At 38.0% G+C, this 60,948-nt stretch overlaps 1 protein-coding gene across 1 annotated transcript; it reads right to left on the reverse strand.

The window, feature by feature from the left end:
* Positions 1–13,659: 13,659 nt before the first annotated feature.
* LOC128657165 (gastrula zinc finger protein XlCGF26.1-like) lies at positions 13,660–60,580 on the reverse strand. The gene is made up of 4 exons (XM_053711406.1): positions 60,470–60,580; positions 59,657–59,783; positions 46,003–46,086; positions 13,660–15,308 (listed from the first exon to the last, which is right to left on the reverse strand). The coding sequence occupies exons 2-4, from the start codon at positions 59,775–59,777 to the stop codon at positions 13,822–13,824; spliced, it is 1,692 nt and encodes a 563-aa protein (XP_053567381.1). The 5' UTR covers positions 59,778–59,783; positions 60,470–60,580; the 3' UTR covers positions 13,660–13,821.
* Positions 60,581–60,948: the final 368 nt, after the last annotated feature.

The raw sequence follows: 60,948 nt of genomic DNA on the forward strand, positions 1-60,948 counted from the left end.
ATTCAAATGCATTATCCCAAATAATGAGACTGACTGTCTGAAATAAGGAATATTGAACATCCTGAATCAAGGCAAATAAATGTTTAAACACAAATATTTAGAACTTTATATAAAAGTGCCCAACCATAGCTTAGAGTGTCACAAAAATAAGACTTACTTACCCCAGGACACTCATCTACATGTAGTAGAAAGCCAAACCAGTACTGAAACGAGAATCAGTAGAGGTAATGGTATATATAAGAGTATATCGTCGATCTGAAAAGGGAGGTAAGAGATGAATCTCTACGACCGATAACAGAGAACCTATGAAATAGACCCCGTAGAAGGAGATCATTGAATTCAAATAGGCAATACTCTCTTCACATCCCTCTGACATTCACTGCACGCTGAGAGGAAAACCGGGCTCCAACCTGCTGCGGAGCGCATATCAACGTAGAATCTAGCACAAACTTACTTCACCACCTTCACAGGAGGCAAAGTTTGTAAAACAGAAGTATGTGTGTGGTGGGAGGTGTATTTATAGGCATTTTAAGGTTTGGGAAACCTTGCCCCCTCCTGGAAGGAATGTATATCCCATACGTCACTAGCTCATGGACTTTTGCCATTTACATGAAAGAAATGTGACATCAGTGTTTTGTGATCAGATTTCATGAGATTCTGCTGAGTACAATGATGAACAGATAAAGTATGGTGCAAACTAAAGCTGTGTGTGGTGTTAAAGTAACTATATAACAGGGTTTAAAGCATCTCTATTCCACGCAGAGATTGTTTGTACACTTCATCTGTCCCTAATTATCCTAAACAGATGAGATAAGAGAGACATAAGATACAACATGGCTGCTCCCATTATTTTATAGAAACTCATGGGAATTGGAAAGCCAACAATTTTCAGAATTACATTACAGGAAAAGGGGACAAAATAAATAATGAGAGTATATGGTAAAGTAATTTTAATACAGATAATTACACATTTTATATTACAATCTCAAAGTGTTTAGTCCACATTTCACCCCTTAGCTGCTGAACCATTTCACACCCCTTATCTGAGCTACTTTGAACATTTAGATGCTGCTCACAATTAAACACTACTGGAAGTTATTTGTCAGTGGCAAACCCACACAAACTAAATATTATTGCTTTTTTTTTAGCTTTGTTGTTATGTTTTTTAGCAGACCCAGCAGATTCAAACCATACCATTATTTTATCTATATCATATGTGAGAAATCTACAACAAAAGGTGAAAAAATGCACATTTTATTACAATTTAAATAAACAAGGTTGTAAACAATACAGTGAGATGTGTTTTCTCAGCTCTATAGTCAAAACTGTTGTGGGTCTATAGTTATATTAAGTAACATTTCTAAAATAAGCAGAAATTAAAAATAACATGGAGCTTTTCTATAGAAATTATCAATTGAACTTCAAAAGGAAATGAGCTTTTGGTTATATTTATAACTTTGATCTGAACATGAGGCTCCAGGTGATCACTTGACTATTCAAACCTATATAGGGACACTAGATCCCCCCCCCACACCCACACCCAAGTATGGCAAATACACTGGGTTACACAGGGTGGATAAAAATCAGTTTGTTTTAATTAAAAAATAAGATTTTCTTTTTAAAAAAAAATAAAAAATTGTTTTTATTTAAATAGGATTTTTTTAAACATAAAATGCTTTTTGATGAAAAATCTCTCTAAAGATAGTTGCTATTTAACATAGATATTATATTCCAAAGGTTATTCATCCTGAAACAGATTCATTTTTAATTATATAGCAAGATGCTGTATATTCATGGCTGTAATGTTTTGTTTTTTTTGGTAATTAATTCCATTAATCAATTCACAAAATCATTATATTCATGAGGTTTATGTCAGATCATTTTGGACAATTTTTCAATCGAAGATATGATTGGTTTTGTAGTTCTCTAAACTGTGAATTTGAATCAGCAGAAATAACATGCCCCTTCTTCACATACCATACAGAGTTGATAAATAGACCTTAAAGGGACATAATCATGAAAGATAACTTTTGGGTTTCAGATAGAGACTACCACTTTTAGATTTACTTCCATTTTCAGATTTGCTTCATTCTCTTGGAATCCTTTGTTGAAGGAGAGCAATACTCTACTGGGGCGTATCTGAATACATTGGCTGAGACAGTGACAAGCAGCTAGCTGACAGTAGTGCATTGCATCTGAGTGAGCCTACATATGCAGGCTTTTCATCAATGGATACTTAAAGAACAAAGCAAATTAGATAAGAGATGTAAAATGGAAAATTGTTAAAAATTGCATGTTTTTCTGAATCATGAAACTTTAATTTTGACATTACTTTCCTTTAATGCCATTGCTCCCCTGCAAATCAAGTTTCAAGAAGTTTACTGAATAGAAGATTGTTTGGAGTGGAATAGATCTGCACAAGGACCTAAGTGTGAGGAGGGAGGACAAGCATTAAAAATGAAAAATAACGTTATTGTTTTAGTAAAATGAAACTATTTCTATTATTATTATTATTAATGTAATCATTTTAATCCATCCAATAAAGTACAGGTGAAAAGTTGATCAAATATGAATGATTAACCAATTAAACTGGAGATCGTTCACCTCTAAATAATTTCAATTATTTAAATGATCAATCTATGCATATCTAATAACCAATTTAGTAATGGTCTGATATAACTGGAAAAAATATATTCTGAAAAGATATTATTCTTAAAATAAAAACCATGATTTAAATCAGTCTTACAGACAAGTGATTTAAACCATTTTGATTTAAATCAAATCCACCCTGGGGTCACCTCAAACACTTGAGGTGTAGAAGGGCCCTCAAACAGCTCTAAAACTGTGCGCCTCAGGGGGTCACATGCAGTCATCATCACCACTTGGTATTGTGTGGGTGACAACTACATGCCACCCCCTGCACTTAGGAGGTTAAACTCGGATTTATTTTAATATGAGTTTTCTGATGCTTAATAAGAGTTGGTTTCAGAGTAAAACATTTTCCACAGTCAGAACATGAAAATCCTTTCCCTCCTGTATGAATTTTCTGATGCCTTATAAGATATGATTTCTGAGTAAAGCATTTTCCACAGTCAGAACATGAAAATGCTTTTTCCCCTGTATGAATTTTCTGATGCCTTATAAGATATGATTTCTGAGTAAAGCATTTCCCACAGTCAGAACATGAAAATCCTTTCCCCCCTGTATGAATTTTCTGATGCGTAATGAGATTTGATTTCTGATTAAAACATTTCTCAGTCAGAACATGAAAATCCTTTCTCCCCTGTATGAATTTTCTGATGCCTTATAAGATATGATTTCTGAGTAAAGCATTTCCCACAGTCAGAACATGAAAATGCTTTCTCCCCTGTATGCATTTTCTGATGCGTAATGAGATTTGATTTCCGATTAAAATATTTCTCACAGTCAGAACATGAAAATCCTTTCTCACCTGTATGAATTTTCTGATGCCTAATAAGAGTTAGTTTCAGAGTAAAACATTTCCCACAGACAGAACATGAAAATCCTTTCTCCCCTGTATGAATTTTCAGATGACGAATAAGATCTGATTTTTGAGTAAAACATTTCCCACAGTCAGAACATGAAAATCCTTTTTCTCCTGTATGAATTCTCTGATGAGCAACAAAAATGTTTTTACGGTTAAAACATTTCCTACATATAGGACAAGAAAATGGCTTTTCTCCTGAATGAATTTTTAGATGTTTAAGAAGATGTGATTTCTTAAGAAAACATTCCCCACATTCAGAACATAAACTTCCCATGTGGCTTCTTTGATTTTGAAGAAAATGTAAAGAAGCATCTGCACTCTGATCATGACTAGGATTATTGCAGTTTGTGAATTCATCTGTCAATAAGAAACACAATGGGAGTAATGTTATTAATTACACAATTATTTTATCATGAGAACAAATAAACTGTTCTGATTTAGTCAGTCCCCTACACTTGTAGTAGACACTGTGACAACTAGACCCTTTCCCAGCTTCCATGCTAAGGCTTAAAAGATTACTTTCTGTTATAATTTTTAAGCTAAACAACTAACATATTAAAGTTAATAAACATTAATTAAAACCTACTGACCTATATTTTCTCCAAAACGAAGTTTCATAACGTTCTAAAAGTTATATCTTTTATTCGCCGATGAAGTCACGTTATCCTGCCCACTATTTTCAGCACTGCATGTTCAAAATACTTAAACCAATAACTTTGTGTTTAAAGCGCCATTTTGAAACCTAGGTATTGTAAGCGGATTGGTACAGAGCAAAGGATACCCACGGAGTGGGTTTGGAAAACAATTAAATTTGCAGACAAGATTTCTGATATATGGTAGAGATATGTTAATGAAATGCTATTGATAAAAAGCGTATTTGGGGTAGTTAGTTAGTAACAGGCATAGAAAATATTTACTTACAGTGGCCCTTTAAGGACAGTTTACTGGACATTAGGGACTATTTCTAAGAATTCACACTTAGGTAGAAAAACAACATTAATTTCAATATAGTTTGATATATGACTAACGTAAATAGTCCTTTTAAAATTGTGTTCACAGAGACTTTTAGTAATACAATTATTTCAGCCCATAAACTAATCTTTATAACTACTGCTCATGTGCTTGTAGTTAAAACAAGGATGACTTTAGAAGAACAAAACAAATAAAATGGCCCCAGGTGATGAAGTATATCTAAACAATATATAAAATCTTCATCAGAGAGAAGAATCTCACTCACGTGTCAACTACACCTTCTTGGATAATCGGCAGCAAACCAGCCAACTGTGTTACTCAGGCAATTCTGTTATACCATATAGATGAGGAGGATTATTCAGCTGAAAACGTCTGTGGGCCGAAGCAATGGTCAACAGGAAGAGAACTTTCCAAGAAATAATCTTTATGTCAAGAGAATGCATAGGCTCAAACGGAGCCTTCTGTAAAACCTTGAGAACTAAATTTAAGCTCCACGGGGGAGCAGACTGCCTAAAGAAAGGCCTGATTCTAGACAGTGGACTCTAGTTATTAAGGTCTAGCTTTCGGTGTCAAGCCATTGAGAAAGTAACCACACCATTTAGGGGTGGAGATAGAGACAAGTTGCTGGGCAAGAGGGAGATGTTCTGGATTTTTAAACTTGGTACTAGAATACCATATGGTATGAATTCAGAATATGACTTCAACAATTACTGGAAGTGATAATATTGACACTTAGGACATTGAGTTTTATATTTATATACCTTTAATATACATTGAGTATATGTGTTTCTTTGTACATATATGCTTATTATGTCTCAATATAACTTCGTGTTAATAACACCTTATTTCATGGTTCTCTCTCCTCCATAATGTAAACATTATACACACTACATAAAGTATATACTATAATAATAGAATATTTTCTTTTGTCTATTTTTAATGTGTGTATATTCTTACAGTATTCAGAGATTTTTCGGTATATGTATTTCATCTACTATCATGTAGTTTACTATTTTGTATGCAATTTCAAAATGTCCTAATTAATATATTAGAAGCAAAGTGCATATTATATGTATGTTCAGAATAGAGATCTTTAATACATAAAGGCAGAAGTGTAGTTTGAGAGTTTCATTTTTCAAAGGGTTTATATACCTTTAAACAAGGGTTTACCAAATGTTAACGGCATGTGTTGTTTTTAACCAATGAGAGGTTAATGCAGAGTATTTAAATCATGTGAATCAGAATCCGTTGGTAAACGATTCAGTGTGCTTGCGGTTTCACTCACCCTATGTGCTGCGCTGTCGATCCGACAGGTGCAAATAGGAAATACAGGGAACTTCACCTCCTTCCCTCAAACGAAAACATGAAATCAAAAACATTCAAATCCTTGCACACTTATGGGTAGGTCAGGGTAAAGTGCCAAAGAAACGAACCGCCACTCCTTAGCTTTAAATAAAAAGCTCCTTTATTTGAAAACACTAAAAAGGTATACACGCCAGCTGAGTAAGACAGGTCAAACACGTTTCGTAGGTGTAACTTTTTCAATGACCTCTAACATCACCTGTTAACTTTCCCTTAATAAAGGTAATAGCCACTCCCCCATTACAAATGTCATAGGTAAGTCAGGTGAATCAGAGAAAAGGAGAGCAATCAAATTAAACATATTTGAAAATCGTAACAAATGAGCATATATAAGTACAGAATATAATATAGAATTACAGAAAACTTATTCTTAGAAAATTACTGAGTGTTCCGATATTCACACTCTACTAAAATTACAATTCATGGGTTATCTTATAGAGAACTAAATCTAACATAAAGGGTTAAATTCATAATACTTTTAGATTGCTAAAAGCTATCTCATGCCTAAACTTTATTAAGAAAATGTAAATGTCCCCTTAATCTAAGGTAGCTTATTTCAAATAAAGAAACATGGAAGGATAAGCCATCTTGGTCACATATTTTATATTAATACAGTGATCAATCATGAATGAAATGAAACTTAGGTTTCAATTTTAACACCTCCTACTGTATATTACTATAAGATAACAAAAATATTATGTTCCTGGATTCACTACCTCCAATTTTTACAAAAGTTTAATCTACGTAAAGTTTTATGTCCCAATCTGAATTCAACCCTTTAGGGACCCTTGTGTTCATTTGAAAAATCCAAAATACTTCCTTCTGACTCAAAGGTTTTAGTCTGTTCCCTCCTCTTTTCGGTCTTTTCAAATGTTATATGCCCTGAAAACATAATAATTTAGCGTTACCATTGTGTTCATTTTTGAAATGTAGGGCAACTGGGGTGTTTGAGTCCTCATCACCGATAGATCTAAGATATTCTAAAAATCTTGTTTTGATGGGTCTGGTCATCTAACCAACGTACTTAATATTGCATAGTTTACACGTGAGTAAATATATCACGTAAGAAGTATTGCAATTTATGTATTCTTTGATTTTAAAGGACTTATCATCTGTGGACTTGAAAGTATCTCCCAATATGGCATGGGTGCATGATGTACATCTCCTACTGCCACAGTGAAAAAAAACATTTCTAGGGGTAAGCCAGTTACCTGAAGTAACTGTGGGTAACATGGATGGGGAAAGGATATTAGCCAACGTTCTAGATTTGCGTGTTACAAATTTACACCCCCCCTCTACTATTTTGTCCATGGTATCATCTACCCTGAGAATGGGGAGAAACTTTCTAATAATTTGACAAATATCACTATATTCTTTACTATAGGCCGTAATGAATACTGGTTTCTGTTGGTAATTGACCTTTTTTCTGGTTTTACTCTTAATCATATCTTGTCTAGCCATTACATCCACTTGTGCCTTAGCCTCTTTTAAGTCCTGTATTTTGTACCCCCTCTCCAAGAACCGTTTTGTAGTTCTCTCTGAATGTGCTTAATATGCCTTTTCTGTACTGCAATTTCTTTTTGTCCTCATGTACTGGCCTTTCGGAATGGCCTTTTTTGACATGTCTCGGATGGCTAGACTTTGCCATCAGGAGAGTGTTACCTGCACTTTCCTTCCTATATAGTTCTACTTCTATACTGTGTTTGCTTATATCAGGTTTTATAAGAACATCAAGGAAGGGCATCTCTTTTCTGCTTGTGTTCATAGTGAAACATAGATTCTGCTGATTATCAGAGAGATATTCGAAGAAATCCTTCACCATTGAATCGTCTCCTTTGAATATGAACACAAGGTCGTCAATGTAGCGACCATAATGTATAATGTGTTCTATAAAGGGATTACCATCGCCAAAGACACGGGACAGCTCCCACCAACCTAAAAATAGGTTGGCATATGTGGGGGCAAACTTAGCCCCCATGGCTGTCCCCTGTCTTTGGCGATAGTAATCCCCCTCAAATAGAAAAAAATTATGAGTCAAAAGGAATTCAATGGATTTCAGTATAAACTCCCTGAGATCAGCATTATAGTCAGTGTACATTTCCAGACATGATTGTATTGCCATGATGCCCTTGTCGTGGGGAATTGAAGTGTAAAGGGATATAACATCAATGGTGACAATACAGTAATCATCCAACCATTCCACTTGTTCTATCTGTTTGATAAAATCTGTAGTATCCCTTATGTAACTCTTAAGGCCTAATACAATAGGTTGTAACAGAGTGTCAATCATGGCACTCAATGGTTCATTTAATGAACCAATGCCTGCCACTATGGGGCGTCCTGGAGGTGCGGTCATGCTCTTATGAATTTTTGGAAGGTAATGAAAAATTGGTACAATAGAATGCTTAACTAGCAGATAATCAAAATTCATTTTCGTTATTGCCCCAATCATCACTGCCCAATCCAAAAGGTCATGAAGAATTCTCCTATACTTAAAAGTTGGATTGGTAAGAAGTTTTTCATAAACCTCCTCATCCTGTAGCTGTCTGTAAGCCTCCTTAATGTAGTCTGTCCTGTCAAGGACGACAACATTGCCTCCCTTGTCTGAATTGCGTATTACAATGGATGAATTGTTCTTTAACTGTTTTATGGCAACCCTTTCTTGTTTACTCATGTTATCATATTTAAATAAGTCACCCTTGTCAGTACTTCTTTTGTGTAATTCAATCAATTCCTTCTCAATTGTTTTATGGAATACCTCTATACTATTGTTCCTTATATGTGAAGGATAAAAAACCGACTTACTCTTAAACTTCTTCAAAGGAATCTCAATGCTCTTTAAATTTTGGACATCTCCACCTGCTTCTCTCTGCAGTTGGTTTAAGTCCATTTCAGCACATATATCAGCAAAAGATAGTGCTTCAGTATCTTGTGTTTCCTCGATAATCTGATCTCTACATTCAGATTCATCCAAAGCATTGTCCTTACCCAATGTTTCAAAAAAATATTTCTTGAGGGTAAGTGATGGCACAAATTTATTAATATCAACAATGGTTTGGAACAAATCAAAGTGTGAACTAGGGGCAAAATTCAATCCTAATGATAACACTTTTATCTGATTGTGGGTTAGTTTTACAGATGATAAATTAATAAAAATTTTGGAGGTTAAATGTACTTCCTGTTCTGAGACCTTCGTTGTCTCCTGGGATAACGATGTGTTTTCCCCTGTTGTTCCACCTGATAACCTCTGCCTACCCCTGCACCTCCTTCCCCGTTGTGTCCTACATTTTTTTCTTTTGCTTTTGCCTGTAGGATACCCTTCATGTTTTTTGAAACCTGGGAAGTAGTTATAGCTGTGTCCTCCCTATCTGTGGTGGATTGTAGTACAAAAGTGGCAGTGGAATTAGTTTCCTCTGTAACCCCTTCAAAATCTGATGAATCATATTCAGTATCAGTTTCATTAAACTTAACTCTCTTTTTTTTTTTTGAGACAAAATTTTTATTGAGGGAAAAAGAAAAAAACAAATCGGGAACAATGCATCTGAAATACATCAAACAAACATTACATGTTCACTATGCAAGAAAAACCTGTTATACATCTCATATGTTAGTTGTCATTACATGAAAGCATCTTCTGGAACAGGAATAGTATAAATAATATCAGGAACAGTGTTCCTCATTGACCCAATTTTGAAAACAATCATACCCTAATTTTTTTTAAATTTTCTGCCCCCATCATGGGGGAACTGGGAATACAATTATTTGTATGAACTTGAAAAATAAGATCATGCTGACTTAACGAACTGCAACCATGTCTCCCTGGCCTGCGGCATTGAAAAGAGAAATATAAGTTATTAAAGTACGTAGGTGTAGAAGAGGAAGGGGGTAAGAGAGAAAAAAAAAAAAATTATATACATAAATAACTTTATTTCCAAGTACATCTCTCCACCTGTCACTGAATCTGAATCCAATCAGACCATATCTCCCAGTAATCATCCATGCGGTCGAGCGAACTATACACAAATTTTTCCATTGTCGCCAAAAATTGCACTACTTCACAAACATCCACCAACGAAGGCGGTTCAATTTGCTTCCATGCTCTAGCGATACATAGTTTGGTCGAAGAAATAATATATATTATTAATTGTTTAGTACATTTAGGTAGCCCAGCATCAAACACATGAAAGACAACGCATTGAGGGGTTAGAGATACGGTCAAATTCATGGAATTGAGCAAAATCTCAACATCTCGCCAGAGAGATCCCAGCTTCGGGCACGTCCACCATGTGTGATGGAGACCATGCCACAGACAGATATTTTGTTGGACTATGGGATTTTCAATTTGTTTAGATATAGACTTATAACTTGGAACCCAAATGGCGTCCGCCAGACTTAAACCTTGAGGCATGGACATCTCTTCCAAACCATACCAGCCTGGTTGTTCTACACGTGGGCACCAGGCCGATATATGTGACAGTCTCGTTGCTTCATAGTATAGAAAAATATTTGGAAAGGATACTCCCCCTCTAACATATTCTCTGCATGATTTTATGACCAATCCTAGGTGTTTTACCCTCTTAATAGTGGCCACGCGCCCTAACCCAGATATCTCTCTAAAATCCATCTGTGAGTTAAAGATTGTAATTCTGCGAGTAATGTATCAAAGTTGAGCTTAATCTCAGAGCTTATATCGGCACTAAGTTTTATACCGAGGTGTGTAAGGGAAGAAGTAGACCACTGAAAGTCATACCTACGCTGTAAAACATTAAACTGTTCTTCAGGGAAATTGATGCAATATGCCTCCGTTTTGGATACGTTTATTTTATAAAAACTAAACCTGCCAAATTGTTTTAACAATAGGAGAACCGAGTTAATCGAGGAAATGGGGTCAGTAAGAAGAATTGTGATGTCATCTGCATATAGCACAATTTTTTCTTCTCGAGCACTGAAGGTTAACTCTCTTTTTATCCTGCTTGTAATTGCTATTAGCTCTCTGTCTTTTCCTCCCCCCTGTATGTATCCATCTATATACATTCCCCTTATCATAGTCATCCTTGTCCCTGGATATCTTAGTCTTCTTAAAAAAACATAAGTTTTCTCTGGACTCCTCCATTGCCCTCTTGATCTTGTCATCATATCCTTTAAACTCAGGTTTAACAGATAATGGGCGTATGAAATCTTGCACTTTCTTGATTTCTAAAATTAAGGTGGACCTCTGCTGTTTTTTATATTCAATAAGTAGATTCATAAGGGCTAGAGAGCATTGGGTTAATAGCTCATTCCATTTCCTAATAAATTCTATATCTGTTACCTCAAATGAGGGAAACTTTTTTATTCGTAAACCCCTTGAAATGCGGAGAAACTTTTTATATATGTTAAAGGTTTTTACATCAATCTCCCACCTAGTATCCTGTTTTAACAGTCTCTCCATTTTAAAGAAAAGTGAGACCAAACTTTCTTGTTCCTCCTGTTCTAGTTTATCATCATCATAACCCTCACAGTCCTCATATGTTTCTTCAAACGACTGGAACACATAACTCTCAGTAGCCATGCCTTAAATCAGTTAGTACTTGAATCAAATACAGAAAGTCAAACAGCACACTTCATACACAAGTTCCAAAGTGACTAATTGCTGCACAGGATAGTCCCACTGTTCTCTGTATTCCCAATAAGAGGTGTTTATTCACTTTGAGAGGATGTGGGGATTTTAACTATATGTTTGTAATGACTCAATAACCAATCACTTTCCTTTATGGGATGGCGTTTATAGCAAAAAGTGTTAATCATCCAGGCATAATAATCCCAATACAAACATGATTCATTTGCAATTAAAGAAAAATGATATGCCACTCCAATTTCAATAACTGGGCTTAACGTGTTGCCTTTATATATAGTGTGTATATACGGTCGGTAGCTTTTGAGTCAGAAGGAAGTATTTTGGATTTTTCAATTGAACACAATTGTCCCTAAAGGATTGAATTCAGATTGGGACATAAAACTTTACGTAGATTAAACTTTTGTAAAAATTGGAGGTAGTGAATCCAGGAACATAATATTTTTGTTATCCTATAGTAATATACAGTAGGAGGTGTTATAATTGAAACCTAAGTTTAATTTCATTCATGATTGATCACTGTATTAATATAAAATATTTTACCAAGATGGCTTATCCTTCCATGGTTCTTTATTTGATATAAGATACCTTAGATTAAGGGGACATTTAAATTTTCTTAATAAAGTTTAGGCATGAGATAGCTTATAGCAATCTAAAAGTATTATGAATGTAACCCTTTATGTTAGGTTTAGTTCTCTATAAGATAACCCATGAATTGTAATTTCAGTAGAGTGTGAATATGGGAACACTCAGTAATTTTCTAAGAATAAGTTTGCTGTAATTCTATATTATATTCTGTACTTATATATGCTCATTTTTTACGATTTTCAAATATGTTTAATTTGATTGCTCTCCTTTTCTCTGATTCACCTGACCTACCTATGACACCTGTAATGGGGGAGTGGCTATTACCTTTATTAAGGGAAAGTTAACAGGTGATGTTAGAGGTCATTGAAAAAGTTACACCTACGAAACACGTTTGACCTGTCTTACTCTGCTGGCGTGTATGCCTTTTTAGTGTTTTCAAATAAAGGAGCTTTTTATTTAAAGCGAAGGAGTGGCGGTTCGTTTCTTTGGCACTTTACTCTGACCTACCCATAAGATTCTATTAACATTCTATATTACAATCTTTAACTGTTTAATGTCCTTTTCACCGCTATGCTGCTGAACCATTTCACACCGTGCTGAGCGGTTTCTGAGCTTTTAGATGCTGCTCACATTTAATCACTACTGAAAGTTATTTTCAAGTGAGAAACCCACAAACTATATATTATTTTTTTCCCCAGCAGATTTAAACTATACTATTATTTTATGTATTATGCATGTATATTCCATGATGTGTGAGAAATCAAGAACAGAAATGTGTGAACAAATGCATATCTTTATTAAAATTTTAATAAACATAGTTGTAAACAATACAATGTGAGTTATTTCTGACTTGTATAGTCAAAACGTTTGTGGATCTATAATTTTATTAGGTAATCTTTCTAAAATAAGCAAAAATACATATTAATTCAGTGTTTTTCTATAGAAATTAATAACTGGAAATTGTAATTCAGGGTAGGAGCTAATTAGCAGCAGACTAAGAGCCCTAGTGCAAAATTGTTTTGGGACCCCCCCAAAGGTAACTTAGTAGTAAGCCACAGTTATAATATACATGCTGCTCTGTATAAAGATTTTGAGGATATTTAGATACAATTTGCACTTATAAAAGGCTCCCCTGCATTAGTATTGCACACATTCTGCAATCACCTATTTATAGACCGGCTACTATGCCCCCCCCCAGCAATTGGGCCCTGGTGCTACTGCACCAATGATAGCTCCACTCCTGGGGCTTATCCTAATCCAGATAAGGGCTTTTGGAGGCATTATTGATATTAACACAGAGGCTCATCTTGAACAGCTACACACCTGGTCAATTTAACTTCCAACTAGGAAAATAAAACTGATATCCCAGTGATCATCTGACAATAATCATTTCAACAATATCTACATTTCAAAGAAGGACAAAGGGCCTTTGAGTATATTTCTACTTCTTTGATCTGCACATAAAACTCACATAAATGCACACTTAATTTGTGCCATATCACTATTCAGACCTATATAGGGACCCCAGATACCCCTGGGGATGAAAAACACTCAGGGCCACCACATAACCACTTGAGATGCAGAAGGACCCTTAAACAGCGTCAAGAGCTTGTACACCAGAGGACCAGAATCATCACCAGCATTTTAGACATTGTACGGATGATGACTTTGTCTCTGCACTTAAGAGTTTAAGCTCTGATTTCTTTTAATATTAAGTTTTTGATGTCTAATAAGATGCGATTTCTGAATAAAAGTGAAAACATGAAAATGCTTTCTTTCATGTATGAATTTTCTGATGATTAATAAGATCCATTTTCCGAGTAAAACCTTTCCCACAGACAGCACATGAAAATGCTTTCTCTCCTGTATGAATTTTCTGATGCCTAATAAAATTTGGTTTCCAAGTAAAAGATTTCCCACACTCAGAACATGAAAATGCTTTTTCTCCTGTGTGAGTTTTTTGATGCGTAATAAAAGTTGATTTCTGAGTAAAACATTTCCCACACACAGAACATGAAAATTCTTTTTCTTTGTGAATTTTTTGATGTGTATTAAGAGATGATCTCTGAGTATAACATTTACCACATTCAGAGCATACAAATGCTTTCTCTCCTGTATGTTTTTTTTGATGAACAATAAGATTTGATTTAGAAGTAAAACATTTCCCACACTCAGAACAAAAAAATGCTTTTTCTCCTGTGTGAATTTTGTGATGCTTAATAAGAGATGATTTTTTAGCAAACCATTTGCCACATTCAGAACATGAAAATGCATTCTCTCCTGTATGAGTTTTTTGATGATCGATAAGATTTGATTTCCGATTAAAACATTTCCCACAGTCAGAACATGAAAATGATTTTTCTCCTGTGTGAATTCTGTGATGCCTAATAAGATCAAATTTCTGCACAAACCATTTCCCACACTCAGAACATGAAAAAGCTTTTTCTCCTGTGTGACGTCTGTGATGCTTAATAAGAGATGATTTCCGATTAAAACACTTCCCACATTCAGAACATGAAAATGCTTTCTCTCCTGTATGTATTTTTTGATGATCAACCAGATTTGATTTCCAAGTAAAACATTTCCCACAGTCAGAACATGAAAATGCTTTCTCTCCTGTGTGAATTTTCTGATGATCAATAAGACTTCTTTTATGAGTGAAACTTTTCCCACATTCAGAACATGAAAGTGCTTCATCTCCTGTATGAATTTTCTGATGATCAATAAGACTTGTTTTCCGAACAAAACATTTCCCACATTCAGAACATGAATTTTTTTTCTCTAATGTATGCATTTTCTGATGATCAATAAGACTTGATTTCCGAGCAAAAGATTTCCCACAGTTAGAACATGAAAATGCTTTTTCTCCAGTGTGAATTTTGAGATGCGCAATAAGAGTTGATTTCTGAGCAAAACATTTCCCACAGTTGGAACATGAAAATGCTTTTTCTCCAGTGTGAATTTTGAGATGCGTAATAAGAGTTGATTTCTGAGTAAAACATTTCCCACAATCAGAACATGAAAATGCTTTTTCTCCTGTGTGAATTTTGTGATGCTTAATAAGAGAGGATTTCTGAGTAAAACACTTCCCACATTCAGAACATGAAAATGCTTTCTCTCCAGTATGCATTTTTTGATGATCAACAAGATTTGTTTTCCAAGTAAAACATACATTTTCCATGTGGCTTTTTTGATTTTTAAAAAGACTAAAAGAAGCATTTGCAGTCTGACCAGCACTAGAATTACTGCAGTTTGTGAATTCACCTGTTGATAGGAAATATGAGAGTAATTATTATTGTCATAATTTTTTTCTTTTGAGAATAATTTAACTGTTTTGAATAAGCGTTTGCCACAAGGGTAATACAGGTTATGACCCTAGGCCTTATATTTCAATCTTCCATGCTAAGGCATAAAGGAAGTTTACTGGACATTAGGGTCTATTTTTAAGGATGCTTCTGCATTCTATATTTGTCAATCCCTAAAATAAATAGAAATGTATGTCATTTTTTATCTATTATTTTCCTTAAATGCATGTAGAGCTTTTAAAATTGTGTTCATAGCTAATGTTAGCAATGCAATTATTTCAGATCCAAACCTATTCTTTATAGCTATTGCTTATGTGTGCTTTTTAGAATGTTTGCTTTATACCACGTCCTTTACCTGTAATAAAAATCAGATTTTCATTTAAAAAGTAATGTATAATATTTAAAATACCTATGTAGTGAACATGAACAAATAAATATTTCTGGAATTAATTTTACTATTATTTTTTTAGATTGCATTTAAAAAATCATGCAGTTAAAATGATGTTCACATAACATGTAATTAATAAAATCAGTCACAAAACTATATTATAAATTTAACTAGTTATGGAAAACAGATAACCAATATGTATTGTTCTGCTTGAATGATCCAAAAGCAAGAACCAACAATACCCATAGGGGACGTTGGTGCAGATCCTTAAAGAGCAAATTAAAAATGTGGTAAAAGAAAGAACATTCAAAGAGGGTACACTACCCCTCTTCACAAATTAAGGGGGATTCAGCACTCTTTTCAAAGATTATATAGTCTAAAAAACAGAATTTATGTTTACCTGATAAATTACTTTCTCCAACGGTGTGTCCGGTCCACGGCGTCATCCTTACTTGTGGGATATTCTCTTCCCCAACAGGAAATGGCAAAGAGCCCAGCAAAGCTGGTCACATGATCCCTCCTTGGCTCCGCCTTCCCCAGTCATTCGACCGACGTAAAGGAGGAATATTTGCATAGGAGAAATCATATGATACCGTGGTGACTGTAGTTAAAGAAAATAAATCATCAGACCTGATTAAAAAACCAGGGCGGGCCGTGGACCGGACACACCGTTGGAGAAAGTAATTTATCAGGTAAACATAAATTCTGTTTTCTCCAACATAGGTGTGTCCGGTCCACGGCGTCATCCTTACTTGTGGGAACCAATACCAAAGCTTTAGGACACGGATGAAGGGAGGGAGCAAATCAGGTCACCTAGATGGAAGGCACCACGGTTTGCAAAACCTTTCTCCCAAAAATAGCCTCAGAAGAAGCAAAAGTATCAAATTTGTAAAATTTGGTAAAAGTGTGCAGTGAAGACCAAGTCGCTGCCTTACATATCTGATCAACAGAAGCCTCGTTCTTAAAGGCCCATGTGGAAGCCATGGCCCTAGTGGAATGAGCTGTGATTCTTTCAGGAGGCTGCCGTCCGGCAGTCTCATAAGCCAATCTGATGATGCTTTTAAGCCAAAAAGATAGAGAGGTAGAAGTTGCTTTTTGACCTCTCCTTTTACCAGAATAAACAACAAACAAGGAAGATGTTTGTCTGAAATCCTTTGTAGCATCTAAATAGAATTTTAGAGCACGGACAACGTCCAAATTGTGTAACAAACGTTCCTTCTATGAAACTGGATTCGGACACAAAGAAGGTACAACTATCTCCTGGTTAATATTTTTGTTGGAAACAACCTTCGGAATAAAACCAGGCTCAGTACGTAAAAACCACCTTATCTGCATGGACCAGATAGGGCGGAGAACACTGCAGAGCAGATAACTCAGAAACTCTTCTAGCAGAAGAAATTGTAACCTAAAGCAAAACTTTCCAAGATAATAACTTAATATCTATGGAATGTAAGGGTTCAAACGGAACCCCTTGAAGAACTGAAAGAACTAGATTAAGACTCCAGGGAAGAGTCAAAGGTCTTTAAACAGGCTTGATTCTAACCAGAGCCTGAACAAACGCTTAAACGTCTGGCACAGCTGCCAGCCTTTTGTGAAGTAAAACAGATAAAGCAGAGATCTGTCCCTTCAGAGAACTCGCAGAAAATCCTTTCTCCAAACCTTCTTGTAGAAAGGAAAGAAACTTAGGAATTTTTATCTTGTTCCATGGGAATCCTTTAGATTCACACCAACAGATATATTTTTTCCATATATTATGGTAAATTTTTCTAGTTACAGGCTTTCTAGCCTGAATAAGAGTATCTACTACAGAATCTGAAAACCCACGCTTTGATAAATCAAGCGTTCAAACTCCAAGCAGTCAGTTGGAGGAAAACCAGATTCGGATGTTCAAATGGACCATGAATAAGAAGGTCCTGTCTCAAAGGTAGCTTCCATGGTGGAGCCGATGACACATTCACCAGGTCTGCATACCAAGTCCTGCGTGGCCACACAGGAACTATCAAGGTCACCGAAGCCCTCTCCAGATTGATCCTGGCTACCAGCCTGGGAATGAGAGGAAACGGTGGGAATACATAAGCTAGGTTGAAGATCCAAGGTGCTACTATTGTATCCAATAGAGTCGCCTTGGGATCCCTGGATTTGGACCCGTAACAAGGGACCATGAAGTTCTGACGAGAGGCCATCAGAACCAAGTCTGGAATGCCCCATAATTGAGTTATTTGGGCAAAGATTTCCAGATGGAGTTCCCACTCCCCCGGATGCTCCTCCATCGCCAGGGAACTCCTTGTTACCCCCTGATGGTTGATATATGTAACAGTCGTCATGATGACTGATTGAAACCTTATGAATTTGGCCTTTGCTAGTCTAGGCCAAGCCTTGAGAGCATTGAATATCGCTCTCAGTTCCATTATGTTTATCGGGAGAAGAGAGTCTTCCCGAAACCATAGACCCTGAGTTTTCAGGGGTTCCCAGACCGCGCCCCAGCCCACCAGACTGGCGTCGGTCGTGACAATGACCTATTCTGGTCTGCGGAAGCTCATTCCCTGTGACAGGTTGTCCAGGGTCAGCCACCAACGGAGTGAATCTCTGGTTATTTGATCTACTTGTATCGTCGGAGACAAGACTGTATAATCCCCATTCCACTGTCTGAGCATGCCCAGGTGCAATGGTCTTAGATGAATTCGTGCAAAAGGAACTATGTCCATTGCCGCAACCATCAACCCTATTACTTCCATGGACTGCGCTATGGAAGGAATAAGAACAGAATGAAGTACCTGACAAGAGCTTAGAAGTTTTGATTTTCTGGCCTCTGTCAGAAAAACCTTCATTTCTAAGGAAACTATTATTGTTCCCAAGAAGGGAACTCTTGTTGACGGGGACAGAGAACTTTTTTCTATGTTCACTTTCCACCTGTGAGATCTGAGAAAGGCTAGGACAATGTCCGTATGAGCCCTTGCTTTTGACAGAGACGACACCTGAATCAGGATGTCGTCCAAGTAAGGTACTACTGCAATGCCCCTTGGTCTTAGCACCGCTAGAAGGGACCCTAGTACCCTTGTGAAAATCCTTGGAGCAGTGGCTAATCCGAATGGAAGTGCCACAGGTAATGCTTGTCCAGAAAGGCGAACCTTAGGAACCGAAAATGTTCCTTGTGGATAGGAATACGTAGGTACGCATCCTTTAAGTCCACCGTGGTCATGAATTGACCTTCCTGGATGGTAGAAAGGATCGTTCGAATGGTTTCCATTTTGAATGATGAAACCCTTAGAAACTTGTTTAGAATCTTGAGATCTAAAATAGGTCTGAATGTTCCCTCTTATTTGGGAATTATGAACAGGTTGGAGTAAAAACCCATCCCTTGTTCTCCTAATGGAACAGGATGAATCACTCCCATGCTTAACAGGTCTTCTACACAGTGTAAGAATGCCTGTTCGAAGATAATTGAGACCCGTGGAACCTTCCCCTTGGGAGTAGTTCCCTGAATTCCAGGAGATAACCTTGAGAAACTATTTCTAGCGCCCAAGGATCCTGAACATCTCTTGCCCCAACCTGAGCAAAGAGAGAAAGTCTGCCCCCCACCAGATCCTTCCCAGATCGGGGGCCAACACTTCATGCTGTTTTGGTAGCAGTGGCAGGTGACTTGGCCTGCTTACCCTTGTTCCAGCCTTGCATCGGCCTCCAGGCTGGCTTGGTTTGAGAAGTATTACCCTCTTGCTTAGAGGGTGTAGAATTTGAGGCTGGTCCGTTTCTGCGAAAGGGACGAAAATTTGGCTTATTTTTAGCCTTAAAAGACCTATCCTGTGGGAGGGCGTGGCCCTTTCCCCCAGTGATGTCTGAAATAATCTCTTTCAAGTCAGGGCCAAACAGTGATTTACCCTCGAAAGGGATGTTAAGCAAAAGCGCTCTGCGCGCCACGATAGCAAACCCTGAATTATTCGCCGCTAATCTAGCTAATTGCAAAGCGGCATCTAAAATAAAAAAGAGTTAGCCAATTTAAGAGCTTGAACTCTGTCCAAAACCTCCTCGTACGAAGATTCTTTATTAAGCGACTTTTCTAGTTCTTCGAACCAGAAACACGCAGCTGTAGTGACAGGAACAATGCATGAAATTGGTTGTAGAAGGTAACCTTGCTGAACAAACATCTTTTTAAGCAAACCCTCTAACCTTTAATCCATAGGATCTTGAAAGCACCACTATCTTCTATAGGAATAGAAGTGCGTTTGTTTAGAGTAGAAACCGCCCCCTCGACCTTGGGGACTGTATGCTATAAGTCCTTTCTGGGGTCGACTATAGGAAACTAATTTCTTAAATATAGGGGGAGGACAAAGGGTATGCCGCCTTTCCCACTCCTTATTTACTATGTCCGCCACCCGCTTGGGTATAGGAAAAACATCGGGGGGCACCGGAACCTCTAGGAACTTGTCCATCTTACCTAATTTCTCTGGAATGACCAAATTGTCACAATCATCCAGAGTAGATAATACCTCCTTAAGTAGTGCGTGGAGATGTTGAAATTTAAATTTAAAAGTTACAATATCAGGTTCTGCTTGTTGAGAAATTTCCCCTGAATCTGAAATTTCTCCCTCAGACAAAACCTCCCTCCTGGCCCCTTCAGATAGGTGTGAGGGTATGTCAGAAAATATATCATCAGCGTCCTCTTGCTCCTCAGTGTTTAAAACAGAGCAATCACGCTTTCTCTGATAAGTAGGCATTTTGGAAAAAAATGCATGCAATAGAATTATCCATTATAGCCATTAATTGTTGTATGGTAATAAGTATTGGCGCACTAGATGTACTAGGGGCCTCTTGTGTGGGCAAAACTGGTGTAGACACAGAAGGGGATGATGCAGTACCATGCTTACTCCCCTCATTAGAGGAATCATCTTGGGCAATATCATATCTATGGCATTATTATCCCTACTTTGTTTGGACATTATGACACAAATATATCACATATATTTAAATGGGGAGACACATTGGCTTTCATACATATAGAACATCGTTATCTGATGGTTCAGACATGTTAAACAGGCTTAAACTTGTTAACAAAGCACAAAAAACGTTTTACAATAAAACCGTTACTGTCCCTTTAAATTTTAAACTGAACACACTTTATTACTGAATATGTGAAAAAGTATGAAGGAATTGTTCAAATTTCACCAAAATTTCACCACAGTAACTTAAAGCCTTAAAAGTATTGCACACCAAATTTGAAAGCTTTAACCCTTAAAATAACGGAACCGGAGCCGTTTTTACATTTAACCCCTATACAGTCCCAGGTATCTGCTTTGCTGAGACCCAACCAAGCCCAGAGGGGAATACGATACCAAATGATGCCTTCTATAAGCTTTTTCAGTGGTTCTTAGCTCCTCACACATGCATCTGCATGCCATGCTTTCCAAAAACAACTGCAAATTAGAGGCGCGAAAATGAGGCTCTGTCTATGACTAGAAAAGGCCCCCAGTGAAAAAGGTGTCCAATACAGTGCCTGCCGTTTTTATTAAAACAATCCCCAAGATTTAACAACTATTAAAAGTAATAATCTGCCAAATATACTTAGTAAAGTAATAGTTTTAGCCCAGAAAAATGTCTACCAGTTTTTTAAGCCCTAATGAAGCCCTTTATTCTTTTACTTAAACAAAGAAAATGGCTTACCGGTTCCCATAGGGAAAATGACAGCTTCCAGCATTACCGAGTCTTGTTAGAAATGTGTCATACCTCAAGCAGCAAAAGTCTGCTCACTGTTTCCCCCAACTGAAGTTAATTCCTCTCAACAGTCCTGTGTGGAAACAGCCATCGATTTTAGTAACGGTTGCTAAAATCATTTTCCTCTTACAAACAGAAATCTTCATCTCTTTCCTGTTTCAGAGTAAATAGTACATACCAGCACTATTTTAAAATAACAAACTCTTGATTGAAGAATAAAAACTACATTTAAACACCAAAAAACTCTAAGCCATCTCCGTGGAGATGTTGCCTGTACAACGGCAAAGAGAATGACTGGGGAAGGCGGAGCCTAGGAGGGATCATGTGACCAGCTTTGCTGGGCTCTTTTGCCATTTCCTGTTGGGGAAGAGAATATCCCACAAGTAAGGATGACGCCGTGGACCGGACACACCTATGTTGGAGAAATATTTGTTTTACAGAAAATACCTCCAATACAAAATATGGGTGGTACCAACATGCCTTTTAGATAGATAAATTACAAGCATACCATAGATAATGAAACATACCAATATATCACTTTTAGTTCTCAAACAAACCTAAGCATCCATATTTAGAGCCATTATATAGCGTAATTTTGCAAAGTCCCACTTCAGGGAAACGCTATGAGAGAAAAGCATTCCAAGTAGAATATATGTAAATGCATTTATGAGCCAAATTGTGTATAGCAAACATATCCCAATCACTATGCAGGTATAAACCGACCGCAGTTATCACTGCTCATAAGGTCCCAACTGCATATTCAGCTGAAATCCTTATCTTACCATCCCAAGTAATGTGTTGCTGCCTTTACCATACCTCCAAACATTAAGAGAGAACTCCTCATCCGGTCCCAGGTGATTACAGCCTCAAACACATGGAGGGTCCGCCCCTGTAGGGACGCATGGCCAGATGTTTACATCCAGCCGAAGCATCAGTGTAACGGGATATTCTTCTTATCCATACATGACTGCTACTGCTCACTGTGTTCTAACATGCTTAAAGGACCGGTAAATACAGTAGATTTGCATAATCAACAAATGCATGATAAAAAGACAATGCAATAGCTTTTAGTCTAAACTTCAAATAAGTAGTATTTTTTTTTTCTGGTAAATTTCAAAGATATGTATATTTCCACTCCTCATGAATCAGCTATCAGCCAATTACAAATGCATATACGTAAATTGTATGAATTCTTGCACATGCTCAGTAGGAGCTGGCGACTCAAAAAGTGTAAATATAAAAAGATTGTGCACATTTTGTTAATGGAAGTAAATTGGAAAGTTGTTTAAAATTGCATGTTTTATCTGAATCATTAAAGGTTAATTTTGACTTGAGTGTCCCTTTAAGCAAATAAAGGTGATCACCCATAGTAATTTGTAATCCACAAATGATATTGCTAAAGGGACGTGCATTTCACTCCTTCACAGTATCCATACTGGAGCTTTATCAGAGTTAATACTATAGAGTTCATCCTCATTATTTAAACCCGATTTTTCTTCCTGCAATTACCAATATTCCGCCATTTAAAGTCACAGTACATATCCAAAAGGAGGCTTACATATAGTTTACAAATATTAAATATTATATTATTCAGACTTTATGGTGCTTACTTTTTCATCATATTATCAAGACAGGCAATTGCCCATATCTAAATAAATATACCAAAATCATGAAAGAACGCGTATGGTTCAACTTGTCATTTAAGCTTACAAGACGTAGTTACCTAATTAAATGCCTATCTAGCCTCTTTTTGTTAGGCACCCGTCCATACTGTTCACTTTTTAATCTTAGGGTCTCTAGTAACAATTGCTAATATTAGCAAGCAGACAGTAATTTACCTGTATCTAACTGCATGGCAGAATTATAAGAAACACGCATAATCCATCTTATCATTTAGACCTAAAGGAGACCTAGTTCTCAAATGAAATATCTATCTTGCTTCTTTTTGTAGCAGACAGTACCCCCCTTATTAGGGTCTCTAGTATCAATCACTGCAAATTTTAAAGAGACAGTTTGACTATGATGAAAGGTAGCAAAGTGTCTAGCCATATTAGTGTAGGTATGCGTCCTTGAGGTTGATTGCCGTCATAAAATGACCCTCCTGGATCAACAAAAGAATGGATCTGATAGTTTCCATTTTGAACGGCAGTACTCTGAGGATTTTGTTGAAATATTTTAAGTCCAGGATTGGATGAAAAGATTTCTCCTTTTTGGGAAGCACAAACAAATGTGAATAAAAAAACAGACCCCTCTCTGAAGGGAGCACTGGAACATTCACTCCCAGAGAGAAAGTTTCTTGTACATAATCTAAGAAGGCTGTTCTCTATTCTGGTTTTGTGGACAGCCTTGAAAGTAGAATTCTGCCCCTTGGAGGGCGAGATTTGAACTCTATCCTGTATCCCCGAGAGACCACATCCAAAACCCAAGGGTCTTGAACGTCTTGAATCCAAACCTCTGAGAAAAAAATGACAATCTGCCCCCTACTCAATCTGGCCCCAGATCGGGGGCCGCCCCTTCATGCATATTTGTTATCTGTGGACTTGTTGGCCTGTTTAGATTTGTTCCAGGACTGACTGGGCTTACATGTCCCCTTAGACTGGTCAGGCTTGGAGGAGGACTGTGTCCTCTGAACCTTGTCTGAACCCATGTGCTGAAACATTCCCCTTAAGTAACCCTCTAACCTCATGTCCATGGGGTCTTTAAAGGAGGTACTATCCGCTAGTGGAATAGTAGCTCTCTTAGCAAGAGTTGAAATGGCTCCATCCACCTTAGGGATGGAACTCCAAAGTTTCAAATTGGAGTCTAGAACTGGGAACACAATTTTAAAAGTTAGGGGAAAAGGGAGTCCCAATTCTTTCCCATTCCTTCAAAATAATGTCTGCCATCCGGGCCGGAAAAAGCTCCTGAAGTTTTCTTGACATCATAGACCCTATTAATTTAGGGATCTTGGGTTCGTCAGACTGCTTGAAGTCAGGGACGTCTAACATAGACAGGACCTCTTTCAGCAGGAAACTGAGGTGTTCTAATTTAAATCTGAAGTTAGATTCCTCAGGTATAACAGATTTAATCTCTGAAACCTCGGACTCTGAAAGCTTAACCTCAGAAGCTATATAAGTCAGTTCATCCTCAGAGGAGTGAGACAAACTAGTTAACTCAGACTGAATAGAGGGATTAACCCCCAAATCAGTAGAATACGTTTAACCTTTCTCTTATGTTTACCAAAGGTAGGAATAGCATTTAGCACAGCTGAGACAGCTGATTGTAGTTGAGAAGCAAAATCTGCTGGCAAAAAAATCTGCAACATGGGGCACTGCTTGTGATATAGGGTTAAAAGGGGACAGCTGCAAAAGTACCGGCATATCTTGGACAACAGAGTCCTGAGTGGTGAAAGGCTCAGAAAGCATAAATTTGCTAGGGGGGAGGGGGACAGACTCAGACTCCTTCTTGGCTAGTAATACTGAACTTAGGCATGTAGAACAGAATTGTGCAGGAGGACAAACCATATTTTCCTCACAAAATAAACATATTAGATACATTAATAGGGAACCCCTCAGAGGGGTTAACATCAGTATCCTCCATAGTGGTGGGAATGCTGTCTCAACAGTAAGAAATAACAGCAAAAATCTTTAAATATAAAATGGCACCTCTGCCCTTCAAACCTTAGCTGGGGCACTTACCACCTCCTATGATACCAGAGAATCAGACTTCTCCCTTGAGCATTATCGCTGAAGTAATCAGGAGTATATTGTCACTCACAGCAATAGAGGCTTCCAACTAGCCAACTGCACTGGTCACATGACATACAGAGACTGCCCCCATATCGGAGGAAAAGCGCACAAGCTGAATTAAAGCTGCGTAATGCTTATGAGCCCCGGCAAAAGTAAAAAATCCCTCATGAGCCATAAGTGACTAATCTTAGTCGCATCTCTCCATCAAAAAACCCACACAAGTGCTCCAGTGTTAGAAGGAGCAAAGCAGCACATATACATGCCCCAACTGCTCAATTTTCTAACCTCCATACCGGAGGTGTTAAAATGTGTCCCCTGATTCATAACAGTAATTAAAGTATCACCTTGTGATCTTATAATAAACAGTCTCCTATTTTAAGGAAGCCAACTCGGCATTATTCCCAGGAATAAAATATAAGGACTTACCCTCCAGGATTCGTGCTGTGGAGCAGGCACAGCAACTCAAGGTCTGACAGTCTACTCCAGTTCTGACAGGGACCTGATATTAAGGGAAACAGTGTAAACACTAACACTGGTTGCCCAAAGGGGTAATAGTACTAAGATACTAGATAGAGGACAGAGATCATTCCCTGTGACATCTAGTAGCTAAATTTCACCACAACTCTCACTGAGAGAATTACATGGCTACTCAAAACCCCCAGTCTTCTCTTGAAGGGAAAATACCCATTAAAAGGACTATATCTCTATTTCTTCTTACACCTATAGTGACAAAATGCAAATAATGACTGGGGGATGGGGTAAGTGGGAGGGGGATATGTATAGCCTTTGGCTGGGGTGTCTTTGCCTCCTCCTGGTGGCCAGGTATTGATATTCCCAACAGTAAGGAATGAAGATGTGGACTCTCCCTGCCTTTGGAATGAAAGAAGGAGGCTATAAGATATATAACCACATTTAACTGTCAATGGGAGGATATAATATCGGCTCTATCCAAAAACTAGCATCTCCTTCAGTTAGATGATAAGTTAAAAGCGGTGGTTGGAGACTTTCCACTTCTAACGGTTCTAAAAGCCCTAAGTTTGAAGGACATACTTGTCCAGAGCAGATTTGTCAGGGGCATAAAAGGCAGCTTTCCGTGTGGCAAAAGTGTTTTTTGTCCTTTTTTGGAAAGGACTAAGATAGTTTCAGCTAATAGTGGAAAAGACTTTGATATAAGACACTTTTTTAATTGCAACTCTGTAAGGGTAGTATACTTGCTGCACTGTTCCTGTCCTTGTTTCTATGTAGGATGAAACAAATGTGTCCAGAAGGATAGAATTCAACATTAAACATAAGAGGGACACTAATGTGAAAGACACTTTGCTACCTTTTATCATAGTGAAACAGTCTCTTAAAAATTTGCAGATGTCTGCTACAAAAAGAAGCAAGATGGATATTTATTTTGAGAACTAGGTCTCCTTTAGGTCTAAATGATGGATTATGCATGTTCATTATAATTCTGTCATGTAATTAGACACAGGTAAATTACTGTCTGTTTGGTAATATTAGGAATTGTTACTATAGACCCTAAGATTAAAAAGGGAACAATATGGACGGGTGCCTGACAAAAAAAAGGTTAGATAGGCATATAATTTGGTAACTATGCCTTGTAAGCTTAAAGGGACAGTCTACACCAAAATTGTTATTGTTTAAAAAGATAGATAACTGCTTTACTACCCATTCCCCAGCTTTGCACAACCAATATTGTTATATTAATATACTTTATAAAATTTAAACCTCTAAATTTCTGCCTGTTTCTAAGCCACTACAAACAGCCTAATATCACATGCTTTTGTATTTGCTTTTCAGAACAGGAGACTGCTAGTTCATATGGGTGATATAGATAAAATTGTCCTCATGCCCAGGGAGTTATTTAAGAGTCAGCACATCACATCACTAATTGGCTAAAATGCAAGTCAATAGATAATAAAAAGTCATGTGATCAGGGGGTTGTCAGAAGATGTTTAGATACAAGGTAATTACAGAGGTAAAAAGTATATTAATATAACTGCGTTGGTTATGCAAAACTGGGGAATGGGTAATTAAGGGATTATCTATGTTTTAAAACAATACAAAATTCTGGTGTAGACGGCCCTTTAAATGACAAGTTGAACCATGCTGTTTTTTTATGATTTTGGTGCATGTATTTAGATATGGGTAATTGTCTGTCTTGTTAATATGATAAAAAAGTAAGCGCTACAATGTCTAACTAAAATAATATTTAACATTTGTAAACTATATGTAAGCCGCCTGTTGGATATGTATTGTCACTTTAAATGGCAAAACATTGGTAATTGCAGGAAGAGGAAAAGGGTTTAAATAATGGGGATGAACTCTCTAGTATTAGCTCTGACAAAGCCCCAGTATACTGGATACTGTGAAGGGGTGAAACGCACGTATGTTGGCAATATCATTAGTGGATTACAAATTACTATGTGTGATCACCTTTATTTGCATAAGCAAGCTAGAACACAGTGAGCAGTAGCAGTTGTGTAGTAGATTAGAAGAGTATCATACCTCCCAACATTTGCAAATTCATAAGAGGGACCCCCCCCCCCCAGGGCAAAAGTGTGATATGTGGTGGGCAGGAACAGGGATGGGAAATTACTTAAAAATCATGAGACCTATGCCATATACATTAAATTCTAAATAAAAAAACATCATCTACATATAAAGAATATACTGTAAATCTTGAGTCATATATATATATATATTAAAATACTCTCACACACAGTACACAGCATACACACATATACACACTCTCAACTACAGAGCAACACACATCATACAAACACACTGCAGAGCACACAAATAAACAAACACACACAGAAACCCCTACTACAAAGCATACGCTTATATGTGCAGACACTCAACATACACACACTACACAGCATTCACTTACATGCAGACTCTCAACATACACACACCACATACATGCAGACACAGTACATAGCATTCACATACATGCACAAAACATACACATACCATATACACATACATGCAGACACTCACCATACGCATTGATGCAGACACATAAAACATACAGAAACCAAATACATAGCACACAGCATTCACATAAATGCAGACACACAACATACACATACCATATACACATACATGCAGACACACTACATACACATACCATATATACATGCAGACACACTACATAGCATACATATACATGCAGACACACAACATACACATACCACATATACAGCATACACACACTGCACAGCATACACATACATGCAGACACACAACATACAGACACACTACATACACATACTATATATACATGCAGACACACTACATAGCATACATATACATGCAGACACACAACATACACTTAACACATATACAGCATACACACACTGCACATCATTCACATACAAGTAGATACACAACACAAACAAAGCATGCACTTTCAAGTACTACGAGGCATAACATACACATTTGTTTAATTCAGAAGGGACAACTAAGTAGTATCTCAAATCTTTAATTTAGATGGGGCTTATTTGGTTTCAGGCACTGTAAAAATGTGCCTGCAACTAGGAAGTATACACATGTGAGGTATGTAAGCACAGCATTACTGGCCTGAAAGTACTAAAGTCTGAGGAAAACAAAACTGCTACAATGTGCTTTCTTATTCCCACCATGTGACTCAAAGATTAGGAACCTATTTCTAGGCAAATGGGAAGAATTTATACCCACGCATAGACTTGGTGCAATGCTCTACAAAAGATTCATAGATGATATTATCTTGATATGGAAAGGTACACAAGATGAACTCAAAGAATTCATTTCAGACATGAACAAAAAAAATATAGGAATTAGCTTTACACATACTACAAGTAAAGAGAAAATAACTTTTCTTGATTTAGACATTGAAATAATAGAGAAAGAAATAATAACCAAAACTCATTTTAAAAGGGTAGATGCCAATAATCTGATACACTATGAAAGCTGTCATCTAAGTAGATGGAAAAATAATATTCCAAAGGGGCAGTGCCTAAGAATAAAAAGAAACTGCTCAAGAATGCCTGACTAAACGAAACAAATAGAAATCCTAGAGAATAAATTTAACCCCTTAATGACCACAATGTACCCCGTATGTCACTGGTCGTTAAGGGTTTTTTCAGGACATACTAGCACAAGTCTAGCAAGAATACGCTATTAATGCCCTCCCTCCAGCAGGCTTTGTGGAATAGAGCAGTCTCAACGCTGGTGACAAGACTGCGCTAAAAAACAATCAAGTCCCAAAAAAAGGCCAGTGACATACAGGGTACGTCGCTGGTCCTTAAGGGGTTAAGGAAAGGGGATATGACGAAGAAATTATTTAAAAAGCTAGAACTCAAGTAGATGAAAAAGATAGAAAAGATCTCTTAATATATAAAGAAAAAGATGATGCAGAAAACGACAACAAAAAGTCAGAGACGAAAATAAATGTAGCTCTAGTTACAGATTATAACAGTGATCATCGCCTTATTCAAAAAATACTAAGAAAACATTGGCATATACTTCAAACAGGCCCCATAATAGGGGAACAAATGCCTAATCACCCAAAATATGTGTACAAAAAAGCAAAAAATATTAAGAACTTATTGGCCCCCAGTGAATTTAAATCATATAAAAAAACCACAAATGGAGAGTGATTTAACTGAAAGAAAACTAACAGGTTTCTTTCCTTGTTTTGGGTGCAGATCCTGTAGATACAGCAGCAAGTGTAAACAAATTGAGTCTAGCAAAAATGGCTTTACACATCAAATAAAAGAAATGATTAGATGTCAAGATAAGGGGGTAATTTACATTATACAATGTTCATGTCATAAACAGTATTTAGGAGAGACCACAAGGACCCTTAGGGAGCGTATACGCGAACTCCATTCTTGCATAGATAGAGAAAAGCATGATAATAATCTTAAAGATTTTAAATTTTGGGGTATAAAAAAACCCAACCCTGATTGGAGAGGGGGAAATTTTGAAACAAAACTATTGAAAATAGAATCAGAATTCATTTACAATATATAGACACTCTTTCCATCAGGCTTGAATTCTGAATTAGATATTTCACCCTTTTTAAATTAATTTTCAAATCAATTTTTAAATTAATTGCTAACCACAGAAAATAATCAGTTTTAACTAACACTAATGTGTTAAAATTAAATTTATCTAGATTGCAATAAGAGTCAACATGATTAATTTGTAAATAAGGGAAAATACTTTTTTTAGCAAATATTAAGTGTATCATATAATATTTAATATATTTTACATATGTGTTTAACAAAATTTTTACAATATAATTTATTCATGTATTTAACAAAACCTTTTTAATATTTGAAATGACCCAAGGTTTACCTCAAATCAAATGCTCAAAAAACGTCTTGAGTTAATGTATAAATAAGTGGTATTACTTTATAGAAGTAGAATTGTAATCTTTTATTATTCTATCGAATTCCACCTTAACTAGACACTAGAATGAACCTGAAACCAAATCCACCTTAACGAGAGTGTTTGAACCCACCCACTAAACTGACCAATAGAGCCAAGAGGAGGGCTATTTAAATGCCAGCTAAACCACATATCAACATACGTCTTGATAAAGCCCATCTAAGGGCGAAAAGCGTTAGCGTTAAAAACAGAGTCTTATCACATTAGCTCTGAGAGAACCTGAAAGAAACTTATCTCACCTCTTCAAATAACTGCAAACTTGCAAAACAGAAGGAGTACAAACGGCTGTTTGATGGATCCCCCCCAAAATCGCGCAGGAGCGCACGTCAGCACAGCTGATCGGGTGGAAATCTGAAGTGAGATCTAAGGTACTAACAGCACACAAACAAAATCTAATATCGGAGAAGCACTGGAATACGTTTGTTCTACTATCCTTAAGAGCCTGAATATACAGGTACGAAAATCTTTTTTCCTACTACGAGACTTTTTATCAGACTCAATTGGTCAGCATCTCAGATTGACTTTTAAAAGGAATCAGAAGTTTTGTCAAAAAAGGATAAGAGTTAACTCAAAAGATATATAAGATTGTTATCCTATCACTATTGTGGACATTTATATATGAACATTTAGAAACAAAGTAGCTACTCTCAATCACTCTACGCAAACAGTGTTAAGGTGAAAATCACTTTTAAAGGGCCATAATACCCAAATGTTTAAACACTTGAAAGTGATGCAGCATAGCTGTAAAAAGCTGATTAGAAAATATCACTTGAACATCTCTATGTAAAAAAGAAAGATATTTTACCTCAAAAGTTCCTCAGTAGCCACCTCCCATTGTAAAGGATTTCTAAGCAGCATTTTAGTGTGTCTGTCCTGGGACATCTGAAGGGACTAGCATCGTGCACTCTCATATTATTTCACCAATCAGGTAAAGGAAGCTTACTATGAAATCTCATGAGAGTTAAGTCAAATCTCATGAGATCACAGTAAGAGTTCATGACCTCAGCACTGCTGATGCTGATTGGCTGCTGTTCATTTCTTCATTTTTTTTAATTTTTTTACCTGCAGCTGGGAGCAGCTGAGTATAACTTTTTACACAGAACTTACTCTGCTGAGCTGAGGAAATTGTGAGCTAAAATATCTTCCTTTTTTACATAGAGATGCTCAGGTGATATTTTCCTGTCAGCTTTTTACAGTTATACTGCATCAGTTTCAAGTGATTTAGCATATGAGTATTATATCCCTTTAAATGATACATTGATTATAAAGTATTTTATATCTGCTATACAATGTTTGGATTTTAACAATATATTTCAAGAATTTGGCGAGATAAATTGCTGGTAGACGTCCCTGAAGTTACAATATTCTTTTAAATATATAAGTATTTGTATGTGTATGAAGTTATGTAAATAAATTTGTATATTTATATCAAAATATTATCTTCCATAGTTCTTGAGCTTTTTTAGCGCTCCCTCACTTAAATATTATATACTCACAGATTACAAGACCTCAATGAGTTAAGCCCTTATAAAGAGAAGGGGGGGGGGGGAAAGAGAGAGAGGGCAGCGTAGTGCTGCTATAAAAGTTGTCAAAACAAACAAGCTGAACTAGCACTGCAGCACCTGCGGCTAAACCCAAACAGTTGAGATGAGACAACATATGGCCTTACCTAGATCGACAAGCTTCTTTTCACTGCGCTCCCTCGTCCCACCCTCCCAGCACAGTCAGGTAGCACACAATCATAAAGATGTATGAGTTGTAAAGGCAGGCAACAAAGAAAAGAGTGCTCACCCCGTAATAATCATATAAATTGATAAATATTAGGGATAGAATGCATAAAAAAATATGAATTTGTAGGAACCATTTGGAACTTTATTTATTAAAAAGAAAAAAAAAGACTCATAGATTCTTAAAAACACTTAAACTCTGCCGTTCTGGCAATAAATCAAGTTCTGTGTGGGAATATTCCTTATCGTATGCCGTGAGATAAAACGTATGCATCAACAAGATGAGCTTATACAGTATGAGTGGAGTGCATAGGTGGAGACTAGGGGGCCTATTTATGATGGTGCGAGTGGACATCATCCGATATATAGTGGATCATTTCCACTGCACATCGATAACCGCATACGCTGTTGGCATTTATCATTGCACCAGAAGTTCTTGTGAACTGCTGATGCAATACCGCCCCCTGCAGATTCGGCCGACAGCAGGGGGTGTCAATCAACCTGATCGTATTCGATCGGGTTAATTTCTGTCGATTTCTGTCCGCCGCCTCAGAGCAGGCGAACAGGTTATGGAGCAGCGGTCTTTAGATCGCTGCTTCATAACTTCTGTTTCCATACGGAGCTTGATAAATATGCCCCTAGGTGTGCCCGTGCAGCTATTGCTTATATCCAGCATTATGATAAATATATATTATCATTAAAAAAGTAGGAATGTAACTTCTTACTGATCCAGGATAATACTGAGATGCTTAAGTTAGATATATCAAGTATGCTGTAGCAATCAATCACATCAATTAAATATAACTTAAAGGGACAGTCAAGTCCAAAAAAAAGTTAATGATTTAAATAGAGAATGTAATTTTAAACAACTTTCCAATTTACTTTTATCACTAATTTTGCTTTGTTCTGTTGGTATTTTTAGTTGAAAGCTAAACCTAGGAGGTTCATATGCTAATTTTTTAGACCTTGAAGACTGCCTCTAATGTGAATGCATTTTCACCACTAGAGGGCATTAGTTCATATAGATAACATTGAGCTCATGCACGTGAAGTTACCCTGGAGTGAGCACTAATTGTCTAAAATGCAAGTCTGTCAAAAGAACTGAAATAAGGGGGCAGTTTGCATAAGCATTTAAACAAACTCTCATGAACCGGTCCCCTGACACGTGTGATATATTGCCATGTGTTTTTTATCTATAGTATGCTTATAATATATCAATCTAAAAGGCATAGTGGTAACGCCCATATTTTGTAAAATATTTTTTATTTTGTTCATGCAATCACTCCGTGTATTGGTCTTTTCTATAAAATAAATATTATTTTTGAACTACTGACTCTTTGAAAAGAGTGCATAATTCCTTTACTTTCTGAAGAGGGGTAGTGCACGCTCTTTGAATGTTCTTTGTTTTACCAAATTTTTCACAAAACTATATTGTTGAGGTTGTGTTGCTTTAGGTCCAGATTACAAGTGGAGCACTAAATATCACTTTCAGGAAAGCGATATTAGCGCTAAACTAAGTAATACCAGCGCACGCATTAAGCTCATGAGAGCTTGCTTCCATAGGCTCAGATGGGAGCCTCGTTCTCATGCCGTCAGATTGACTGAGAACCTCGCGCAGCGAAGTGGGTAGGTAGCGCAGCGATGGCAGCAAATGTTACATTTATATGTATATAAGCATATCCATATATATATTTACTGGGAACACGCAGTTCCCATAGACCGCAATGTAAAGGCACTCAGTGCTGTTTTTTTTTCCCTAACACCCCACACCCGCCAACTTTTACCCCTAAAAACTGCCTAGTGTACTTTGTTTTTTTATAAAAAAAGATCATTTTTTCCCTGAAATAAGGCAAAACTCACCTGTCTGAAAGCTTCAGCATTCCTTCCTTTTAAAACTACAAAGTCACCAATACCTTTGGAGAGTTCCACTGCCCTTCAAAAAGCAAATTCCCCCCAAAAGCCCACTCCCAGGAATTACTCGCATATTAGCCCTGGGTTGTCTTCAAGCATGAAATAAAGCAAGGCTGTATTTTTCAGACAGGTACTTACTGCTTTTTTTTTATGATCTCATTTTAAAATACAAAATATGTTCCTTTAATCCATAGAAAAAGCACTAAATCTAAATAATAAGAATCGCTTGTACTTCAATGTCCTCTTTAAATCCATCAGGTGGTCTCTGATTTAAGGGTAGAGTAATCCCTCAGCGCTTTTCTCTTTATTAGATTTTAAATACATTACTGTCATTTCCTTTATCAGGTACTGCAGGGCTAACAAATTTGTTTAAAACAAAGAAGCAGCCCAGAACATTTAGAAGCAGCCACTTGATGACTTAAAGGGACATGCAACCAATTTTTTTCCTTTCATGATTTAAATACACCATGCAATTTTAAACAACTTTCCAATGTCTAAATTATTTTGTTTCTCTTTGTATCCTTAGTTGAAACGCATACCTAGGTAGGTTTAGAATCTGTTTATTGGGGGCTGCACAAAGCACATATATGCCTATTGTTTAAATAGACATCAAACTGTATACCAATCACATAAAAATGTACATTATTCAAAAGGTAAATTAAAACAAGCATGTGAGTAATAAAAACAGAAGGTAAAACAATGCTTTATCAGAAATTTAGCATTATGAAACTTCCAGTTAAAGGGACATAATACTTATATGCTAAATCACTTGAAACTGATGCAGTATAACTGTAAAAAGCTGACAGGAAAATATCACCTGAGCATCTCTATGTAAAAAAGGAAGATATTTTACCTCACAATCTCCTCAGCTCAGCAGAGTAAGTTCTGTGTAAAAAGTTATACTTCACCTGCTCCCAGCTCCAGGTAAAAATAAAAATAAAATGAAGAAATGAACTGCAGCCAATCAGCATCAGCAGTGCTGAGGTCATGAACTCTTACTGTGATCTCATGAGATTTGACTTAACTCTCATGAGATTTCATAGTAAGCTTCCTTTACCTGATTGGTGAAATAATATGAGATTTCACGAGGCTCATCCCCTAAGCTGTCCCAGGACAGACACATTAAAATGCTGTTTAGAAATCCTTTACAATGGGAGGTGGCTACTGAGGAACTTTTGAGGTAAAATATCTTTCTTTTTTACATAGAGATGTTCAGGAGATATTTTCTAGTCAGCTTTTTACAGCTATGCTGCATGAATTTCAAGTGTTTAAACATTTGGTTATTATGGCCCTTTAAGCTGCATATCTCCTCTGTGGGGTGGTGCCATATTGTAACCTAGATTTTGTTTACCTGACAAACATTTTTCATGAGGCTGAGTCCACACAATAGCCACATGTGGGATTACACTCAACCCCACTAGGAGGCAGAAAGATCCCTACAAATCAGAGGTTTAATTCTTCCCACTCTCCCACCATCCCTCAGTCATACATATGGCCAAGTGGAGAAATAAAACTAGAAAAGCAAGAAACGACAAAGCAGGGTAAATGAAGTGCAAAACAAGTCCTGCCACCAGCTGTACAGAATAACAAGGGTGGGGTTCGTGGACTCTCACCATCATGAAAACATAATTTATGTAAGAATTTACCTGATAAATTAATTTCTTTCATATTGGCAAGAGTCCATGAGCTAGTGGCGTATGGGATATACAATCCTACCAGGAGGGGCAAAGTTTCCCAAACCTCAAAATGCCTATAAATACACCCCCCACCACACCCACAATTCAGTTTAACGAATAGCCAAGAAGTGGGGTGATAAGAAAGGAGCAAAAAGCATCAACAAGGAATTGGAATAATTGTGCTTTATACAAAAAAAATCATAACCACCATAAAAAGGGTGGGTCTCATGGACTCTTGCCAATATGAAAAAAATTAATTTATCAGGTAAATTCTTACATAAATTATATTTTCTTTCATGTAATTGGCAAGAGTCCATGAGCTAGTGACGTATGGGATAGCAAATACCCAAGATGTGGAACTCCACGCAAGAGTCACTAGAGAGGGAGGGATAAAAATAAAGACAGCCTATTCCGCTGAAAAATTAATCCACAACCCAAATCAAAAGTTGTAATCTTTATAATGAAACAAACTGAAAATATAAGCAGAAGAATCAAACTGAAACAGCTGCCTGAAGTACTTTTCTACCAAAAACTGCTTCTGAAGAAGAGAAAACATCAAAATGGTAGAATTTAGTAAAAGTATGCAAAGAAGACCAAGTTGCTGCTTTGCAAATCTGATTAACAGAAGTTTCATTCTTAAAAACCCAGGAAGTGGAAACTGACCTAGTAGAATGAGCCGTAATCCTCTGAGGCGGGGATTACCCAACTCCAAATAAGCATGATGAATCAAAAGCTTTAACCAAGATGCCAAAGAAATGACAGAAGCCTTCTGACCTTTCCTAGAACCAGAAAAGATAACAAATAGACTAGAAGTCTTCCTGAAATCTTTAGTAGCTTCAATATAATATTTCAAAGCTCTTACCACATCCAGAAAATGTAAGGATCTCTCCAAAGAATTTTTAGGATTAGGACACAGAGAGGGAACAACAATTTCCCTATTAATGTTGTTAGAATTCACAAGTTTAGGTAAAAACTTAAATCCGCAAGACTGCCTTATCCTGATGGAAAACCAGAAAAGGAGACTCACAAGAAAGAGCAGATAATTCGGAAACTTTTCTAGCAGAAGCGATAGCCAAAAAGAACAACACTTTCCAAGAAAGTAGTTTAATATATAAAGAATGCATAGGCTCAAAAGGATGAGCCTGTAAAGCCTTCAAAACCAAATTAAGACTCCAAGGAGGAGAGATTGATTTAATGATACGGACTAAAGCCTGCACAAAACAGTGAATATCAGGAAGCTTAGCAAATGGAGTTTGATGAAGTTGCAGTTTATTTCTCGGAGGAGGAGTGGGGCTGTTTAGCTGAAGAACAAAAAGAGCTTTATAAGGATGTGATGATGGAGAATTACCAGACCCTCAGCTCTCTAGGTAATAATTTATATAACTCTACAGGGAACCCTGACACCCCGGAACTCGGAACCGGCTTTAAACAAACTAATAACCCCTGAGGAACCACCGGGTTACCCCATCCGGAGCAGACTTTGCACCACAGGTGATGCAATCACAGTCATATCCAAGGCACCTTGGACACTGAACTCTCACGTAAGCGTCCCAGACACAAATTGCTTAAAAGACACCCACAGCGGGATACAACTCCAAACTTAAAGGGTACGAGGCAATGATGAAAGCCACCCAGCTACTCTGGTTGACCCTAAAGGCTCTAGGGATAACACCCACCAAGTCCAAAGACTAAGGTAAACGTACAAGGGAACAGAGCTCAACCCTTATAAAATCTGGATTGAGAAGACAACAGTAGTCTCCAAGATCCTCTCAGAATCATCTTCCCGGAAAACCCTACCACTTGAGGAATTAATGAATGAACGAGCATCCTAAACCCTGGTGGATGAAAACCCAAGACGCCTAAGCAGGGGCAAACACAGGGAAAAAAGAAGACAACCTAATCTGCAACCTCTAAAAATATGGGAGCAGAAAAAAAAAGTAGAAAAAGGCCAAAAGGCCCTAACTTCCTGAAAAAGATTACCAGAAGGCCAACCCCAAGGAAGGGAACAAAAGGCACATCAGCCTCGACCAGAAGTAAGAGGTACCGTCATCAAGGAAACAGAGTCCAAGAGGACAATCCCAAAGGAAGCCTCAAAAGAGAAGACGAGGAAACGACACCAGAAACTTTTTCCATGGAATCCTCTGAACCTCCAACCCACTGGGAAGGAGAAAAACTCTAGCACCTGATCCAGGAGCCTACAGAGTACGCCGTAGCAGGATCCTAACTTTGGAAAACCTGCCAGCTAAGAATGCAAAGGCCAATGAGGACTGAGCACAATCCCCTCTGATGCCCCCAGAAGAACAAATGAGGACCAGCCTGAATTCTAGGAACAAAAAGACCACCTATAACTTGTAACTAAACAAGAAAACAAAACTCAACACAAGAATGAGCCAATCGGCATCCCAACGGGACCAGCCAGGTATAAATGGGGCACCCAAAAAACTGTCCAAGGTCACAGGAAGTCGCCACCCTAGAAGGGATAGACAAATTAAACAGACAAACAGTAGACATAATATGTCCTAACTTTTCACATAACTTCCGTAGAAGCTGCCAATGTGACCACAAAATCGCTAGTATCAAATTCCAGAAAAGAAAATGTTTCCAAAGGAAAAAAATTATAACAGACATGAGCTTTCAAAATTAAATTAAATACATCATAACCGGATCAACATAAAATAAGGGCCACACCTGCAGGTTAACGCCCAAGAAGAACGGAAACACTAACAGGACCAGCCAGTCAGAGATCAAAATCTTCCAAAGCTCAAAAATGGAAGAAGATACTCAAAAAAGAAAAAGGAGACGACAAGGAGATTTACTTCATCCCCATTTGTCTAACCCGGCTTGCCATCTGGAACGGAAGACCGAGGATCCACCAACCCAATAGGACTGGAATCCTCCAGCACTGCCAAAACATACCTCAGCAGGACACGAAGGCGCGCCAGTCTATAGCGAAAGGCAAGACTTACATCCACTGAGGCAACTGATGACCCTGGCCCTGAGGATTGAACCCCTGAAGCCTCAGAGGAAACCGCTTCCCCAGAGGGCTGATCTGGACCAGACGATCCCATGCCTGACGAGCCCTTGTTAACAGAACATGGACAATATCTCCCTGGAAGATGTAAATGTGCCAGCACCATAGATATGGCCCTGCGGAACCGTACAGTAACCTCTGGAAGAAACAAGCTGCCTTCCGGAGAAGGATAAATGGCATTTGGGACACCTGCGTAGCAAAAGAAGGTTCTAGGGCATGCGCCTCGTGGGATGTGGAATCCTCAGGGGCGGATGGCTTAGCAGACTCTAAGTTCCCCGTTTCCGGAGAATAAAGCACTCTAAAGCGGCATTCGGAACACGACTGATGGGCATGAATCACCCAGGCCAATTCATATTGTTCGCAAGAAGTAGAATCTGTATCAGAGACTTCCATCTCAAAAAAAATCTGAATCCTCCACAACTTGGAGATTGTAAATATGGACAGAAAATAAACAGCACCTTATACCCCCAATGGATGGGGCACTCACCACCTTCTATGACCCAGACCCTAGCGAAACAGACTCTGTCCATCACCATACAGTCAGGAATACAGAAATGGAGAACAAAAACATGACCATGCCCAGTCACAAGGTGTACCGTGCAGTCCAAGAAAAAGCGTGCAAGTCCATAAAGACCGTGCAGCCTGCAAAAAAGTGTGACAGATAGTAGCGTCGCTTCTGAAATCGACTTGAGAGAAGAAAGCAGGCAGCGAAACTCGTCAATGCTGATTGCTAATGGAACTGTTAATATGAGTCGGGATGGTTCTGCGAAAGACTCTTCCTGCATCTCCGGACTCTAACTTTCATCCATGCTCTCACTGAGAGGCTGACAGGACTACTTAAAACTCCAGTCCCATTCCGAAGAGTACTACACTCCATAAGAGACTAAACCGAAATCTTCTGACACTTCTCTGCCAACCTCCTGTGACGAGAGGCAAAGAATGACTGGGGGATGAGGGAAGTGGGGGAGGTATTTAAACATTTGGCTGGGGTGTCTTTGCCTCCTCCTGGTGGCCAGGTTCTGAATTCCCAAAAGTATATAATGCAGCTGTGGACTCTCCCTGTTTATGAAGAAAATCTACTGCATTTATGAAATTCAGAGTAGGTGTTATTGTATTGTCTTGTTATTATGTACATGTTAATTATGCAATTCTAATGTATTTATTGGTTCTTTAAAACACATCTCACAACAGTGAACCAACATCTGCTTACTGAAACCCATTTGGACAATCTGTCAGCCCTACATCCACATAAAAGCTAAGATAAAGCTAATGGCCCTGTAGGTGATTTGTCACATGATTTCTCAGATCAGACCCCTCCCACCGCAATCTCATAAACACCTCTACTGCAACACTCCTGTCACACCCATGCTCAAGTCAGACTAGAAAATATCTTCCTAGGTCAGATGATCAAAATGGGTCTTCATTTTCTTATCCATGGTGTCATGAAATGAACTAGAACCAGTCATATCAAACATAATTTTCCTCTTTAATAATGTAATGGTGGCATCAAGTATAGGGAGATGATCCACATTAGCATAAATCAAATGTAGGATTTTATATGAAAGACCAATTTATAAGGAATCTGCAAATGTTGCTAAGATTTTTACCATTTGGTGTGAAACATCTCCATCAGTGCCAGAGAAAACAGGAAACCCAGGTATTTTCCTAAATGACGACTAATCAGCAGTGGCCAATGTAATATGATCAGTCTTATGAATAAGGGTGCATGCAGCATTGTTAAAATGCAGAAACAAAGATAGAGCAAAGGAAATAATTTCTTTAAAATGCCTATTTCCAGGATCAAACTCAATTAATAATGGAGGTAACTAAGCTTCTTACATTCAGATAGAACACATGAATCCGGTTCTACATAACTTATCAGGAGGAGGTTGAACATGGTGATCAATAGAGTTATTAATGGAACTACAGAAACACCTGTCTCTCCAGATCTCTCTAGTGCATAAAGAACATATGGGGGGGTAGTTATCATTGTGTCAACTTTCCTGCCTTCGCCGGCCCAATACGCCCGCCTAAGCTCGCCTACCTTCGCCGCCGCGGACCTGAAAAAATACGCCTAAGTTATCAAATAAAGCTGTCAAAAAGCCGCGGGGCGATGAGCAGCGGACTGTGAGAGTTATCACTCATCCGATCTCGCTGCTCTTCGGCTTTTTCCCAGCTTTATTGCTAGCCTGTCACTAAGCACTCACACTAAACTGCAGTGTTCTACCCCCTATACCGGCGCCCCCGGAGCCCCCCGCAACTAAATAAAGTTACTAACCCCTAAACCACCGCTCCTAGACCCTGCCCCAACTCTTATAAATGTGTTAACCCCTAAACCGCCGCTCCTAGACCCTGCTGCAACTCTGATAAATGTATTAACCCCTAAACCGCCGCTCCCGGAGCCCACCGCCACCTACATTATACCTAGTAACCCCTATCCTGCCCCCCCCTATACCGTCGCCCTCTATAATAAAGTTATTAACCCCTATCCTGCCGATCCCGCACCTCGCCGCAACTAAATAGTTTAACCCCTAAACCGCCGCTCCCTGACCCCGCCGCAACCTATATTAAATTTATTAACCCCTATCCTGCCCCCCCTACACCGTCGCCACCTATAATAAATTTATTAACCCCTATCCTGCCCCCCACTACACCGCCGCCACTGTAATAAATTTATTAACCCCTAAACCTAAGTCTAACACTAACCCTAACACCCCCCTAACTTAAATATTAACTAAATAAATCTAAATAATATTTCTATTATGAACTAAATTAATCCTATTTAAAGCTAAATACTTACCTATAAAATAAACCCTAATATAGCTACAATATAAATAATAATTATATTGTAGCTATCTTAGGATTTATTTTTATTTTACAGGTAACTTTCAATTTATTTTAACTAGGTACAATAGCTATTAAATAGTTATTAACTATTTAATAGCTTACCTAGCTAAAATAAAGAGAAATTTACCTGTAAAATAAAAACTAACCTAAGTTACAATTACACCTAACACTACACTATACTTTAATAAATTATTCCTATTTAAAACTAAATACTTACCTGTAAAATAAACCCTAAGATAGCTACAATGTAATTAATAATTACATGGTAGCTATTTTAGGAATTATATTTATTTTACAGGTAACTTTGTATTTATTTTAGCTAGTTAGAATAGTTATTAAATAGTTATTAACTATTTAATAACTACCTAGCTAAAAAAATACAAAATTACCTGTAAAATAAATCCTAACCTAAGTTACAATTAAACCTAACACTACACTATCATTAAATTAATTAAATAAATTAACTACAAATAACTACAATTAAATACAATTACATAAACTAACTAAAGTACAAAAAATAAAAAAAGCTAAGTTACAAAAAATAAAAAAATAGGTTACAAACATTTTAAAAATATTACAACAATTTTAAGCTACTTACACCTAATCTAAGCCCCCTAATAAAATAACAAAGCCCCCCAAAATAAAAAAATGCCCTACCCTATTCTAAATTAAAAAAGTTCAAAGCTCTTTTAAATTACCAGCCCTTAAAAGGGCCTTTTGTGGGGGCATGCCCCAAAGAATTCAGCTCTTTTGCCTGTAAAAGAAAAATACAACCCCCCCCAACATTAAAACCCACCACCCACATACCCCTAATCTAACCCAAACCCCCCTTAAAATAACCTAACACTAATCCCCTGAAGATCATCCTACCTTGAGTCATCTTCACTCAGCCGAGCAGCGATGGAACCGAAGTGGACATCCGGAGCGGAAGAAGTTATCCTCCAAGCGGCGCTGAAGAAATCTTCCATCCGATGAAGTGATCCTCCAAGCGGCGCTGAAGAAGTCTTCGATCCGGACGATGTCATCTTCCAAGAGGCGCTGAAGAAGTCTTCTATCCGGGCGATGTCATCTTCCAAGCCGGGTCTTCAATCTTCATCCCGCCGACGCGGAACATCCTTCTTTACCGACGGACTACCGACGAATGAAGGCTCCTTTAAGGGACGTCATCCAAGATGGCGTCCCTTCAATTCCGATTGGCTGATAGGATTCTATCAGCCAATCGGAATTAAGGTAGGAAAAATCTGATTGGCTGATGGAATCAGCCAATCAGATTCAAGTTCAATCCGATTGGCTGATCCAATCAGCCAATCAGATTGAGCTCGCATTCTATTGGCTGTTCCGATCAGCCAATAGAATGCGAGCTCAATCTGATTGGCTGATTGGATCAGCCAATCGGATTGAACTTGAATCTGATTGGCTGATTCCATCAGCCAATCAGATTTTTCCTACCTTAATTCCGATTGGCTGATAGAATCCTATCAGCCAATCGGAATTGAAGGGACGCCATCTTGGATGATGTCCCTTAAAGGAGCCTTCATTCGTCGGTAGTCCGTCGGTAAAGAAGGATGTTCCGCGTCGGCGGGATGAAGATTGAAGACCCGGCTTGGAAGATGACATCGCCTGGATAGAAGACTTCTTCAGCGTCTCTTGGAAGATGACATCGCCCTTATCGAAGACTTCTTCAGCGCCGCTTGGAGGATCACTTCATCGGATGGAAGATTTCTTCAGCGCCGCTTGGAGGATAACTTCTTCCGCTCCGGATGTCCACTTCGGTTCCATCGCTGCTCGGCTGAGTGAAGACGACTCAAGGTAGGATGATCTTCAGGGGATTAGTGTTAGGTTATTTTAAGGGGGGTTTGGGTTAGATTAGGGGTATGTAGGTGGTGGGTTTTAATGTTGGGGGGGGTTGTATTTTTCTTTTACAGGCAAAAGAGCTGAATTCTTTGGGGCATGCCCCCACAAAAGGCCCTTTTAAGGGCTGGTAAGGTAAAAGAGCTTTGAACTTTTTTAATTTAGAATAGGGTAGGGGATTTTTTTATTTTGGGGGGCTTTGTTATTTTATTAGGGGGCTTAGATTAGGTGTAAGTAGCTTAAAATTGTTGTAATATTTTTAAAATGTTTGTAACCTATTTTTTTATTTTTTGTAACTTAGCTTTTTTATTTTTTGTACTTTAGTTAGTTTATGTAATTGTATTTAATTGTAGTTATTTGTAGTTAATTTATTTAATTAATTTAATGATAGTGTAGTGTTAGGTTTAATTGTAACTTAGGTTAGGATTTATTTTACAGGTAATTTTGTATTTCTTTTAGCTAGGTAGTTATTAAATAGTTAATAACTATTTAATAACTATTCTAACTAGCTAAAATAAATACAAAGTTACCTGTAAAATAAATATAATTCCTAAAATAGCTACAATGTAATTATTAATTACATTGTAGCTATCTTAGGGTTTATTTTACAGGTAAGTATTTAGTTTTAAATAGGAATAATTTATTTAAGTATAGTGTAGTGTTAGGTGTAATTGTAACTTAGGTTAGTTTTTATTTTACAGGTACATTTCTCTTTATTTAAGCTAGGTAAGCTATTAAATAGTTAATAACTATTTAATAGCTATTGTACCTAGTTAAAATAAATTGAAAGTTGCCTGTAAAATAAAAATAAATCCTAAGATAGCTACAATATAATTATTATTTATATTGTAGCTATATTAGGGTTTATTTTAAAGGTAAGTATTTAGTTTTAAATAGGATTAACTTAGTTAATAAGAGAAATATTATTTAGATTTATTTAATTAATATTTAAGTTAGGGGGGTGTTAGGGTTAGTGTTAGACTTAGGTTTAGGGGTTAATAAATTTATTACAGTGGCGGCGGTGTAGTGGGGGGCAGGATAGGGGTTAATAAATTTAATATAGGTTGCGGCAGGGTCAGGGAGCGGCGGTTTAGGGGTTAAACTATTTATTTAGTTGCTGCGAGGTGCGGGATCGGCAGGATAGGGGTTAATAACTTTATTACAGAGGGCGGCGGTATAGGGGGGGGCAGGATAGGGGTTACTAGGTAGAATGTAGGTGGCGGTGGGCTCCGGGAGCGGCGGTTTAGGGGTTAATACATTTATTATAGTTGCGGTGGGCATCGGGAGCGGCGGTTTAGGGGTTAATAGGTATAGAGTAGCTTGCGGTGGGCTCCGGGAGCGGCGGTTTAGGGGGTAATAAATGTATTTAGTTGCGGCGGTGTAGGGGGAACAGATTAGGGGTGTTTAGACTCGGGGTACATGTTAGGGTGTTAGGTGTAGACAGCTCCCATAGGAATCAATGGGATGTCTGGCAGCAGCGAACTTGTACTTTCGCTATGGTCAGACTCCCATTGATTCCTATGGGATCCGCCGCCTCCAGGGCGGCGGTTTGAAAACCAGGTACGCTGGGCCGTAAAAGTGCCGAGCGTACTTGCTAGTTTTTTGATAACTAGCAAAAGTAGTCAGATTGTGCCGCACTTGTGTGCGGAACATCTGGAGTGACGTAAGAATCGATCTGTGTCGGACTGAGTCCGGCGGATCGAAGCTTACGTCACAAAATTCTACTTTTGCCGGTCTCTAGCCTTTGATAACTAAGGCGAATCAGCCTTGCCACAAATACGCTGCGGAATTCCAGCGTATTTGAGGTTGACGGCTTGATAACTACCCCCCATGGAATCAACATCTTTAGTAGTTAAGGCACTTGGATTTCTAAGAGTTATAATGAGTAAATTATACAATTAACACTATTCATATATCTATCCAATAAAATCTCAGACATATAGATCAAAAGCAAAATAAATATTGTGTGATAAATGTGGCTAAGAATGGCGGTATTAAATAAAAAAAAAAATACGATCCAGGTTTCATATAACAGAAAGCAGGCAACTCTAGTTACTACAAGTAACACATAAATAAAGTGTTTAGATATTTGCACCAGTTAATAAATAAATTACCACATAATAATCCTAACTGTCCATTTTATTAGGAGAGAGGAACAAAAAGAATACCATCAGGTATCAGGAGAGGTTCTTTACTAATGTCCATCCTCCTTAAAAAGAAAACAACTCTTTGTTGGTGAGTGCTATTAGGGTGAGCCAAGATATTTGGTCCACAGCAGATCAATTTACTAAACAAGAAATGTTACTTTATGGTAAACTGTCACTGTAGGAATTTACTACGCACCTTTGGTAATTGGAAAACTGCTCACATACGGCTCCTCTCTATGCTCAATCTTTGTAACAAGTAAAGGTTTCATATGAACATATCCTGTATGGACAGAAATAACAGGTTATGTGAGATAGAAATCAGTAAAAAATAATTTTCACACCTGCTGCTGACATTTAGTTTAACTTAACCGCAATTAACTTTTGAGTAAAAGAAAAATTTATAGAAAAAAAACCCCATAATTTATGTAAGAACTTACCTGATAAATTCATTTCTTTCATATTAGCAAGAGTCCATGAGCTAGTGACGTATGGGATATACATTCCTACCAGGAGGGGCAAAGTTTCCCAAACCTCAAAATGCCTATAAATACACCCCTCACCACACCCACAAATCAGTTTAACGCATAGCCAAGAAGTGGGGTGATAAGAAAAAAGTGCGAAAGCATAAAAAATAAGGAATTGGAATAATTGTGCTTTATACAAAAAAATCATAACCACAACAAAAAAGGGGTGGGCCTCATGGACTCTTGCTAATATGAAAGAAATGAATTTATCAGGTAAGTTCTTACATAAATTATGTTTTCTTTCATGTAATTAGCAAGAGTCCATGAGCTAGTGACGTATGGGATAATGACTACCCAAGATGTGGATCTTCCACGCAAGAGTCACTAGAGAGGGAGGGATAAAATAAAGACAGCCAATTCCGCTGAAAATAATCCACACCCAAATAAAGTTTAAATCTTATAATGAAAAAAACTGAAAATATAAGCAGAAGAATCAAACTGAAACAGTTGCCTGAAGTACTTTTCTACCAAAAACTGCTTCAGAAGAAGAAAACACATCAAAATGGTAGAATTTAGTAAAAGTATGCAAAGAAGACCAAGTTGCTGCTTTGCAAATCTGATCAACAGAAGCTTCATTCCTAAACGCCCAGGAAGTAGAAACTGACCTAGTAGAATGAGCTGTAATCCTTTGAGGCGGAGTTTTACCCGACTCGACATAAGCATAATGAATTAAAGATTTCAACCAAGATGCCAAAGAAATGGCAGAGGCCTTCTGACCTTTCCTAGAACCGGAAAAGATAACAAATAGACTAGAAGTCTTTCGGAAAGTCTTAGTAGCTTCAATATAATATTTCAAAGCTCTAACTACATCCAAAGAATGCAATGATCTCTCCTTAGAATTCTTAGGATTAGGACATAATGAAGGAACCACAATTTCTCTACTAATGTTGTTAGAATTCACAACCTTAGGTAAAAATTTAAAAGAAGTTCGCAACACTGCCTTATCCTGATGAAAAATCAGAAAAGGAGACTCACAAGAAAGAGCAGATAATTCAGAAACTCTTCTAGCAGAAAAGATGGCCAAAAGAAACAAAACTTTCCAAGAAAGTAATTTAATGTCCAATGAATGCATAGGTTCAAACGGAGGAGCTTGAAGAGCCCCCAGAACCAAATTCAAACTCCAAGGAGGAGAAATTGACTTAATAACAGGTTTTATACGAACCAAAGCTTGTACAAAACAATGAATATCAGGAAGATTAGCAATCTTTCTGTGAAAAAGAACAGAAAGAGCAGAGATTTGACCTTTCAAGGAACTTGCAGACAAACCTTTATCCAAACCATCCTGAAGAAACTGTAAAATTCTCGGAATTCTAAAAGAATGCCAGGAAAAATGATGAGAAAGACACCAAGAAATGTAAGTCTTCCAGACTCGATAATATATCTTCCTAGATACAGATTTACGAGCCTGTAACATAGTTTTAATCACAGAGTCAGAGAAACCTCTTTGACTAAGAATCAAGCGTTCAATCTCCATACCTTCAAATTTAAGGATTTGAGATCCTGATGGAAAAAAGGACCTTGCGACAGAAGGTCTGGTCTTAACGGAAGAGTCCACGGTTGGCAAGAGGCCATCCGGACAAGATCCGCATACCAAAACCTGTGAGGCCATGCTGGAGCCACCAGCAGAACAAACGAGCATTCCTTCAGAATCTTGGAGATTACTCTTGGAAGAAGAACTAGAGGCGGAAAGATATAGGCAGGATGATACTTCCAAGGAAGTGACAATGCATCCACTGCTTCCGCTTGAGGATCCCTGGATCTGGACAGATACCTGGGAAGTTTCTTGTTTAGATGAGAGGCCATCAGATCTATTTCTGGAAGTCCCCACATTTTAACAATCTGAAGAAATACCTCTGGGTGAAGAGACCATTCGCCCGGATGTAACGTTTGGCGACTGAGATAATCCGCTTCCCAATTGTCTATACCTGGGATATGAACCGCAGAAACTAGACAGGAGCTGAATTCCGCCCATACCAGTATTCGAGATACTTCTTTCATAGCCAGAGGACTGTGAGTCCCTCCTTGATGATTGATGTATGCCACAGTTGTGACATTGTCTGTCTGAAAACAAATGAACGATTCTCTCTTTAGAAGAGGCCATGACTGAAAAGCTCTGAAAATTGCATGGAGTTCCAAAATATTGATTGGTAATCTCACCTCCTGAGATTCCCAAACTCCTTGTGCTGTCAGAGACCCCCAAACAGCTCCCCAACCTGTCAGACTTGCATCTGTTGAAATTACAGTCCAGGTCGGAAGAACAAAAGAAGCCCCCTGAACTAAACGATGGTGATCTGTCCACCACGTCAGAGAGTGTCGTACAATCGGTTTTAAAGATATTAATTGAGATATCTTTGAGTAATCCCTGCACCACTGGTTCAGCATACAGAGCTGAAGAGGTCGCATGTGAAAACGAGCAAAGGGGATCGTGTCCGATGCTGCAGTCATAAGACCTAGAATTTCCATGCATAAGGCTACCGAAGGGAATGATTGTGATTGAAGGTTTCGACAAGCTGAGATCAATTTTAGACGTCTCTTGTCTGTCAGAGACAGAGTCATGGACGCTGAATCTATCTGGAAACCTAAAAAGGTTACCCTTGTCTGAGGAATCAATGAACTTTTTGGTAAATTGATCCTCCAACCATGATCTTGAAGAAACAACACAAGTCGATTCGTATGAGATTCTGCTAAATGTGAAGACTGAGCAAGTACCAAGATATCGTCCAAATAAGGAAATACCACAATACCCTGTTCTCTGATTACAGACAGAAGGGCACCGAGAACCTTTGTAAAAATTCTTGGAGCTGTTGCTAGGCCAAACGGCAGAGCCACAAACTGGAAATGCTTGTCTAGGAAAGAGAATCTCAGAAACTGATAGTGATCTGGATGAATCGGAATATGCAGATATGCATCCTGTAAATCTATTGTGGACATATAATGCCCTTGCTGAACAAAAGGCAGGATAGTCCTTATAGTTACCATTTTGAATGTTGGTATCCTTACATAACGATTCAATATTTTTAGATCCAGAACTGGTCTGAAGGAATTCTCCTTCTTTGGTACAATGAAGAGATTTGAATAAAACCCCAGCCCCTGTTCCAGAACTGGAACTGGCATAATTACTCCAGCCAACTCTAGATCTGAAACACATTTCAGAAATGCTTGAGCCTTTGCTGGATTTACTGGGACACGGGAAAGAAAAAATCTCTTTGCAGGAGGCCTTATTTTGAAGCCAATTCTGTACCCTTCTGAAACAATGTTTTGAATCCAAAGATTGTGAATTTATTTGATCCAAATTTCTTTGAAAAATCGTAATCTGCCCCCTACCAGCTGGGCTGGAATGAGGGCCGCACCTTCATGTGGACTTGGGAGCTGACTTTGGTTTTCTAAAAGGCTTGGATTTATTCCAGACTGGAGATGGTTTCCAAACTGACACCGCTCCTGTGGGTGACGGATCAGGCTTTTGTTCCTTATTGTGACGAAAGGAACGAAAACGATTATTAGACCTAAATTTACCCTTAGATTTTTTATCCTGTGGTAAAAAAGTTCCTTTCCCTCCAGTAACAGTAGAGATAATAGAATCCAACTGAGAACCAAATAATTGATTACCCTGGAAAGAAAGGGAAAGCAAAGTTGACTTAGAAGACATATCAGCATTCCAAGTTTTAAGCCATAAAGCTCTTCTAGCTAAAATAGCTAGAGACATTTACCTGACATCAACTCTAATGATATCAAAGATGGCATCACAAATAAAGTTATTAGCATGTTGAAGAAGATTAACAATGCTATGAGAATTATGATCTGTTACTTGTTGCGCTAAAGCTTCTAACCAAAAAGTTGAAGCTGCAGCAACATCCGCTAAAGATATAGCAGGTCTAAGAAGATTACCCGAACATAAGTAAGCTTTTCTTAGAAAGGATTCAATCTTTCTATCTAAAGGATCCTTGAAGGAAGTACTATCTGCCGTAGGAATAGTAGTACGTTTAGCAAGAGTAGAGACAGCCCCATCAACCTGAGGGATTTTGTCCCAAAATTCTAATCTGTCAGATGGCACAGGATATAATTGCTTAAAACGTTTAGAAGGAGTAAATGAATTACCCAAATTATTCCATTCCCTGGAGATTACTTCAGAAATAGCATCAGGGACAGGAAAGACTTCTGGAATAACTACAGGAGATTTAAACACCTTATTTAAACGTTTAGATTTAGTATCAAGAGGACCAGAATCCTCTATTTCTAATGCAATTAAGACCTCTTTAAGTAGAGAACGAATAAATTCCATTTTGAATAAATATGAGGATTTATCAGCATCAACCTCTGAAACAGAATCCTCTGAACCAGAGGAACCACTATTAGAATCAGAATGATGATGTTCATTTAAAAATTCATCTGAAAAATGAGAAGTTTTAAAAGACCTTTTACGTTTACTAGAAGGGGGAATAACAGACATAGCCTTCTTAATGGATTTAGAAACAAAATCTCTTATGTTAACAGGAACACTCTGAGTATTAGATGTTGACGGAACCGCAACAGGTAATGTAACATTACTAAAGGAAATATTATCTGCATTAACAAGTTTGTCATGACATTCATTACAAACAACAGCTGGAGGAACAGATACCACAAGTTTACAACAGATACACTTAACTTTGTGTCACGTGTCAGTCAAGGTCCTATAAATCCCTGTAAAGAGAAGTATAGTTTTGAATTATGAATCCAACTGTAGATAAGGTAAAGTTAGTTTGATTTATATTCCACGTTAAAGATGTAGTTGTGTGGAAGAATTGTTGAATTAGGAGGCAACAGGATATAAATGATTCTGTGAATCATTTATTAATTAAACAATTCTACCTTTGATTTACGGTAACAGTAGTACTAATATAACCTATAGCCAAAAGGTGGCAACATGGTTGGCAGGTTATATAGTACTAATACACCTGGTGGATATTTGTATTAAATATGACAGAGAGTGGATCTCTGTAGAGATTAAAGGCAGTTAATATAGGAGCATATAAGGCGTATAAAAAGGGTTATATTAGAGCATAGTCTCTGGTTATGCAATGACTGATAGCGGTCATGATGTCTTGTAATACAAACAATTATAGAGTCTTACCGCAAGGACCGGAGGAAGTGTTCGTGAGCAGCCGTAGGTCCCTGCGATATGGCTGAGAGGCTTGAGCGGTCCGGGTAAGATTCCGTTGCACGCTAAGGAAGCGTGTGGTGTGAGTGAAGGCAGAGGCGTCCGGACGGCAAGCAGGAAGCTAGCAGGGATGCGAGTGACATCACCGCTAATTGCCGATCACAAAGGAGACGCTGACAGACAGCGTTTGGGAATGAGAACTGAAAAGGTAACTAAGCTGGTAAAACTTAGTAACTTAGATTCCAATTTAGGTTCAAGTTGGCAAGTAATCGAAATCCAGGTTAGCTGTAAGAAACTGACTGTGGAAAACAAAAATTACTAAGCACCTAATGATCTGTGGGAGGGGTTTATATACTGATTAGACAAAGGTATCAGGTAACCTTAAAGGTACAAGAATAGATCATGACAGTACTCCCCCCTCAAAGAGCCACTCAGGGGATCAGGGTTTGGGTCTGTCAGGATGCCGCCTGTGGAACAGAGAGACCAGTCGGGGAGCAGAGAGGTTCGCAGCAGGTTCCCAAGAATCATCCTCATCCGGATAACCCTTCCAATGCACCAAATACTGAAGTCTGCCCCCTCTACGACGAGAATCCTTTATAGAAGCTACTTCATACTCAGGGTCCCCTTCTTGGAGTACTTCAGTAACTGGAGGGTAATGTTCCATCTCCCGCGTCTGTTTGTAAGGCTTCAGTAAGGACACATGGAATGTGGGATGTATCCGCAAATTGTCCGGTAGTGACAGGGTAACAGCATTCTGATTCACAACTTCTCTAATAGAATAAGGACCTATGTACAAGGAGGATAATTTGCGAGATGGGTAGGGTAACCGCAAGTTACGCGTGGACAGCCATACCTTGTCTCCAACTTTATAGTTAGGCGATGCCAGATGTTTTTTGTCATAATAAAATTTATGCAACATCTTGGAGTGAGCGATATTGTCCTGAACAATAGTGAAAGTTTCGGATATAGTGTTAACCAAATCATTGACCAGGGGGCAAGCACTATCTTGTAAGTCCTCTTGATGGAAAACCGGATGAAAGCCGTAATTAATGTAGAAAGGTGAGAACTTGGTGGTACTATTTACGGAGTTATTGTAGGCAAATTCTGCATACATCAATAAAGATGACCAGTTGTTTTGTTGGTTGTTAATGAAACAGCGTAGGAATTGCTCCAACCACTGATTAACCCTCTCCGTCTGACCATTGGTTTGTGGGTGGTAAGAGGTACTTAACCGGCGGCGTATTTTCAAGGTTTTACATAATTCAGACCAAAATTTACTCGTGAACTGGGATCCACGGTCTGATGTTATACTGAGAGGTAATCCATGATGTTTTATTACGTGTTGCATAAGAAGTTGGGCTGTTTCTGAAGCAGTCGGTAACTTAGTGGTAGGAATGAAATGTGCCATTTTACTAAAAATGTCCACAACAACTAGTATAGTGGTAAAGTTAGAAGATTTAGGTAGTTCAACTATATAGTCTAGTGCTATATCAGTCCAAGGTCGAGAGGGTATAGGAAGGGGTAGTAATTGGCCGTATGGCTGTCTTTGTTGCGTCTTAGAGACTGTACATATTTTACAAGAATTGATGTAATTGGTAACATCTGTTTTTAAGGTTGGCCACCAAAAATGTCTGGTAATGAGGTCAATGGACTTAGAGATTCCAGGATGTCCAGCTAGAACAGTGTCATGGTAACTATATAGAATTTTCTCTCTTAAGGACTTCGGTACATACACAAGTTTGTCATGATAGTACAGTCCATTAGTATGTAGAGTTACTAGTGTCTTTGGCAATTCTGAATCTGATGTAAGATGTGTTTTTAGTAAACTAGTTATATCTTCTGTGAGTCCTATAATGTTTTCAGGGGGAATTATTGACACTTGTGGTTGTTGTGATATAGGTTTATTTGGTATTCTAGAAAGAGCATCTGCCTTTAAATTCTTATTAGAAGGTCTATAAGTTATTAAATAGTTAAATCTATTGAAGAATAGATTCCAGCGAACCTGGCGTGAAGTAAGGGTTCTATTGGTTTTCAAAAACTGTAAGTTCCTATGGTCTGTGTATATCAGAATGGGAATGGAGGTTGCCTCCAATAAGTGTCTCCAGTGTTCGAATGAGGCCTTGACAGCTAGAAGCTCCTTCTCCCCTATTGCGTAATTTATCTCTGATTCAGACATAACTCGTGAAAAGAAGGCAACAGGATGTAAAGGATGTTTCAGACTTTGTCTCTGAGACAAAACTGCTCCAATGGCATAATCTGAGGCGTCTACTTCAATGACATATTGCAATGAGGGGTTAGGATAAGAAAGAATAGGTGCTGTAGTGAACCTGTGTTTTAATGTATTAAATGTATTTTCAGCTTCTTCATTCCAATGAAATTTGACATTAGACTTTGTGAGATTTGTAAGGGGTTTGGCTAAGTGTGCAAAATTTTTAATAAACTTCCTATAGAAGTTCGCAAACCCCATAAACCTCTCAATCTGTTTTTTGGATGTGGGAGTAGGCCACTCTAGAATAGCTTTTATTTTATTCTTTTCCATGTCAATTCCTTCAGGAGTTATGACATAACCCAGAAATGTGATGTTATTAGTGTTAAAAATACATTTTTCTGGTTTGGCGTATAAGTGGTGTTGACGTAGCCTGGACAGTACAGTGCGAACATGTTTTATGTGGTCTGATTTGTTTTGTGAGTATATGAGGATGTCGTCTAAATAGATTACAACATAGATGTCGAGAAGATCTTTAAATATATCATTTATTAGATACTGAAAGGTGGCAGGAGCATTGCAGAGCCCGAATGGCATCACTGTGTACTCATAGAGTCCGTAGCGTGTACGGAACGCAGTGAGCCACTCGTCACCTTGTCTCACTCGGATAAGGTTATATGCACCTCTGAGATCTAGTTTTGTGAAGTAGGAAGCCCCCTCAAGTCTCTCTATTAACTCGGGAATCAGAGGTAGTGGGTATCTGTTCTTTATAGTTCTACGATTAAGTTCTCTATAATCAACTATAGGTCTAATTGTACCATCTTTATTCTTGACAAAAAATATTCCTGCTCCAGCTGGAAAGGTGGATGGTCTTATGAACCCCTTACGAAAGTTTTCTTCTAGATAATCTTTTAGATAGTCTAATTCGATTTTTGAGAGTGGAAAGATATGCCCACAAGGTATATCTGCCCCGGGGATTAAGTCTATGGGGCAGTCATACTTCCGATGAGGAGGAAGGTTTTCTGACTCTTTTTTACAAAAAACATCACAGAAATCTGAGTATTCGGAAGGTATGTTGTTAGATTCGGTTTGTAAAATGTGATGGCTGGATATACAAGTGTTTTTACAATAATCAGAAGCGAATATTACATCAGAAGTTTTCCATGATATAGTGGGATCATGTAAATTTAGCCAAGAATAACCTAAAACCAGAGGGTAGATGGGAGATGAGATAACGTCAAAAGATATATATTCAACATGAGCACCCCCTATGGATACTTTAATGGGAATTGTGTGATGTGATATAGGACCAGATGATATTTGACTACCGTCAATAACTCTAAGTAACACTGGATTTGTCTTTTTTATAAGTGGTATTTTATTTAAGGTTGTGAAATTCAAATCCATATAATTAGTGCTGGCTCCTGAATCAATAATCGCCCTGGATGTTACTCGTTGGTTCTCCCACTGCAAAATAAGAGTGAGCGAGCAGTTGGTATGATTAGGGGTATGAACATTATAACAAGTATTTACAGATGTTTTCTTACCCCTTTTCTGACGTCCCAGTATCGGACAATCTTTTACTGTGTGTTGTGCAGATCCGCAGTACATACACAGATTATTTTGTCTTCGTCTGAGCTTTTCTTGTGGATTGAGTGGACCTTTGACAAATCCAATATCCATGGCTTCAGGAGCATTTTGTGGGTGGCTACGTGTGCTTTGTGGTGGGGGTGTAGGAAAAGGTGAACGTCTGAATGTGTTATCGCTAGGACTGCGTTCAGACCTACGTTCTCTCAGACGTCTGTCTAAACTAATTGAGAGGTTAATTAACCCTTCTAAAGTCTGGGGCATTTCAACTCTTGCTAATTCGTCTTTGAGTGCGTCACATAACCCTAACCTAAACTGGTTTTTAAGAGACAACTCGTTCCAACCACTATCCTTTGAGAATCTTTTAAACTCAGTGATATAATCCTCTACAGGCTTTTTTAGTTGTTTTAATGCTCTCATACCGTTCTCAGCTGTGAGCTGCTTGTAGGGATCGTCATACAATTGTGACATTGCAGAAAAAAAAGATTCTAAGGATAGTAATATGGGATCATTTGATTCAAAAAATGAGTTAGCCCATATGCGTGGTTCGCCCCTTAGATAAGAGATAGTGGTTAAAACCTTAGTTTGATCTGTGGGGTAGGTGAGAGGTTTGAGTGAGAATAATAGATAGCAAGCATTCTTGAACTCTCTGAAGTGTTTTCTATCTCCATAAAAATGTTCAGGGGGACTGACATTGGGTTCTACAATGTTTAATGTTTTTTGCTTGTCTGAAATTTCCTTTATGTAAGATTTAAGTGCAGTATTCTCATGTTGCAAGGTGTTTAATGCCTGTGTTATTGACTCAACCTTGTCAGTTAATGTCTGCACATGTGTTACTATATCTACTGGATTCATGATGGGGTTTAGTAATTTATGTCACGTGTCAGTCAAGGTCCTATAAATCCCTGTAAAGAGAAGTATAGTTTTGAATTATGAATCCAACTGTAGATAAGGTAAAGTTAGTTTGATTTATATTCCACGTTAAAGATGTAGTTGTGTGGAAGAATTGTTGAATTAGGAGGCAACAGGATATAAATGATTCTGTGAATCATTTATTAATTAAACAATTCTACCTTTGATTTACGGTAACAGTAGTACTAATATAACCTATAGCCAAAAGGTGGCAACATGGTTGGCAGGTTATATAGTACTAATACACCTGGTGGATATTTGTATTAAATATGACAGAGAGTGGATCTCTGTAGAGATTAAAGGCAGTTAATATAGGAGCATATAAGGCGTATAAAAAGGGTTATATTAGAGCATAGTCTCTGGTTATGCAATGACTGATAGCGGTCATGATGTCTTGTAATACAAACAATTATAGAGTCTTACCGCAAGGACCGGAGGAAGTGTTCGTGAGCAGCCGTAGGTCCCTGCGATATGGCTGAGAGGCTTGAGCGGTCCGGGTAAGATTCCGTTGCACGCTAAGGAAGCGTGTGGTGTGAGTGAAGGCAGAGGCGTCCGGACGGCAAGCAGGAAGCTAGCAGGGATGCGAGTGACGTCACCGCTAATTGCCGATCACAAAGGAGACGCTGACAGACAGCGTTTGGGAATGAGAACTGAAAAGGTAACTAAGCTGGTAAAACTTAGTAACTTAGATTCCAATTTAGGTTCAAGTTGGCAAGTAATCGAAATCCAGGTTAGCTGTAAGAAACTGACTGTGGAAAACAAAAATTACTAAGCACCTAATGATCTGTGGGAGGGGTTTATATACTGATTAGACAAAGGTATCAGGTAACCTTAAAGGTACAAGAATAGATCATGACACTTTGGTAGATCCAGCACCAGGCAGCGTTTTTCCAGAAGTATCTTCTGACTCAGTGTCAATCTGGGACATCTTGCAATATGTAATAGAAAAAACAACATATAAAGCAAAATTGATCAAATTCCTTAAATGACAGTTTCAGGAATGGGAAAAAATGCCAGTGAACAAGCTTCTAGCAACCAGAAGCAATAAATAATGAGACTTAAATAATGTGGAGACAAAAATGACGCCCATATTTTTAGCGCCAAAAAAGACGCCCACATTATTTGGCGCCTAAATGCTTTTGGCGCCAAAAATGACGCCACATCCGGAACACCGACACTTTTGGCGCGAAAAAACGTCAAAAAATGACGCAACTTCCGGCGACACGTATGACGCCGGAAACAGAAAAAAATGTTTGCGCCAAAAAAGTCCACGCCAAGAATGACGCAATAAAATGAAGCATTTTCAGCCCCCACGAGCCTAACAGCCCACAGGGAAAAAAAGTCAAATTTTAAGGTAAGAAATTTTTTTATTTATTCATATGCATTATCCCAAATATGAAACTGACTGTCTGAAATAAGGAACGTTGAACATCCTGAGTCAAGGCAAATAAATGTTTGAATACATATATTTAGAACTTTATATAAAAGTGCCCAACCATAGCTTTAGAGTGCCACAGAAAATAAGACTTACTTACCCCAGGACACTCATCTACATGTAGTAGAAAGCCAAACCAGTACTGAAACGAGAATCAGCAGAGGTAATGGTATATATAAGAGTATATCGTCGATCTGAAAAGGGAGGTAAGAGATGAATCTCTACGACCGATAACAGAGAACCTATGAAATAGACCCCGTAGAAGGAGATCATTGAATTCAAATAGGCAATACTCTCCTCACATCCCTCTGACATTCACTGCACGCTGAGAGGAAAACCGGGCTCCAACCTGCTGCGGAGCGCATATCAACGTAGAATCTAGCACAAACTTACTTCACCACCTCCATAGGAGGCAAAGTTTGTAAAACCGATTTGTGGGTGTGGTGAGGGGTGTATTTATAGGCATTTTGAGGTTTGGGAAACTTTGCCCCTCCTGGTAGGAATGTATATCCCATACGTCACTAGCTCATGGACTCTTGCTAATTACATGAAAGAAAATACAATTATGCTTCCCACACCTAGAACTATTATGAAGAGCCTATGACTGGGCACTCACTGTGTATTATGACATCACACACAGTACACAAACAGAAAGAGAAGCAGTCTGCCAGGAACAAACAAACAGCTCAGTGGCTTGTTCTATGGCCCAGTTACCACCTGAGTGTAGCTTCTTTTAGCCCAAATTGTGCTTTTCACAGAGAAAAAAGTTCCTGAAGTAAATCAGTCTGATCCTGCCTAACAAGGTCAGTCCAGCCCTGAAATACCAAGCAATTCTACTCTGAATAAGGGAAATGGCAACCCCAGATGATTGTTTTAGCTTCCTTTGAGCCTCATCAATAAGGTGCAGCCATATCCCTTTAAGAACATTGAGCAAGGAGTCCATGTCTCGTTTCTCCCATCGCCCTTAGTGAGACATTGCCCAGGTTCATAATACTAATAAATACAGAAAGAGAAGCCGTCTGCCACACACATGCATGACAGGATCACTATGGGCCAGTAGCACAGTGTGTGATGTATAAATGGTTATGGGACCTCAGCTAGATGAACAAGCAGGGAGCAGTGCAAGGGAAGGTTACACAGGGCTGTGTATCTCATGAATAATTGTATTAAGCAACAAATCCCTGTTATAACCAACTCACAGATTTTATAGATAACAAACATAAACAGGGGCTCACATGGCCAAGTACAGTAGGATCTGGACTATTAGATGATATAACAAATTAATGCACTCACATGTAACGTTGCACCAAAAGCGAAAGGTGCAAATCAGGCAGGCTGGATTCTTACAGTCATCTATCAGACTGATTTACTGCAAAACACCAATAACGTTGTCAGTAATCCCCCAGCAGACTTGTGTGTCAGGGGAACGATGAGTTTACAGCAAAGTTTAAAATCAAAACTACATTTATTGAAAATAATGAGGTAAAAAAACTTGCTGTAAACTCATCGTTCCCCTGACACACACACAAGTCTGCTGGGGGATTGCTGACAACGCTATTGGTGCTTTGCAGGAGACCAGTCTGCTAGATGACTGTGAGAATCCAGCCTGTCTGATTTGCACCTTTTGCTTTTGGTGCAACATTGCATGTGAGTGCATTAATTTATGTTATATCATCTAATAGTACAAATCCTACTGTACTTGGCCATGTGATGCCCCTGTTTATGTTTGTTATATACAGATTACTGATTTTGGGAGATGAACCTTATCCCACTACAGTGAGCAGCCTGGGCCTGGACTCATCTTCAAACTTATAAGACTCTGCACATTTTATACTCAGCCCACTGACGCATTAGACATTGTTTGCTATCGCTATTGGGACGGTTTGCTTTTGTAACCATAAGCTTATTTCTTGCTTTCTTATGAGGGCGCACTATAATTTTGCTTGTTTTTACCCAGATTGTATACCTGTTTAACACAAGCCCAGCTTATGTGTCACTTATGGGTTTTCCTCTTTGTCCCATTCCCTGTAGAGTTATATAAATTATTACCTAGAGAGCTGAGGGTCTGGTAATTCTCCATCATCACATCCTTATAAAGCTCTTTTTGTTCTTCAGCTAAACAGCTCCACTCCTCCTCCGAGAAATAAACTGCAACTTCATCAAACTCCATTTGTTCCTTAAAATAAAAAAATCTCAAACCATAAAAACAGGATTTATATTGTAAAGTATAAACCACACAGACTGTGTCAATGACCAAATCCAGAGATTGTCTGATGACCCTGGGGTATTGCTGTGTGTGTTGTATAAAGGTCGCTCAGCACCAGACGATCACCCATATACGCATAAGGCAATTTCAGTGGTGAAACAGTCAATAGAGAACAATCTGAAGAATCACAGACAAGAACCAGGAGAAATGTTTGGGGATATCAGAAATGTAGAGGATCAGATACAGGAAACTGGAGAGACAGGAATTTAAATGGTGATATAAATGGTGATATAAACAGAAGAGAAAATAAGGTTGAGGACTGATGGGAGAAGCAATTAGGCCAACTTAAGTTATTGGGATCTCAAGGAACAAAACAGGAGAGTAAGAGAAGAAATTGAGTTTTCTAAAGAAACAGCTGACAGAGCTGGAGTGCTCAACCTAAATAAAAAAATGTAAGCAGGTTTGTTTGCACTGCATTTTTATTATGTAATGTGTACTTTTAGTTTTAAATTCAATTACTATTTTTAAGTTGTTTCATAATTAAAGTGAATGTCAATTTTGATGAATTAGTGCCCGGTTTTTAATAATCCTATTAAAAACAAGGGCACTTTAATTCATCAAAATTGACATTTCACTCGTTTTCTTCAAAAACTTACCTTTTAATCCTGGCAGCCGCTCCAGCACTTCCTCCGCCCGTCGCAAGCCGTCTTCGCGGGTCCAAAATGACAAATCCGGGTTCCTCCAATCACGGCGTTGCATCAGGCCAAGATTCCCCTGGGGGGAGCTGTGATTGGAGAAAGCCGGATTAAAAGGTACGTTTTTGAAGAAAACTAGTGAAATGTCATTTTTGATTAATTAAAGTGCCCTTGTTTTTTAATAGGTTTATTAAAAACCAGGCACTAATTCTTCAAAATTGACATTCACTTTAAGTTTTAAATATGCCAAGTTTACATTTAAAATTTCAGATACATTAATAACCACACACACACAACAGCAGATAAGTGACAATATGACTTATAATCCTCACCTCCCCAGTCAGCATGTACAGTAGATCTCTGAGGTTTGGTTCTTCTCAGTCGTCTTCTTGTTGGTCACACGTGAATTAGAACCAATACTCCAATAAATGGTTTTGATC

Source organism: Bombina bombina, chromosome 4, assembly GCF_027579735.1.
Source record: "Bombina bombina isolate aBomBom1 chromosome 4, aBomBom1.pri, whole genome shotgun sequence".
Lineage (NCBI taxonomy): Eukaryota > Metazoa > Chordata > Amphibia > Anura > Bombinatoridae > Bombina > Bombina bombina.

What these genes read in the sequence shown, in the direction of transcription:
- LOC128657165 (XM_053711406.1), bottom strand. Translation starts at nt 59,777, where the DNA reads ATGGAGTTTGATGAAGTTGCAGTTTATTTCTCGGAGGAGGAGTGGAGC. An exon ending in CCAGACCCTCAGCTCTCTAG is followed by an intron (nt 46,087 to 59,656) that starts GTAATAATTTAT and finishes CTGTCCATACAG; the next exon opens with GATATGTTCATATGAAACCT. An exon ending in CAGTTTTCCAATTACCAAAG is followed by an intron (nt 15,309 to 46,002) that starts GTGCGTAGTAAA and finishes TCCTATCAACAG; the next exon opens with GTGAATTCACAAACTGCAGT.